At 36.0% G+C, this 72,089-nt stretch overlaps 1 pseudogene; it reads right to left on the reverse strand.

Moving 5' to 3' along the window:
• Nucleotides 1-16,734: 16,734 nt before the first annotated feature.
• Nucleotides 16,735-35,783, reverse strand: LOC143680539 (T-cell activation inhibitor, mitochondrial pseudogene; annotated as a pseudogene).
• Between the last annotated feature and the right edge of the window lie 36,306 nt (nucleotides 35,784-72,089).

A 72,089-nucleotide genomic window follows, 5' to 3' on the forward strand; every position in this document is an offset into this window, starting at 1 on the left:
ATGCATCAAAACACTTTATACATGCATTGAAGTTTTCTCACCAGGAAGAGCCTTGTTTCCTAAGGGATCACCTAATTGGGTCATTCCCACCAAGGATAATCTTCCTATCTTAAAATCGTAAAAGCAACTGATTTAGATCATTAAATATCCCTGCAAAATCCCTTCAGAGCAGCACCTAATATAATGTTGGATTGAAAAACTGGGAGAAGGTATGTGTACACTAGGGGCTACAAATTTTTAAGCTATTTAAGAATGCTGTCCAATACACCAAGGTAGGATTTCATGCATTGCTTTTACTAATTTTCTGAAGTAAAATGAGACAATGCTTGTGGCAGATTGAGTTATATATCACAGGAAAAGAACATATTCTTAATCTTAACTTGCATTCCTGTGATGTGAGTCCTCTGTAAATAGGACCTTTTGAAGATGCTATTTTTAGTGGTGAGACCAACTTAATCAGGATGGATCTGAATCCTAATCCTGGAGGCTTTATGAAGAAAAAGTAATGGGAAGGAGCCAGAAGCTGAAAATCAAATGAAATGCAGGAGAGAAAGGAGAGAATATCACCATGTGATAAGAAAGCCAAAGAATCCGAGAATTTTCCAGCTAGCCAGAACCCTACTGGTCCGGGGAAGAAGTCCCCAAACTATGAGCCAATAAATTATTGTTGTTTAAGTCAACCCACTGTGTAGTACTTGTCATGGCAGCTGGGAAACTAAGAAAGTGGTGTGACTTACAATGGAAATTACTATTATTTGTACATAATGACTATGGAGTAAAAATAAAGTTTAAGTTACAGTTCACACAGACACATGCACATATCCATACACACAAGCACAAATATGCATATGTGTACACAAATATAAATCAACAGTTCACAGAGTGGAGTTCCTGAGAGATATCATCATCAAAAATAAAAGAAATAATTTATCAAAAACTTTTTTGTATTGTCAAAACTTAATGAAAAATGTCTAATCACAACATGCAAGCAATAATTGCTTGTCCATTGCATTTAATTCTATCATAGTTAATTAGGCCCAAAGTTTAAAAAGTAAAATAGATTCACAATGTTGTTGTAGTTTTTTTATGGAAAACCATGACAAATTCCCATTTCTTGTTCATTGACACAAACTAAACTTTTAAAATTGCTTATTTTGGTATTATCTCTAAATAACCGACTTGCACTGCTACTTCTTTTATTAAAATATTTCACATTACATATGTATTGGCTTGCTACTTTGGAAGAGAAGTTACTTTTTTTCTTCTACCATTCACTATACCCAGAGGCAATATTGCTGTCCTTTCATCTTTCCAATATAGTTATATAATCTATGATTAGATGAATATTTTGTGTTTATTATTATAACTAGGTAAAGGTTATATGCAGATATAAGCATATGATTAGTTTTTCTTCATATAATTTTATTATTCCTAGCATTAACCATTGCCTTGCTTTATGTGTTTGCCTCTCTTTATCTATTGCTTTCAAGCATTTTCAATGTATATATCACCAGTTTAGCTCCAATTTATCTGAGCACTTTGAGCATTCCAGCAATTTCATGATCTTGGAGAAATCTCTAATGTAGGCTTCTTTTTTACTTCATTCTGTTAGTTGTCTTCCTTTTTTCCCTGTTTTGTTTCCTCACCTTAGTGGCATAGAGCTGTTAGCAGTTTCCTAAGAAGGGTGCATGATAGGAAAACTTTGGAGAATTTTCATGTCTAAATGTCTTTATTCTATAGTGATATTCACTTGATATTTTGGATTACAAGAGAATCCAGGGATTGGGGATTGATTAGGCAAAGCATGCCTGTCCACCTCTTGGCATTGGGAAATGTTTTTTCTTGTGCATGTGGTAATAGGAAGTGACATGGATCTTTATGACTCCATCTGATCCGCAGCTTTAGAGGGCTGTACGGACTTCTAGAATTTTTGATCTGCAGTACTCAAAGGCTCTTTGTTGATCTTAATTCAATCACTATCTCTGTATTTCAGTTTCTTCCTCCTAAAAATTTAAGATAGTATAACAATATTGATTTCATAAAAGTGCAGGGCTTGTGAAACAAGATCACACGTGTTCAAAATATGGCATATTTGGAGGCTATAGCATATATTGGTTGAGAACATATAGATGGAATTCAGATCCCTAAATATTAATTAATCTGGGCTTTTACACTTTGCTTAGATGTTTGAAGTTCTGTCAGCTATTTAACTTCTCTAAGTTTCAATTACTCACTGCTGAAATAAGGATGATAATACTATTTACTTCATGGAATCATTGCACGGCTTGCTTATGAAACAGAATGCCATATAAAACCTTAGCACTGTGTTGTTCATGGAGTAAAAAGTGTAACAGATACTAAAAACCATTATCGTTTATGGAGTTTTGCCAGAACCTGGTACAATCACTGAAGAGCTAAATTTCTTTTCTTTAATTCTCACTATTTTATCTGCTAATATTTTAAGAGTCCATAACCATAACTTAGGCCACAGTCAAGATTTAAAAAATGATAACTCTAATTTCAACACTATTATGAACATTCTTGTCAGTCTTTTATGTGGAATAAAATTAAATGAACAGATAGTTTGAAATGTTTAACTAAATATGTACAAGACAAAATCTGCATTAAATGTATATTTCAAGAAAACTGTAGAACTTCATGACTAACATTACCAAAAAACTACGAAACTGTTTTTTAACTACCCATCATTATATAGTTCTTTCTCGAGGAAATTGAAGACTGACAACCTTGTTTCCATCTGGAAACATCTAACATCTGTGGTTGTAAACATCAAAACACAGCTGTCGCAGTTCTGGGTAAGCACTCCAATTTATTTATTTTTGACTTAAAAAAAAGCCCTCAGTTTTCATTAAACATCACAGTTGTTAAGCCATGTTCTTACAGCAGGAGGAAAACAGTTAAGAGAAATCACTGTATCAAACATTTAAGAACAATGCTTTCCCTTTTGTATTTCATGTTCAGGGAATACAGTCTCACTTCAAAATTTTTACACAATCCATTTTGCTATTTTGTTGCTGTGACCTGCCTTTTTGTTTTTTGTTTTTGTTTTGTTTTGTTTAGAAACTGAGGAATTTAAATCTGTGAGGATGTAGAAGACTTTGAGTGTATTTATAGACTATTGTAAAAATTAGTTCAGAGGCATTTGGCCTACTGAAAATCACACAGGCAGGGGTGACAAGATAAAGTATAGGAGAACCTTTTGCAGATAAAACAGAGCTGCTTCATAATTAATTTCAGTATGAAAACTTTTGACAAATTCATTTTGTTGTAATATTCAGTTTTAATTTTATGTGATGCTAATAGTGATCTCATATAAAGAAAACCTGTTAAAATCAAGCTTCTATATGTACAGATAGTACTATAAATAAGGCCAAAGCTGGAATCATTCTCCCAATTTTTACTCATAGTTTTAATTCAGTCTGAGTTTGATCAGCTTCCTTAACCACTCCCTCTCCATTTGCAGCCAGAAAGACTCGAAAAAACCGTCCTACAGCTTTACCTCTCACGAATGCTCATCAAGTTTTAGTCCTCACCCTCTCACACTCTCTGAAAGTCTGTAGTTTCTGACTTCTTATTAGAGTTTCCACATTTCAGCTCAAGCTCTTCTGATTGATGAGGCATCCTTTGATTGTCACCCTGGATTCCCTGCCTGGCAGTCTGAAGCTCGTCCCACCACACCCCACAACTCACCTCCGCCCCCCACTCCCATCCCTGAATGTTCACAATTGCCTTACATCAGTGACCAGGTGTGTCAAAGAGCTCTTTGCAAAATTTTAAGAGGTCTGACCCTCTTCAGAAGCCACGAAATTCAAAGCCGGAATGTCCAGTCCTGTGGTGCAAGAGTGCCTCCTAGCGACAGCAAATTAAGGCATCTCAAGAAGAAAAGAAAACTATAAGGCCATAAAGGTCACCAAACTACCAACAGCACTTTGGCAGCAATTATTCCTACCACAAATAAAATCAGAGAAATCCACAGGTGACCTAATGAGCTTTCTTCTTTGGATATAGCTAATCTCCAGACTTTTAATCTTAAACAGTCTTTAGAAAAGCAGAGGAGGACAATATGCTTTACATTGCTTGTTTTAATCTTCACGTGTATCATATGGACAATGATAATTATTACCTCAAAGGATTCTTGTAAGAATTAAATAAGTCATGCAGAAGACTTATATGAGTGTCTAGCATACACAAATGTTAAATTTATAATATAAAGTATATTGTGGGGTATAAAATACATTACATAGTCTAAATAGTACATGATAAATAACATATATTGCAAGTGTACTATATAATATATACTAAATATATGATACCTTAATGTGTAATATAATATTTAACATATAATTGATATTATTATGAGGGGATGCGTATTTGTGCAATTTCCTCCTTTCTAGACTATATCACATAGTCAAATAGTACATGATAAATAACATATATTGCAAGTGTGCTATATAATATATAGCATGTCACATATACTGTGTAATACTAAATCTATGATATTTTAATGTGTAATATAATATTTAACATATAATTGATATTATTATGAGGAGATGTGTATTTGTGCAATTTCCTCCTTTCTGATAAGGGAAAGGAGGGAAGTGTGCTTGAAAAATCTTTGACTTTTCTTTGGAAGATGTTCAAGAGAGAGGTCAACCAGCAGAGATGGATTCGGTGACCCATCTGAATAAATTGTGGAGATTTTTCATCTTAACCTGGAAACCAAATGGAATTATTGTGACTTTTCCATAATATTGAATGCCTTAAATTGAAGCCCAGTATTATAAAATGGTGCAAGATCCTGAGCCCTTCTCCTATGCATCAACATGACTATGGGCTAAAAGGAAATTTCTCAAATATTTTAAAGTTATGTATGCACACCCTTTCATACCCCAAGCCCCATGGCCAGGGACAATTGGAAAGCTTTTGTGTTATTTGCCTTTCTCTATTGCCTGGGGGGCAGCAATGGGACAGGAGACCACTGGACTGAGCTGTTATGCCATCTGTTGGCTCAGTGTTGGCCCAGTGTTGGCCCAGCTTATAAAGGTTCAGTGCACGCTTCCCGGAGATACACTCACTCCTACTTTATACAGAACTCCACTTCTCAATCCAAGTGATAGCATCTGCAGCATAGTAAAACAGCTATTTGTGATCTAGTGAAAATTGGCTTCCTGTTTTAAACTGAGGCAATACTGGCCCACTAGGCCTCTATTAATTTCATGTGCTTTTTCCTCTTCCCATAAGCCCCATTCATTCTTACCAATTCTGTCATGACATGTTAGACATAGACGATAGACAAGTTAATGTTGTTAACTGGCAGAGGGGACCAGCATCATGAGACTAGCACGCTAGCTTACCTAAAACTATATAGTACCTTAGACCTTAGCTTGCATAGAGCCCCAATTTTACTCTTTGCTCATTCATACTCCTAATAGACTGCAGTATTTGCATTCTTTATCTTTGTAAGAGCTTGGTATTAAAAGTCATTTAATTGGTTTGCCATACGAGGGTGGATTAATTTAAATAGACAACTCTGAGGCTAAATAAATGACATGGATTTTTTCCTGAAAGGTATTTAGAGCTTACCCCATCCAACCTGTTTAATGGAAGAGGATGAAACAGTTATAGGAAAGAATAAAGTTAAAGTTATAAAGCACCTACTTTAAGCAAAAAATGCATTGCTTTTTTGCAAAATAATTTATATTAATTAATTCATTTTCAAATATTAAAAAAATTATTATTGATCTGTATTTCTCCTACTAAAACTAAAATAGAAAATGAAAGAGGAGATTTCTCTTTCAAAAAAAGAATATTGTTTAACAAAGAATTCACCATAGAATTCACTGCAATAAAGATCCAGCCTTTAATTTAATTTTTTTGTTTGGGTAATTTAATGAATATGTACTATGGTCTTCCATTTTATATGCCAAAGTACAGTGATGTGTGAAATTGAAACAGATGTTGGATATTAAAGAATAATCCATGATATACTTTGCAAAGAAGGGAAAGAAATTGTATTTGTTGAACGCTTAACTGTGTCACATAAATAGTAGTGTCACTTAAAAGTCACAATAATCCTATAAGGAACATATTATCTCTCATTTTCAGTGAAGGAAACTGAAACTCTAGAAATGTTACTAGTAGCTGCTTTTGGTGGTGGCACTGTGGAAAAATTTGATAGTGTTTTTTATTAATTTGGATGCTGCTTCCATGAGAGCACTAAAAAAATTGAAACATTCTTGGAATTCAACTTTTGAATTTATTCACTATTCAAACTAATGCATCTCAGTTTAATACCTGCGAATGTAGATGCTAGAGTCAGTCTCTCCAGGTATGACCCTTAGTTTTTCCAAGCACTGGTGTATATAATCTTGTGCAAGTCATTTAATGTCATTCATTGTAAAGGATCTGAGTGCTTAAAACTGTGTCTGCTACCTGCTAAGAACCATATACATGTCACCTACTGATAAAGTCCTCATTTTAATAAAAGCAACCCTTCATTTTGATTCTCAGATGAAAGGGGTTTAATATCACTTTACTACAAAGAAGTGGATTAGTTTTTAGCCTCAGCTTCAAGAAAGAAAAGGCTAACCTCCAAAATGACCATGAAAGAGAATACAACAGAATAGATAACTTAGAACATCAGAGATCACATGTCCAGAACAAAAAGCACACATGAAAGAGGGAAGCTGAAAGGATAAGCAAGGAAAATATATTTTGGATAGTTTTAAGAACATGAAGAATAATTTATATAGCATAACCAATTTAGTGATATGTAGTCTTATAAAGACTACCTAAATATAAACTTTTGAATATTTTCAGGTGAAAAGTCCAAGAGTTTAGAAATTTAGGAGGACAACAAAATTTTAGAAAGGCGTGTTTGGGAAAAGGAAGAAGGAAGCAGAAAATGATTGACAGAATTGAAATAATGAATAAGATAATGCTATTTAGATGAAGGTATTTCTAGCCTTTGGTATTACTGTTGGAAACATTATCATTAACAATTAATTAAAAAGGTGATTGAGATTGCATTCAGAACTGTATAATGAAATATATACATGTATTTCTATTTTATGTTTAAATTAAATGTTGATAAAATATACAATCAAGAGTTCAATCATATCAAGAACTATGAGATTTTAGTCTATTTACAAGTTAACATGTAAAAGCCACAATTCCATAGTTGTTGACAGAAAATCTGAAACTCCTGAGTGGGAGAGAAAGACTATTCACAGATAGAGCAGGAATCAGAGTGTCTGCGTGTGTGCACCAGTTTCCCAGCCCCAGATTCCATTGGGTGATGCCATTAGTGCTAACCAAAGCTGGATGAGTGGGTAGTGGAACATCTGAGAAATGCAGCTGTGAAACTTGAGCAAATATTGTAGCAAGTGGCAAATATTATAGCAAGCAACACATTAAGTCTGCCCTCTCCTGGGGAGAAATCACAGTAGACACCCTGCAGTTTTCTTGACCTACTAGTTGCATGTGAGATTAGCTACAGACACTGCTCAGTATCCGAAAAACTTTCTGTTCTGGCATATTCAGCAAAAATAAGCAGAGAATGCCCCAGACCCATGCAGGACTGCCTCTCTAAACAAATAATCGCCAGTACTTTTATAGTTTACTTAAAGTGATGAGCTAAAGACCCCTCTACTAACTGCCATATCTCTGTATTAGAATTGGTGAAACCTACAGTTAAGAATCTGGTTCAAGCAGGGATAATAAGGAAGAAAATCACCTCCTCACAGAATTTGTCCTGACTGAGGTTTATTTTTATTTGAGCAAATAATTGCCTATTATGTGGAAAAAAGTCCTGCTTATTAGCACAACTCAATGCTAAAACTAATCATGTAAAATCAGACAGTGACCCTGATCCTATTTTATTGATTTCTTCTTGTCACGTATGTTCAGTGATTGAGGCATAGGCTGGGTGTGTATTCACACCCACTGACAAGACAAAGTCATTATTAGTGTGTGAAATATTAATTTTCAGGAACTAAAGGACCTTTACTATCTCCCATTGTTTTCCTCCTTTTCATTCTTTGTGATTTCTTAAAAATGTGTGTTACAAACTTTCAGTACCCATCCCTATTTCATCCTTTCTAATTGAAACTTGCACCATTTGATCAAAATGAAAATCACTTCTGTGAACACCACATCTAATATCTACTACAGTGCAAACAACTTGAGGGTTTTTTATGTCAAGAACATTTATTTCGTAAGAATTGTTCACTCTGGTCATCAAATCTACTTATTTCATTAACAGAATATAAATTCAAAGCTTTATATCTCAATTAGTGCAGCTTAAGTAAAATAATTCATAAAATATTTCAATCCTTAGAAAACAAAAGCAAGTTTATTCTGAATTGTGATTCTAAGGAAGATGGTAAATACAGATTTTTTAAGTCATGTAAATGATGTCCTGTTCCAAAAGGCGTTACAGAATATCATTATTATTTCCATTCGAAAATGCTGAAAAAGTAACATAGTAGAGTAACTCAAAGCATTTTCAGTGTAAGTCCTAGTTGAATTTTTTATTAGTGGTAATGCAGTAGCATACATCAAAAATACATCAACAAGTATTTTCGAGGCGCTACTCTTGCTCACGCATGTAGATAAATAGATCTGGAATGGCAAAGTACATATTCACTAAATGCCACCCAGGGCTTTATGTGGCTATTAATTTATACATAACAATAATTAAAATTTTAACATCTATTTACCAGTTCCATTGATTTATTTCCATTTTTTGACTCCCTTTCCTGCAAAAAACGTCATTGACTTAGGAGTTGACTTAGAGCCAGTGTTTGTGAAATAGATGTGATTTGCAAATATTGAAAGGGGTCTACTCAAAAATGATGCAGGAAAAGAGTCATTGTCCTGAAATCCTGTTAACAGTTAAAGTATTATGCTGGTTGTCTCAAAGATTTCTCTTGTGGTTTATTCATGTTATTAATCCCAGGATAGGGATTTTTATGGGTATTTGAGAAATTTTTCTTTGTTTTAATTATGAAAATGTAAAATAAGTGTTATTTCATATTATTTTGCTTCAAATTCTGTTTCACATTAATAGCAATATATGAATGTTAATTATTTTATTAAAATATTTTATCTATGGTATATTTATATAATGAATATTTTATTGATGCTATTTATATTTTAAAATGAAATATTAACTGTTAATTTTAAGGTTAATGATTTACTCTTATTTTCAGATATATTTAACTTGTGTTATAATTCACATTATATTAAATGTTCTATTATATTAGTAATAAAAACATTACAAAAGCTACTCGGCTTATTTATTTAATATCTCAAACAATTAAGAAGAAAAATAAAAGTTCATTAGGTACCTTAAAAAATTTTCCATTCTAAGAATGGCACATAATGTAACATCCTTAGTATATTTTGCAAATTTGGGAATAAAAGAAAAGCATATCATGTTTATAAGTGGAGATATATTGTTGGTGAAACTACTTTGGGAGAATAGTAGCTCTTTTATTACAGTGTAATAATTTAAAATGTAGTATTTTCTTTCTTATAATATGTAAAGTTACGGCTATTCAAATCATAGAAAATACAGATTTGGGGATTGAAAGTTATTAAGATAAATTGAAATTATTTTATTTCATGGAATTAGGCATATAACACTTTTACATAAGAATTAAAGCTATAGAAATGGATACACAACAGTTAATGTTATATTGAAAGAGTTAATGCATGATAGGACAGGTCTCTCTGTTCATACCAAGACTCTTTATTGTTGCCTTACCGACCCTATGGATCACAAATAAAAGACGTGTTTACTTTTTCTACTGACAAAATAAAGAAAATTTTGATAAGATAAGTTTTAAACTACAAATAACTATTATTTCTAAATGGACTCAAAACCCCTATACTAATAAAAATAGGGATCGCTGAGTATACATTTGCATGAGCTATTTAAAATGAGAATTCCGCATTTGAATTCCATTATTTGATTCACAAATAATATACCTTTAAAAACTTGGTTTTATGTAACATTTCAATAATGTTTTATCTGCACAGAATCAAAGAATAATAGTTTCCTCAGCATAATGTAAAGAAATATTGCAGATTTCTCATTATGATTGTTCTTGTTTTCCTCTCACATGGTAATTTGGAATGTATGAAGATAAATGTTTTTGCATCCCAATTAAAAATAATGTGATGTATTTTGTTAGTTGCCTGGTAAAAGAAAATATTTTTGAATATTCATGGATTGTTTCTATTTACTACACATGTGTTCCTAACCCTCAAAGAATTTTAATTCTGTAAAACATATTTAAAGCAAGATACACATTGCAAACTTTCATATTTTTAATGATTTAGAAGGTTCTTACCTCAAAACCATAATTTAAATATTAACTTTAGGCTCTGAACATTTCCTGAAGGTATCACTTACGAAGAGATCTTTTGTAGATGAGCAGCTTCAACTATCATCTGTATTTTAAATATTTCCACATCAATATTTTCTATCTTGATTTTTATTCCACACCTAATCCTCTACTTCTAAACGCCAAGATTTCTTTCACCTAAAATTTACCATGCATTGCTTAAAACGACAATCATCATTACTATCCCATAAAATATGTTCTCCTCTAGGAAAGTCAATCAAAAGTCCTATTTGGGCAGGAATTGGAAGACCAGAGATGATACAGCAACAGGGAGGAGATGGGAAAGACATTCAAGAAGTGAGGAAAATAGAATAACCAAGATAAGTATGCTGTAGCTGATATTATAAGTAAATGATGCATACAACATATTTGGAAATTGATGTAACTTAGATTTTAAATGATTTCACAATCTTTTAAGAAAATTTTACTTCCCAAAACACCTGAGAATGTTTAGAGCTTATAATCAGCCATTCCTTCTTCTCTTAAAATCACACTCGCTCTGAACTACCACAGTTACTCTTTCTCATTGCTTGGTTCAGGCACAGGGCCAAGGAATTCTTTCTATGATCTCCTCCCTACATTATTCATTCACATTGTATGTGTTCCAAGAGATGTATCAAAGAAGTTTTCACTGGAACAATAAGAAACATAAAGTATAATAGTGCTGGAGACAATCCTGATTTTAGAAGTCAGTTGGAAACTCTGCGACTGGTAATGTGGTTCTGGTCATGTTTTTCTTCAGGTTCAATTTCTCTACTCATGTTTTCTCCTTCTATCTTTCTTTCCTTTCCTTCTGTTTCACCCCCTCTTTTCCTCTGCTCACCTCTGTATCTCAATTACAGGTACTTTTTAACTGTTTATGCATAGTTGTGGAGTTATCTTGCATTTCACTTTGTTCTTTAAGACTGTTTTCATCTTGCCTTCTGTAATAATCAGAGTGAAATTCTTCAACAAGGAATTTATCTTTTGGACCTAGTTCTTTGTCATGATCTTCTTATCATATTCTTGAAACAGCCCACTGCAAGCTATTTAAATAGTTTTTCATGTCCTGTGTGTATGTACTGCTTGCGACATAGTATGCATGGCAGATGCGTGACCAACATATGCTGGAAATAGCTTAAGTGAAATGCATACTCTTCTTGTATCAATAATATATCACAAATGTTTTTTGCTTCCACTTCAAGACTCAATGTAAATGAAGTCTGGACCAAGACTTCTAAAGAAAACAAATCCCCATGTTGACTTTTATTAATATTTTTTGGACATGGTAGAGGGACATTATTCCTGGCTGAACTGTCCACCATTAGTTTACTTTTGTCTGATCTATCAATCTTTGTATTTTCATCTGACTTTCTCCATATGGTTTCATGAAAAACTCTCACCCTTCATTCATTGTGATAACTTGCCTCCTAATGACTTTTCTCTCATGAGATATCTTTCCTTCAGTTGTGTATTTCAACCCCTTATCTCAAAGCAAGCTTCTCTCCAGAACTCATGAGCTCTATTCACCCAAAATCTATAGAGACTTCCCAAATAGAAACCACTAATTTCTTCTGGGTTGAATATGTACACATAACAGATGAAGACCAATGACTTAAGTTGACTAAACATGAAGGCCACGGACAAGGCAGTACTTTGGTTGCCTAAGATTATTTTAATTTATTAAAAAATTGCCAGAAAATATACTCCCAACATATTTGGAAAATAATGGGAAAATTATATAGAAAATGGTACTTAAGTTTTGCTATAAACATTTTTTAAGGCATTAGAGAAGTCCCGTTTTCCACGCGGGAGACTTGGGTTCAATTACTGGACCATGTACCTAAAAAAAAAACAATGAAGAGGTGAAATTAGACATAAAAAAACAAATGTTTTAAAATTCAATAATGTGATGATTGCAAATAATTACTTGTGTATATATGTGTGTAATCAATTGTTCTTAAAATGGCTAAATGAATAATAAATAGTCAAACTGATGCTCTTTATTATATTGCACTGATTACTTATTTAAAGCCCTTGTTTATCAAATTATACTGAGTAAATATTATTACAAACCCCAGTGGAATATATTCATGACTATAAAGACTATGTTTTAAGCAAAAGATCATAAAGCTAAAGAATTTCTAATCTATAATATTGAAATAGTAGAAGGGGCATGACATAAGAATAAAACTAGAAATACAAGACACTGGGAAGAAAACCATATAGGTTTGCTAAATTAAAATATAGAGAGTAATTTAAATCAGCCTGAGCATTACAGAAAGCTGTTTAGAAAGTGGAGATAAAAGGCTTAAATGCTGGGTGTAAACTTGGTTTACACAGATTCCTATCCCACGAGTTTGTTGATCCTGAAACAGCTAGGTCATTGAGTTGAACGAGAAATTTCCCTTTTAGATTACAGGCAATATATTATAGTAATTTGCTACCATGGGACTGTGGAAAGTGAGGAGAGAATTCCAACAGCCACAAATTTCACTTAATACAGTACAGTGCAAAGCAAGATCTGCCTCTACCCAATATAAATTATAATTCTATACTGCATGTCATTACATAAAATTTTTTATAGTTAACAATTTTTCTGTTGCTAGAATCAATACATATTCTCTATATGAGTACATGTTTATTTTTATGGACTCAAAAACTGCATTGTCCAAAAATAACTCTCTGGAAATTACTTTCTTAAGGACATTATCATTAGGCTCTCTAGCTTGCTATTATACTGAAGAGCAACATTATGCAGAAAATAGTATTATCCATTTCAAGGATATTATGAATAATTGGAATCTAACCAACAGTAACAACGATTTCCATAGAAATTTTGTGTAATAGACTGGTAAGAACTAAGTTGACCCACTTTCACTTTATGTCATGTGTGGCCAGTGCCTTCCAGTGTTCTGTATTAGCAAATTTTAATAAGGCCAAATATGATGCTGTGTAACAACATTCAGCTAATTTATAGGATATTTTAAACATAGTCTAGATAAATATTATTTAGCTCAAGTGCCATTATTCCACAAGGACTGTGCCAGAGGACATTTTTGTCCAGGATATTTGCTCCAGCTGGTTTTCATTCTGTCTTATGCTGCAATGCCTAGATAAGCATAATGATGCAATGCTGCTACTTCATTCAATACTGAAATTGACTATGTGAATTAATACATGCTGAGGATAAATTTAGAAGCAAAGTGATGAATATAGAAAGTAATAAAATCTGTTGACAGGTAATTCTGGTTATTTTTTCTGCTTTTTGCTGCTCTACTTAGGAAAGCAAGATTTAAAATATAAACTGGGACTAGTAAATATTACCATGGGTTTCATTAATTTCTATTTCTGTAGCATTATATATGTTTTGAGTGCTCTGTAAGTCAAATTCTCAATGCATAAAATTGGGAGAATATGGATTGTGATGATCTGCCCCCCCAAAATAACCTAAGATTTTAACCCTTAAAAATTTTCTGAATTTCCTTAGATGAGGCTTTCCAGTCTCAGACACCTTCTTCCCCGTAATGAGTTTAACATTGGGTTTTCACTATTTTTCTAATTTATATATGATAACTAATAGATTAACTATTAGTCCATCACTAATATATTGGCCATTGCAGGGAAGTCATAATGTTCTAGTAAGTGGAAATTAATCAAATTTCCATAATAAGGTGGAAATAATTTTGTGTCAAGAGATTTTATTTTTAAAGAGTTTTAAATTGGTTTAACACAGATCTGGTTTAATGTCTCTTAATCTCACATATGCCTATTAGTACATAATCTCAAAAAGTGGAGACTACTAATACAAAATAATAACATTTAATATTGTTTTCCATTATAGACAGTAGGTTTGCATTCTTCAAGACACATTTTAATTAAGTTCTCTTTTCAGTCAATGACATGCTTTAACATGCAAGTTAGTATTGCTAAATAATCATACTCTTTGGCCAACTATTAAGCAAACATACACTCAGATTATGACCAATTATCATAATGATATTTTACCAAATTTGATGTATGAGATATTGCAGGTTCCAGACCACCAAGATAAACAATATCACAATAAAGCATATCACATGATTTATTTGGTTCCCCAGGGTTTATAAAAGTTATGTTTACACTATACTATAGGCTAATAAGTAAGACAGAGGGTTATGTCTGAAAAAGAACATGCATACCTTAATTTAAAAATACTATATTATTATAACATACACATCATCATCTAAGCCTTCAGAAAGTTCTAATCATGTTGATGGTGGAGGGTCTTGCCTTGATGTTGACAGCTGTTGACTGATAAGTGTGGTGGTTCCAGATGGTTGGGGTGGCTGTGGCAACTTCCTAAAATAAAATAAAAATAAAATTTACTGCACCAACTGACTCTTCCAAACATAAAATATGTCTCTGTAGCATGGGATGCTGTTTGATAGCGTTTTACCCACAGTAGAACGTCTTTCAAAATTGGAGTCTATCCTCTCAAACCCTCCTGCTGCGTTTCAACTGTTTACATAATATTCTAAATTCTTTGTTGTCATTTCATCAGTGTCCACAGCATCATCACCAGGAGTAGATTCCAACTCAAGAAACCACTTTATTTGCTCATCCCTAACATGCAACTGCTCATACATTCAAATTTTAATCATGAAATTACAGGAGTGCATCTTCAGGCTCCACTTCAAATCATTATTCTCTTGCTGTCTCCACCACACTGTAGTTACTTCTGCAACTGAAGTCTTTAGCCCTTTAAAGCAATCCATGAAGATTGGAATCTACTTCTTCCAAGCACTTGTTCATGTTGATTTTCTGTTGTTGTAATTGATGTAGGCATTATATTATTGACAATTAGTTCTGAGACAAGATCCAATTCCAAACGTATTACTGAGGATTCTGCAGGAGTTGATTTTAGAAATGGCATAATTGAAACCTAATTTTCCAATACATTTTTCTAAGATAACTTTTAAGGAATTTTTCAATTCCGTTATTTGGCTCTGGAAAATCTATACAGACAAGCACATGCTACATTAGAAATAAAAATTAAGGACAGTCGTTAGGTACAGGTTAAAAGGGTTAATATGCACAAGCTATAATAACTACAAATCAGTACTCCTTTTGAATTGAATTTAAATTGCTTAAACAATTAGTATTTTAGGTAAAGTTAATTTTAAAAATACTTCAAAAACATTTTAACATCTCCTTTTCTAATTCACCGAGGAAAAATTCCAATTTCTTCAGCAGTAAGAGTCATAAAAATTGTGTTCCAAAACAGGATTTACCTTCTTCTTTTGAGAAGCAAGCTGCAGAGTCTTTGAATTTGGTTAAAAATATTATACTTGGGAAAATATTTGCAGAGAGAGAAGTACTGTCATCTAGAGGTAAAGCAGCTTGCTTCTGTGTACACATAAACCACCGGGTTCAAGCTGTGTTATGGACTCTAGGACAGTCCAGAGAGTCACCAAGGACAGGTAACCAAGCCAAAGCAAGCGAAATGATTTCAAACCTTGGTAGGAATAGGATGGTTGGGATGGAGAGAGGGGTTCTGCACCATTTTACACCTGACCCTACACTTCCTAGAACTCACTGGGAAACAGGCAAGGATTTTCCTGTATAGTGTTTGCCCATGGAAGCAAATGAGTTACCTCATTAAGTGTTTCAAAAAAATTTACTGTCTGCTGATTCCATGCTACCAACAGTTATATTTTAATGAATGAGTAGGAAAAATTATGGGCTTAAAACTGAATTCTTCGTCACTGATGATCTTTAATAAATGGGTATCAGACTGCTTATCATATATTTATTCAATTGCTTTTTTCCCTTGTACTCTTTTTCATAGGTAAAATTTGGTCATCTAATTTTTGCTACCTATCAATCATCATTTTGCGCATTGATCTGTGTGTGTGTGTACAGGCAGGAAATGTAACCATAACGTAACATGTTGAGGTTACATGTGGAAATGAGTTCCATTACTTCAGAGCCACACTGAACATGAGACCTGTTTATACTTATACACACATACTTAGCCAGCCCCCGAATTAACTGCCATTCAAATAAAAATACATGTCTTTTAATCTTGGAGAATCCTTCATTTATATACCACTAAAAATACATTTCTTTTACCTCATCTTGCCAATCAGATAAGAAACATCAGAAAATTGGGGATAAAACCTATTTTAACACAAGTTTCCTAGTAGGAATTAATTTTATAAAAAAGTCTACAATTAGAAACTTGGTTCTTTATAATATGTATAATACTGTTTATCAAATTATAGATTTAAATAAGTTATTTAACTTTTTTGTTTCTCTTTTTAAAAAAAATGGATTTCTGTTATTTAATGGCATCTCCATTCTTCCAATTCCAAGGAATACAAAGGTCTCCATCTTGCACGGCAGAATAAAAATGTGAAACACAGAGGTGCATCCCTTGTAGATAAGGTAGCGAGTGTTCCAGAGGTCTCTTAGAACAACCCACCATTTGTATACTAGAAACGCCGGGCTCCTTATGTAACTTCTCCAGAGAAAATTTCTTTGTTGAAGCCTGTATCAATTTATTTCCAAGGACCTTTAACTCTTCCTTTCTTTTCATGTTCTCTCTTGCCTGCTGGGCTTTGGTGAGAATAAACCACTGGAGGCTGGCAGGATCACAGAGTGTGGGGATGTTAAAATGCCCAAGTTCATCTAGACTTGGAGCATATCTATCACTGTTAACAATCATTTTTACACCACACAGACTTCGAGGGTGAAGAGGTATTCTACTTTTCAATAGTCTATTATAGAACATATCAAGAAGAGAGTAATATTCTTCAAGTGTCATTACTGGCTGCAACTCTTCTATGCCACCTAGAAGATAGCTTATTCGGTCTTCCAGACATATCAATCTCCTTTGAAGGTCCAAATAACTTGGCAATCTTTCAAAAAGTTTTGTCCAGTGATGATGGACAACCATTGTTCCTAGCATCACATGGCCCATTGCACTCCTTTCAGAACGGTCTGTAAATATTATTGTAAATCCTTTTGCATTTCTAAGTATATTCAAGTTCTGCTGTGCTGAACTGCCTAAACTATGCAGCTGGCTACAGTGGTGGGCAATCCCCCAGCTTCTCTGCCACCTGATATCTGAGAGCTTCAATTGATGTGACAATTCATCTTTTAAGCTATCAAGTTCTTTTCTAAGTGGCAAACTATCCTTCAGCTTTTTAACAGCACTTCATGTTGATATTTTGACCCCCTTCCATGAACTGTGAATGTTCTTCATGATGTTCTAGAATGGCATCTAGAATGATGATTCCTTTCCAGACAGTTTTCAATTGACTTTTCCCAGATCCATCAGAGGAATTACTACTACCTATGACAATTATAGCCTTATGAAATGCATTTCTTAAATCATAGGAATTGAAAGTAAAAATTGCTGCAGAATGGATGTTGTGTTAGCAAGCATGGAAACAACATAAATGTAATTGAACGTCTCTAAATTAGTTTGCAAGTGTTGTATACCCAGAAAAGTCATGTCCTTTAATCCTGATTCAATATTGCAGGGTAGAAACCTTTGATTAGATTATCCCCCAAAAGATGCGGTATGTCCAAATGTGGGTGTGGCCTTTTGATTACATGAAGATGTAACTCCACCCATTCAAAGTGGGTCTTGATTAGTTTACTAGAGTCCTTTAAAAGGGGAAACATTTTGGAGAAACAGGCATTTGTGGAACTGTCATTTCAGAGCTAACAGAGACACAGACATTTGGAGATGCTTGGAGTGCTGACTAAGAACAGATACCTAGACACAGGTGGAGCTCAGCAAACGTCACCATATACCTTCCCATGAATTGCTAAGCAAACCAGAACCCAGAGTTGTGTCCTAGAGGAACTAAGTGAAGGCCCACAGGTGCTTAGAGAGGAAGCTACAGGAAGCAGAGGCTGAAAGCAAGGGAGCCCAGGAGTAAGAGACCAGGAGATGACAGCCACATAGCCACATGACATCCCAGCTGACATGCTGACATGATGCCATGATGGATGGCATCAGCTTTCCTTGAGTGAAGATAACCTCTTTTTGGTGCCTTAATTTGTACATCTTCATGGCCTTAGACTTGTAACTTGCAATTTATTAACTCCCTTTTAAAAGCCATTCCATTTCTGGTGTATTGTATTCCAGCAGCTTTAGCAAACTGAAATAATCTCCATCAGAGCTCTTGGGTTACCAACTGCACTATCAATGAGAAGAAATATTTTGATAGGAAACTTTTTTTTTCTGAGCAGTAGGTATCAACAATGGGCCTAAGATACTTAGTAGACCATGTTGCAAACACATGCAATTCTTCAGGTTTTTTGTCAGAGAAAAACAGGAGAATAGATTTAGCATAATTCTTATGGGTTCTAGGATTTTTGAAATGGTAAATAAGCATTGGCTTAACCTTACTGTCACCTACATTGAGTCCTAAAAAGAGTCACCCTGTGCTTTGATGATTTGAAGCTAGGCATTGACTTTTCATCTGTAGCGATGAAAGACGTAGATGTCATCTTCTTCCAATAGTATACTGCTTTGTCTCATTGAAGTTTTGTTGTTTAGTATAGCCTCCTTCATCAATTATCTTAGCTAGATCTTGTGTATAACTTGCTATACCTTCTATAGCAGCACTTGCTGCTTCACTTTGTACTTTTATGTTATAGAGATGGCTTCTTTCCTTTTACTTCATGAACCAACATAAGCTACCTTCAAATGTATTGTTCTAGTTTGCTAGCTGCTGGAATGCAACACACCAGAGACAGATTGGCTTTTAATAAAAGGGAATTTATTTTGTTAGTTCTTCAGAGGAAAAGGAGCTAATTTTCCACTGAGATTCTTTCTTACATGGAAGGCAAAGGATGGTCTCTGCTGGTCTTCTCTCCAGGCCCCTGGGTTCCAACAACTTTTCCCCGGGGTGACTTCTTTCTGCATCTCCAAAGGCCTGGGCTGAGCTGCAAGTGCTGAGATGAGGAATGCCAAGCTGCCAAGCTGTACTACATTGTGATCTCTCATTTAAGCACCAGCCAATTAAGTCAAATGTCACTCATTGCAGCAGACACGCCTCCTAGCCGACTGCAGATGTAATTAGCAACAGATGAGGTTCACGTACCATTGGCTTAAGTCCGCAGCAACAAGACTAGGTATGCTCACCTGGCCAAGTTGACAACTGAATCTAATTAACACATGTATCTTCTGCAGCTTCCTCATCTTTTTCAGCCTTCATAGAATTGAGGAGAGTTAGGGCCTTGTTCTGCATTGAGCTTTGGTTTAAGGGAATATGTAGCTGGTTTGATCTTCTATTCAGACCACTAAAACTTTATATAAGCAGTAAGGCTGTCTCACTTTGTTGTCTATTCATGTGTTCACTGAAGTGGCACTTTTAATTTTCTTCAATAACTTTTTCTTTGCTTTTACAACTTGGTTCTGTTTGGTGGAAGAGGCCCTGGTGTCAGCCTATCTTGATTTTTGACATCACTTCCTCACTAAGCTTAATCATCCTAGCTTTTTATTCTTTTAAGACCTGTGCAACGCTTCCTTTCACTAGATCACTTAAAGTACATTGTGGGGCTATTAATTGGCCTAATTTCAATATTTTGTGTATCAAGGAATAGTGAGGCTTGAGGAAAGGGAGAGAGATGGGGGAATGGTGGGTCAGTGGAGCAGTCAGAACACACATTTATCAATTAATTTTGCTGTCTTTTATGGGTGTGCTTCGTTGCACCCCAAAACAACTGCAGTGAAGTTTGAAATATTGTGAAAATTAGCAAAATGTGATACTGAGAAACATAGTGAGTACATGATGTTGGAAAAATGGCACTGATAGGGTTGCCTCAAACCTTTCATGTGTTAAAAAAGGTAATATCCTCAAAGCACAATAAAGTAAAGCAAAATAAAATATACAGTGGTATACCTGTATGTTTTAATAAAGATTTCTATTTTATGCAGATAGGTGCTATGTTTATCATTCTGATCTTTGTAAAACCATGTTTTCATAAATCTTCAGCCCATATTGCGTACTTTCAATTTCTTTCATTCACCTTTTGTTAAATGACAAATCAATGCTAAGCAGGTAATTCAGAAGCAAAATCAGTACACAGTATGCTGCACATGCTACATTTTTTTTTTAGATCTTAAAATATGCTTTCTAACAAGAGAAAGATTTTGTCAAAGTGAACATGATACTCTATCAACAATGATAGCTGATTACAAGCAGTGAGACATTAATAACAAATATTCAAAGAGAAAGTCTCACATCTGCTAAATTAATCTTCTCTAAACCAAAGCTCTCTTCATGTTATTCTCTTGCTCAACAACCACCACTGCTCCCTTATTGCTTATCAAATTAGTTAAATACAAAATTGGTGCAGTTTTGTATCCAGTGACTGATACATGCCCGCAATATGTCATTCCAGTTTTCTATACAATTGTTCCTCCAACTGGAAAGCAAACATTTCAGTCAAATTAATGTACTGATAGACTGTAGTCTACAAACATTCTATATTTTCCTAAATTTGTATATTTGCCTATATTGTTCTCTCCTCCAACTGAACTCTTGCCTTCAATCACTCACTGCTGATGACAATCCCTAGAACAGTGTCTATAACTTCCTCCAGAATATCTGTGAGCTATTCTAACCATGTAATGTCACTTCCTCTCCAGGAGCATTTCATTGGCCCTACTATGTGGCATTTAAAATGCTGTAAATGATGGTATATTTAATGCTACAGTTTTTGTCCTCTTCACTCCAAAGACACTATTTTGATATCTGGTACCTAATTTGTTATCTCTATAGAATTCCATCTAAGCTTTCAATTATGCCTTTCTAATCTAGCTCACATCTGTTTGCCCAATCTACTTGAACCTGCTTTCTACATGTGCAGTGAGTGTAATTCTTAATTTTTTTCTTCTACGATTGAAGATAAACATTAAACTCTTACTTCATCAGCTGAAGTCTCTCTCATTTTCCTAATTCTTGTATCTGTTATCTCTCACACAATCATGGATTTCCTTCTTGAGTCACAACTCCATAGATATTGAAATATCATTGCATAGAATTCTTTATTTGCAAATGCAAATTATAGGATGAATGCATTTTATGTTGCTTGGTGGATTTGTTTATTTGAACTGCTGAATTTACCCTTAAAGAGACCCGTCCTCTGATTCTGATTTTTTTCAGACTCCTTTAGGATGTCATTTAATTCTTCCTATGCAATTTATAGATCTTAATATCTATCATGCCTAGCGTTTCATCAAGATGACAAAAATTTCAAAGGGGAGAGGTAATTCATTTGTCAACTGCTTCAGTGAGAACATATGAGAGGCATTTCATAAGGTCGCATCACCTGGTGCGAGCTCATGTTATACTATTATTCCAATGGAATGACTCATGCACAACTTTGGCCTTGAAAATTGGTTGATCTTATCATCTATGAACAATATAGGATTGTTCAAGATTTTCTTTAAATTTTTATATATGAACAAACTGTGTAATGCCAAAAATGTCCATTAGACAGTAATAGTAGTCTTCCTACAATTGTCACTGCAATGATTTTCAGTGATTAATTGATTAATATTCAGGATTCAGTTAATTATCTTCTCCTTTCAGATCTTACTTGAGGATTTAATCTAGAGTAGTCCTCATTCAATCTTCATCATGGCAGTCTAAATTATTTTCTTCATAGGAATAATCACATTCTGAAATTAATTTAGTGTATTTATTCACATGCAGGTGTTCAAAGAATATTTCTAGAATAAAGGATGAATTGTTCAGTAATCTTTTATTTTAAATGTATTCTATGTAGAGTATTAATTTTGTCTAAGAAGGTACAATATTGGGAAAATACTCAGAGAGGCTGTAGACATTCAAATTGGCCATCCAATTTTCATCCCACAGATGAATAAAATGTTGCCATGTAGATAAAAATGAAATATTCTCAGCTATTATCTGCATTGGAAATAATCTTATGATATAGTTCAGTCAGTGATTGATTTAAAGCTGTTTTAAGAATTTATATGTGTGTCTGTGTCTTAACCATTACTCAAGAAAGTTTGTAAATGTGACATCCATGTTAGGCCCATTAATTCAATAGTAATAGAATGTATCAATATCACTATACTTTCTTTCATTAAAAGAATACCTACTTATTTTTGGAAATTTTATCTTCTATTTGCCATTTTTATTTTAAATGCATTATTAATAATTTATTATTTAGAGTATATTACATATAGAATTATAATTAAAAACAATTTTCAGTTGTTTTCTATTGAGAAGCAGTAAGCCTTTTATAGCACTTCTTGTCTGCCTCTATTCTTATTGATCTGGTTTTAAATCTCTAAAATTTGACGGTCAGTAAATACCTTTACCACATTTCCCTTCCTACTTTGTGATTTTTGTAGACAAACTGTAGCTATAAAAGAATAATCTGTTATTTTCCTTATCTTCCTCTCCAGTCCCTCCCCAACCCCTCTCTCAACTTAGTTTCTTCAAAGGATGAAATTAGTCAATATCATTTCTAAAACTATGGTCATGCATTCTTTTACACATAACAGAGCTTCTTTGATTTTTTTTTTTTTTGGCCATTACTTTTCTCAATATCAGTTGAGCAAGCAGGGAGATAGTGTTTATGCTTCTGCCATGTTTTTATTTATTCTGAAACCTTCACTCAGTTCTTGTAGTCTCTTATCACACCCTTGATTTTCTGTCCATGCTTTCCCTTGCTACAATCAGATTTTTTTTTTAAATTTATTTTGCTTAATATTGATCTTGACAAAGAGTGTTCAAATTGAAGTTTGTGTGAGGTAACATCTAGGACTGTAGGAATGGGAGTTGGGTTATAGTTAATAATTTTCTGTAACACAATTTCATGGGTTTACCTACATTCCATTGGCAGAACCAAAAGGGAATGCAAGAAATGTGTACACTGGAGAACACAAAGCTTATTTCTCAAAAGTAGAATTTTGATGACTTTTATTTCTGTTTTTGTAGCATTAGATTTTAAATGTAAAAACCGTTTCAAAGAACAAATACTTGAAGAAAGAGAAAGAAGATTAGAGGGAGGGCAACAGGAAGAATGGCTGATAGACTGTGGAATTCAACCTGAAAGGGATTTAGTCATTTATGAAGTAACTTTTTTTTTCTAAAATCCATGTCTCTGTTCATGCTCTTTGTCCTTCTCAGTGTTTTGCGTTCATATTTTTGAAAGTATTTTTCTCCTTATTCTTTCTTAAAACTAAATGTAGTTGGGATTGCATTTCAAATGTCAATAGAAATGCACAGGTTTTGAAAGAAGTTGTAAAATATTGTCCTTATACACTTTGCATTTATATCAAATTTATAGGTTTTAAAAAACAAATAAGAAATATAATAATCTATTGTCATTTTTTTCTCTGTATATAAATACATATTTGCAATCAAAACATGATATGAGCCCACCAAACATCGGTAACATTCCCAGCTACATAAACATTGATTTTAATTTTAATTTAATTTTTTTATTTTACTGCCACCGGAGCAATACCTAAAAAATCAACATTCATCAAACCATACGCTTCCCTCATCCTAAACCTCCTCTTCCCCAATCCCTCATAATTTTCAGTAGGTTTCTCCTTTGTGTTCAAGTACAAGCCTGTGACCCCAATGGTTTTGCTCACTTAAAGTTCCTCTGCTGAGCAGTAGCATCTGCTGCGGGTATTCAGCCATTGCTTCTATAACTTCTTCCCATGTGGGATGTGGTCATAGGTCCTCCCAAAGCTGTGATACTCAAATTGTGATAAAAAACACTGGTTTTTCTCCAGCCCCCACAGATAACAGAGCACTTCACTCTGTTGTGGCAGATACTGGGAGATTACACTTTCTCCCTGTTGTCGTCTCTGGTATCTTAGTACAGTGTCCTTGAAGTAACACTGAATACCAAGAATTATAGTTGCCTTTATCAAAGCTGCTGCTTTTTTCCTCCTCCTGTATGCATTTAGTCAAAAGACTCAAACAGTATTCTATGGGTTTCACACTTAAAAAGCAGGAAAAATAAACTATATATATATAAAATAAACTATATATATACACACACACACACATATATTTTAATGTATCACCTAATGCAGATAGATATCAGGGAATTAATGGGAAGTTTTAACTCTAAAATGTTTAACATGTACTAAATTGAGACCCTTATTGCACATGTGTGCCTGGGTGCCTATTTGCATGCACACACTTGTGCAGAAATCAATTTTTCTTTATATTGTATGTTACTTTGATGAGAAAATATTGAATATGGTCATTTAAAATTCCATATATATATATATATATATATATAGTAGTTTAACATTTATGTCCTCATTCCTAATGAGCTTTTACTAGTGTTTTATTCTGCTTTCATTTCTTTTGTTATGTTGTCTGAAATGATTAGCAATATACTTAACCATCATATTTTTATTCATACAAAAGTTCAATCATTTCATGCAATATCTTAGTTAATTTGAAATAATATCCTGAAGTTTTTGGACTCTGGTTATAACTGAGAAAGCAAAAGAAATATTAGAAAATTTAAATTAGTTAGTATCTCATTACCTGATTTTGATTCTTTTCCTATTAAAAGAAAAATGTAACAAATAATTATATGAAGCAGAAAAGTGTACAAAAGGGCAGGAGAGAGGTTTACAGAGGGAGAGGTATTTTTCTCTTCTGCACAGGATGAGCAGGGATGGCCTCTTTAACATTTTGATATTTGACAGAGGTATCATGAATATGAGGGTACATGGCACACATCTGGGGAAGATAATTCCAGGTAGAGATAAAAACAAATGCAAAATGCCTGAGGAAGAAATTTCTTGATGTTTTCTGGGAAGTGAAAGGAAGCCATGTAGCTGAAGATGAGTTGGAGAAAAAGAGGACAATGAAGGAAATAAGGCCAGAGAAATATGCAATGTTTTGTTGTGTTTCTCTCTCAATCTAAGATGAGAAGTGATGCCATTGGAGGCAATCCAATCTAGTGGTTAAGAACACAGGTCCTGGAATTGACATTTACTCTGAATGGCATGTCTTGTGTCAATAAGGAATATCTATTTTAATTTTTAATCATGTAAGGATCACCTTGGCAACAAGTTAAGAATAGCCAGGAAAGGTTAATATCCTATGATGAGGTATTGCAGTAATCCAGGCACAGATGAAGGTGACAAAATAGGGTAGAAAGTTTTAACACATGGTTAGATCTTGCATATATTTCAAGGAAATTTTCTGATATATGGAATACTGGATACAATTTTAAAATGAAATCAACAATAAGTCCAAGATTATGCCATTAAGTATGTTAAGAGAAAATCATGGGTAAAGCAGGTTTGTGGATGGTGAGCAGGAGTTCAGATTTAGGCATTTTAGTTTGAGATACATAATAAGTATCAAAGTGAAAATGTCAAGTATAAAGATATACGAGCTTGGAATTCAGAAAATAGGTTAGAACTGGAGATATAAATTTGGATCATAGAGCCTGGATGAAATCAGCAAAGAAGGGTATATTCAGAGTAAAAAGAAGTTGGCCAATGCCTGAACATATGAGCACTACAAAAAGAAGAGGGTAAGAGGAGGAACCAGCAATAGAAATTAGAATTGAAAAGAGGGGATATGTGAGACTGAAGGAAAACCAAGACAGTACACAATCAAAGACAAGAGAATCATCCACTTATTAAATGTTGGTGATATGTCAAGTTAGAGAAGGCCTGAAAGTTGATTGGATTGAGCATTATGGAGGTAAGTCAGAAAGAGTTTCAAAACTAGATTGAGTCAGTTTCCAAGAGGATTTGGAAACTATTTCTAGACAACTCATGGGGAATACTGCTACAAAGAACAGCAAAAAAAAAATGGGACTGGTAAAACAAATGGATCAAAAAATTGTGTATGTTTGTTTAAAATGGGAGAAATAGCAATATGTTTAAATGTTGGCATGTCTATTTTAGGACATAGGAAAGAGTAGATTATCTAGCAGGTAAAAGGTTAACAAACAGAGTGTTGTCTTGGCATAGGTTGGAGGAGATAGGATCTGGCTATATGGCTTTAGAGTAGAGATTGTTCATTTATGATTAAAGGCAAAAGGTATGTGGGTGCAGAGTTGCTCGTAGGAATGTAAATATGTCATATCAAAGAATGAGACTAGAAAATTGGACAATAGAGCATTAGTGACTTTTCTTTCTACATAAAATCCTTTTGTTGTATGGAGTATTATTTCAGATATTAAATAGGCCATTTTCTGGCTCCCCTAGTGTGATAGCAACTTTAGAGTCAGTAAAACAATTAAGGTTCTTGTTGCCAATTATTTTATTCTTAAAATAGATATCATTTAATTCATTGAACAATGCAAAATGTACTTCATCTAAGTTTAATACATTTTCAGTTATTTTTATTAATACAGTTAATTTTTATATGACTTACAATATGTACAGACATAATTCTAAGCATTTTACAGATACTATAATTTGACATGTGAATTCCTGAAAACATATGTGCATCCACTAGCATTTGTTTTTGATTGGAACAGCCCATAGCTGATTGAGGAGATTAATAGTGTCTGACTATTTTTCCCTGTTCTGTGTTTTTCCAATATTTACTGGGATTTTGAGAATCAGAAATGAAAATCCTCCTAACTTCAGTACATATTAATATTTTTCTGCTACCACACTTTACAAAGAAAAATGTTTTTTTCCTTTATCATATCTATTGTTTTTATTTTTTAGGGAAGTTGAAGGTTTACAGAAAATCATGCAGAGAATATAAGGTTCCCATGTACAAACCATCACATGCGGTTTTCCTTATTATTAACAATTTGCATTAGTGTAGTAATTTTGTTACAATTGGTTGAACATGATTACCATTGTACTAGTAACAGTAGCCCATAGTACACTGTTTTGTTTGTACATGCTTATGGTTTAAAATTTTTATTCTATTAATGTATATATATATCTACAACCTAAAATTTCCCCTTAAACTACGTTCAAATATATAATTCATTGTTGTCAATAACATTCAAAATGTTGAGCTATCATTAGCATCACCCATTGCTAAATCTTTTCCATTACCCTAAACAGAAACTTTATGCCAATTAATCAACTCCCCATTCCCTAAACCCAACATAGCCCCTGGTAACCTGTATTGTAGTTTCTGACTCTATGAATTTGCTCATACTAATTACTTCATATCATTGAGATTATACAATATTTGTACTTTTGTGTCTGATTTATTTCATTCAACATGATGTCTTCAAGGTTCATCCGTGTTATCTCATATATCAGAGCTTAATTCCTTTTTCACAGCTGAATAATATTCCACTGTGTGTGTGTTTGTGTCTATATATATATATATATATACACACTTTATGTTGATCCATTCAGTCATTGGTCATCTGTTGCATTGCTTTCATCTTTTGATAATTGTGAATAATGCTGCTATGAAATTATGGACATCATTGTGCAAATATCTCGTTAGAGTCCCTACTTTCAAACTTTTTTATATGCCCAGAAGAGTGGGTTGGCCAGGTCATATGTTAATCCTACACTTAACTTTCTGAGGAACAGCCAAACTGCTTTCTTCAGCAACTAGACCATTTCACATTCCCACCAACAATGAATGAGTGCTCTTATATCTCCACATCTTCTCAAAAACTTTTAATATTAAGCATTCTAGTGGGTGCAAAATGATTTCATTTCCTTAATGAATAACAATGCTAAGAATTTCTTCACAGATTTTTGGAAATTGGTATGTCTTCTTTGAAGACGTGTCTGTGCAAAACTTTTGTTCATTTTTTAAATTTGGTTGTCTGTTGTTGTGTTGTAGGATTTTTTATGTATTGTGGGTATTAAACCTCTATTGAATTTCTGATTCCCAAATATATTCTCTTATTCTATAGGTTATCCTTTTACTTTCAAAGGAAGTCCTTTGATGTACAAAAATTTTAAATTTTGATGAAGCTTCATTTATCTATTATTTCTTGTTGCTCATGCTTTTGGTGTAAAGTCTAAGAAACCATTGCCTAACATGGCCCTTCCCTAAGTTTTCTTCTAGGAGTTTTTCATTATGATTCTGATATTTGGATATTTGATCAATTTTTATTTCACTTTTGTTATGGTATAAGGAAAGAATACATCTTCATTATTTTTGCAAATGTATACGCAATTTTTTCTGCATTATTTTTGAAAGACTGTTCTTTCTCATTTTGAGTATACTTGGCACCCTTATCAAAAATCAATTGACTATGGATGTGAAGGTGTATTTTTGAAGTCTCAATTTGATTCCATTAGTCTATGTGTCTGCCCTGTGCCAGTACTACACTCTTTTGATAACTATAGTTTGTAATAAGTATTTAAGAGGGAAAATGTTTACTCCAACTTCATTCTTCTTTTTCAAGATGATTTTGGCTATTCCCGGTCCTTATACATAAATTTAAATTTGATGATTAACTTTTTAATTTTTGTAAAGATAGCTATTGGAATTTTGTTGGGATTGCATTGAATTTGAGGATAGTTTTTTGTAGAAGTGACATCTAAATGATATTTATTCTTATCCATAAACACAGAATGTCCATTCTTTTATTTTCATCTTTGATTTCTTTCAGGAATGGTTTTTAATATTTTGAATGTAAATCCATTGTATACTTGCTTAAATTTATTCCTAGATATTTGATTCTTTTAGTTGTTATTATAACGGGAAACATTTTTTTTCTGATTTCTACTTTAGATAGTTCATTAGTATATACATAATCACTAATGATTTTGCATTTTGATCTTGAACCATGCCATTTTTCTGAAATTGTTTATTTGTTCTAGTAGATTTATTGTGGATTTTTCAGAATTTCCATCTATATAATCATGTCATCTGCAAATGGTAAATGATTAACTTTCCAAGAAAAGAAGACGATAACATTTTTCATCATGGTGTTTAATTCCTTTAATGTATTACTGGATTCAGTTTGCTATTATTTTGTTGAGGATTTTTGCATCTATATTCATAAAGGGGTATTGATCTGTAATTTTCTTTTCTAGTAGTACCTTTTATAAGTTTAGTAGGCTTTATTTTGGTAATCAGTTCAACTTCATTAATTTGAACTTTTCTAATTTGAAATCTAAAAACACATAGCTCTAGAAAGGAGTAATCTGTGTGACAATACAAGGAGATTATTGAAGCTACTTAAGAGAGCGCATTACTTTGAAGTTCTCTACATAGAAGGAACACAATAGATATTAAACAGCTGATGACATTGGAAGCCCCATATTCTTCCTAATCACAATTTACATACTAATTACTTTGAAAGAACCCTTATTTGGCAAATTGGTTTAGTTCAAGCAAATTACTTGTGCATAAATTCTATCTGTTGCTGATTAAAGGTGCGCTGCCTGAATATATTGCTTCTCTTTTTTAGCCCTGCATTCCCCAATGGGTATAATATAGTATCTTATATCAAATATGGTACTCAATATATATTTATAAAAATGGTCATGCAAACATTTGTAAAAATGACGTACTGGAAGCTAATTCAGTTGTTTTAAAGTTCACATTTTTTTTCACTGATTTGTTCTGATCCTACAATTAGTCCTGGTTTTACTGTAATTCAAAATCCAAACTGTGCACCCCTTAGTTGACTTATACAGATTTAATTTTCATAAAAATAAGGATACAAATATTTTATATTTGTAATTGGTAATCCATGGTACGGAAAACCCTTCCCTCACTTCTATGACTGACAAATAAAGTTAATCTTGGTTTAAGAGAATGGTGTCTACTGGAGCTGTGCAATGCAGCAACATTTTCTGGCTCAGGACAGAAAAGATCAAATTAATAAAATTCCCATTCTACTTCAGTCAGAGATTTACAATTCAGCACTCTTTTTAAAACATTACAAATATAGATCATTCTACATAGAATATAAAAAATAAAGATATCTAATATTTAGTTTGTTCTTCCTGTATTGTCAGAGCAGAGATCAACTTATTTCATAGTATTATAATTAATACGTTTAGATTTATACTTCTCAATGAATCAAATTTTGAAATATTTTTATGTCAATATTGTCTGAAATTAATTTAATAACTGTATTGAAATTATTCACTGAGCAATTAAATATTTTCCATACACATTCATATTTAATTACTATTCTAAGTAAGATAGTCATAAAATTTCTAATTTCAGTTTGACCATTTAACTTGTGACAAGATTTGGTTCTAACACCAGATTATCTAATTAGTGGTCTGGCCTTAGCAAGACATTTTAGATCTCTGTCTTCTCCCAGATCAAATAGGGATAATAACAACTTTTTAATTTACCTTATAGGTATGCAGATATAAGATTTATATGAAAATGTTTTGTGACAGTCACTAAACAAATGCAAGGCAAAATATATTGTTTCATCATATTAACTATTTCCTAATATTTATTGACATTTTTATAATTTAACCAAAATAAAGATAGCATACTTTCCAAACTGCAAAATTCAGTAGTTACACAAGATGAATTAAATAAAAAAGCTAGTCATAATAATAAATCCATTCATCTACTTTCTCATTTAATTACATTAAAAATAATTATAGAAATAGGTAAATTTTCATTGAAATATTCCTATGTACTCTAGGAGTTTTTCTCCTATAATTGTATTGTTGGCATCAGATACTCAAACAATCACATTATCCACAGACTTTGTCACACAGATTTGACAGCCCAATCATGATGTGTCTATTAGGCCATAAACCAAATCAAGCATATCTAATTCTCCTCATCAGTGATTGCTTGTAACTTCTCAAATATATGCTTTTCGAAGGTGATGTAAAAGTAGAGCAGGCTAAGTTCCCTCATGTGCACCTATTTCATGCCAGCATCTAAATGCCAGGCTGCTGGCTCACCCCTGTGCTCTCATTTGTACTCTGGATCCCCAGGATACTGTAGGCTCTTGCACAGGGTCCAGGGAGGAGCATCCACTGGCGGACGGTGTCTGTGAGAGCATGGAAGTAAAGCACAGTAGCCATGGTGCTCTCAGAGCTGATCACAAGCCCACAGTTAGATAAGTCTGTTGCAATACTTTTATCTGGCTTTGGTATGAGTATGATGGCCTCATAGAATGGATCGTGGAGTAAGTCCTACTCTTCAATTTTTTGGTACAATTGGAGAGGATTAGTGTTAATTATTCTTGGAATATTTGGTAAAATTCACCAGTGAAGCCATATGTTCATGCATTTTTTTTGTTGGGAGGATTTTTGCTGCAAATTCAATCTCTTTACATTTTATTGGTCAATTGAGATCTTCTATATCTTCTTGAGTCAGTGTATGTAGTTTGTGTTTCTGGGAATTTGTCCATTTCATATAATTTATCTACTGTGTTGGCATACCATTTTAATAGTATTTTCTTATAATACTTTTTTATTTCTGTGGGTTCAGTAGCAATGCCTCCTTCCATTTCTGATTTCAATTATTTGCGTCTTCTCTCTTTTTTCTTTGTCAGTCTAGCTAAAGTTTTGTCAATTTTAGTGATCTTTTCAAAGAGTCAATTTTTTATTTCATTGATTCTATTGATTTTTCCCCCATTCATTCTCTATTTCATTTATCTCCATTCTGATCTTTCTATCGCTATCCTTTTACATGCATCAGTTTAGTTTGGTCTTCTTTTTCTAGATTCTACTGTTGTGAGGTTAGGTCTCTGATTTCAGATCTGTTTTCTTTTTTATTGCAGGTATTAAGGGTTACAGGTTTCCCTTTCAGCACTACTATTGCTACATCCCATAACTTTTGTTATGTCTTTTTTTTTATTCACTACAGATAGTTCCTAATATCCCATGTGATTTCTTATTGAAGGTATTTTTTATCTGAGTGCCTTGTTTAATTTCTACCTATATGTGAATGTCTCAGTTCTCCCTCTGTTCATTTCCAGTTTTATTCCATTGTAGTAAAAGAAGACACACTGTATGATTTCAGTTTATTTAAATATAATGAGATGCATTTTATGACCTAACATTAACATATAGTCAATCTTGGATAATGATGCATAAGAAGAATTTGTATCCTGCTGCTGTTGGGTGAAGTGCTCTATATGTATCTGTCAGATCTTTTATTTCTTATTGTTCTCAAGTCCAGACGTTCTTTTCATTATTGAAATAGGAACATTGAATTCTCCCACTACTATTGTAGACTTGTCTATCTCTCCCTTCAAATCTACCGGTATTTGCTGCATATATTTTGGGGCTCTACTACTAGGACGGTGTATAGTTATAATTATACCTTCTTGCTGAATTGACCCTTTTATCAATATATAGTTATTTCTTTGTCCCGTGAAACAAATTTTGACTTAAAACCTATTTTATCTGATATTAGTATAGTTACCCAGCTCTTTTCTGTTTATTTACATTGCACATATCCACGTTTTATTTTTGAAACTAATTATGCATTTGAATTTAAGGTGAGTCTCTTTTAAACAGCATATTGGGCTGCGCTTTTTTTTTTTTAATCTACTATGCCCATCTCTGTTTTTCAACTGGAGAGTTTAATACATTTACATTTAAAGTGACTACAGATAATACAAGACTTCCTTTTACCATTTTGATATATACAAGTCACCTTTTTGTCCATCAATCTTCATATTTATTTGATTTAACATTGTGTGTGATTTTGAGTTCTTTTACACTTATTTATTATATATTTCTTCATATATTTTCTTTGTGATTATTATGGGACTTAAATCTAACATCCTGAATATATAACAATAGCCTTTTATTTGAGACCCTCTTAACTTTGATAGCATATATGCACAAATATTTTTATACTCCTCCACCCTCCACCTTCTTTTTGGAAAAGATTACAAATTATATTTCTACATACTGTATGTCAAAAACCATATACTTATCACTAGTTTTTATACATTTTCATCTTAGAACCTGTAGGAAGGAATAACTGGTGTTAAATACCAAAGGAAATAATACAATACAAGAATATTGGCTTTTATATTTACCACGTGGATACCTTTACTGGTAGTCTTCATTTCTTTATGCCACTTCAATCCACTATTTCCTTTCCTTTTAATCTTAAGAACTCCCTTTACCATTGTTTATAGGGCAGGTCTGGTGGTAAACTCTTTCAGCTTTTGATTTTCCAAGAATATCTACACCTGCCCCTCCGTTTTGAAAGACAGTCTCACCAAATATGAACTTCTTGCTTGGCAGTTCTACTTTAGCATGCTGTTTTCCTTATTCCATATTTAGTTAATGCAAGTCTTTAAATGTTTTCAGAATTTTGGGTAAGGTGTCTCTTCCACATTTTGACAGTTGTTCAAAAATTTTGTTGAGTAGCAGCAACTTGAGTGTCTTATGCCACCATCTTGGCCAACTGTAAATATGCTCCTATCTTTTCTTTAAACTTTTAAAATTGTATAATATGACATATATACAAACTAAAAAAAGAAAAAAGCAATGATTTTCAAAGCACTTGTCAACAAGTGTTTACAGGACAGATCCCACAATTCATCATGGACTACCATACCATCATCTCAGTTTTTTCCTTCTAGGTGCTCCAGAACATAGGAAGCTAGAAGGAATAAATATTTTTTTTTTATCAGCACAATTGACTTATTTTTTCTTTTATGGGAAAAAGAATATATGTACAAAAAAAGAAATAAATGTCAAAGCACAGCACAACAATTAGTTGTAGAACAGATTTCAGGAACTTAGAATTTTGCCCTCTATTTTCTTATAAGGATTTTCTAAAGGGGACATACAATAATAGTTCTTTCATTTCTGGCTTATTTTGTCTCAACAAATGTTCCACAGCTTCATTCACATTATTGCATACCTCTTGACTTTGTTCCTTTTTGTAGCAGCACAATATGCAATCATATGTATACACTATCATTTGCCAAACCACTTCAAGTCAGTGCATCCTTCAGTAAACTGCATTCATTAGGCATCATGTGTAACGCCCAAAGTCCGCACTCCAGCAACACTCTCCATATTAGACAATTTCATTGTTCCCAAGAGAAAGACAAACTATAAACAAACCCTCACCAAATAAGAAAGCTAAACCTTCTTTAACTCTCATCTCTTGTCCCATTATTTACCCCTGCAATTGCTGTGGTGTTGCTGATATTTTCCTGTTAAACATAGCTCATAATAGCAGTTAGTTTCGGGTTAGGGTTGGAGGTAGGGTTGGGTCTAGGGTTAGATTTAGGGTTAGATTTAGGGTTAGATTTCATTTGAGGGTGTGGGTTGAAATCAGGCATCGGGTCGATTTTCGGACCGGGTTTCGAGGTTGGGATCTGTGCTAGTATGGGTTCGTTGGTGTTTTGGTTTCTGTTTGTGTTTGTGGCCGCGTTAGCGTCAGACTTAAGTGAAAGAGAGGGTCCTCTGAAATATTGGAGTTTTGGTAAAAAAATCTTATGCCAGTGAATGGAACCAGGATGATACTAGGTTTTCCAAACCTGTTTAGGATAATGGATTCCATTGCTGTAGGTGAGTGCTCCGCAGAAATGCCATTTTTCTCTGACAAAACTGCTTGAAAGTGAATGGAGCTGGTAAGTCAATGAGCTCTCAAAACACTTGTAGAGACTGATCCCCTATTTTAGTGGGCAAGATTAGTTTACAGTGGTGTTTTCCATGAAAAATGCTTGGAAATGTGTGCAGATATTAGAATTACTTGGTTTGTGAGACCAGTTATGTTCATGTTCGTGTTAGGCTCAGGCTTAGGTTCAGGGTTAAGGTTCAGTCAGCATTAGTGGTTGGTTGTGGGTTAGAGTTCGGCTTAAGCTAGGGTTAGGATTTGGATTCTGCTTAGGGGGTGAGTAAGATTGGTGAGAAGTTTGACGTTGGTTTGTGTCGGTTGTTGGTTTGGAGGTGATTGTACATTTACGGGGAGTACTAGTGTTAGGTTTAGGTTAGGTTAAGGATAGTGTTTCCTGAAGAAAGAATTTCAGCCCACAAAGCACATGGAAGTGAATGGATCGAATCAGTCCCTTAGCTTTCAAAACAGTATTAGGTAAGGGATTTGTATAGCAATTGTTGAGTTTTCTGTGAAAATGCTAGTTTTCACGCAAGACGTGTATCCAAATGAATGGAGCCAGAATGTCGCTCAGTTCTACAAACCCATTCACAGAATTTCTCAGCAAGAAGAAAGTGAGATATGTTCGACAATGCTGTTTTAACCTAGAAAAAGGTATGGTGGTGTGGGGACCAGGTTTCTCAGTTTCTGAAACCAATGATGTAAAGGCTATCTCCATGTCAAGGTTGGGGTTAGGGTTAGGATTAGAGTCAGGGTTGGGTTTAGGGTTACGTTTCACACTGCATTTGGGTTCAGGGTCGGTGTAAAGCTGAGGCTTGTGCTTAGGGTTGGCGTTGGGTTTGGTGTTAGGGTTCGGGCTAGGGTTCATGGTATGGTTGGGTCTAGGTTTAGGGTTAGGGTTAGCATTAGGGTTAGGTTAGGCTTAGTGTTGGTGTTAGGGCCAAGTTTAGGCTTGTGGTTTAGTGTAGGGTTGGTAAAATGTTGAGTGCTGTGTTTGGGGTTGGCATTGGACCTGGGGTTAGTTTTCGGGTCAAGGTTGGTGGTAGGATTTGGGTTAGGGTTAGGGTTTGCATCAGGATTGGGATTAGGGTGAAGTTTAGGGCTGCAGTTTGGTGTGCATTTGTTATAAATTTGAGTGTTGCATTTAGTGTTGTTGTGGGATTTGTGATTAGGGTTTGGGCTTGGTTTAATGGTAGGGTTGGGGCTAGGATTTGGGGTAGGTTAAGTGTTAGGGTTAGGGTTAGGGTTGGTGTTAGGGTTAAATTTAGGTGTGTGTTTGGGTGTAGGGTTGCTGTAAGTTTCAGGGTTGACTTTAGGATTGGTGTTGGGTTTGAGGTTAGTTTTTGGATTAGGGTTGAAGGAAGGGTTGGGTCTAGGCTTAGGGATAGGTTTAGGGTTAGATTTCGTGTGAGGGTTTGGGTTGAAGTCAGAAATTGGGTCGATTATTGGACTGGTTTTGGAAGTTGGGATTTGTGCTGGTGTGGTTTCTGTTAGTGTTTGTGTCTCCATTAGTGTCAGAGTTAAGTTAAGTGAAAGAGAGGGTCCTCTGAAATATTGCAGTTTTGGTAAAAAAGTCTTATGCCAGTGAATGGAAGAAGGATGATGCTGAGTTTTCCAAACCTGTTTAAGTAATGGTTTCCATTGCTGTAGGTGAGTGCTCCGCAGAAATGCTTCTTTTCTCCAACAAAATTGATTGAAAGGGAATGGAGTTGGTTAAGTCAATGAGCTCTCAAAGTACATGTAGAGACTGGTCCCCTATTTTAGTGGGTAACATTAGTTTGCAGTGGTGTTTTCTATGAAAAATGCTTAGAAATGCGTGCAGATGTTAATATTACTTGTTTTTTGAGACAGGTTATGTTCATGTTCATATTAGGCTCAGAGTTAGGTTCAGTGTTTAGGTTTGGCCTGTATTAGTGGTTGCTTGTGGGTCAGAGTTCAGCTTAGGCTAGGGTTAGGATTTGGATTCTGCTTAGGGTGTGAGTAAGATTGGTGAGAAGCTTGGCGTTGGTTTGTGTCGGTCGTTGGTTTGGAGGTCGTTGTACATTTACAGGGATTGCTAGTGTTAGTTTTAGGTTAGGTTAAGGATAGTGTTCCCTGAAGTAAGGACTTTCCGTCCACAAAGCGCATGGAAGTGAATGGATTGAATCAGTCCCTTAGCTTTCAAAACAGTACAAGTTAAGGGATTTGTATAACAATTGTTGAGTTTTCTATGAAAATGGTAGTTTTCACTCACGTAAGACGTGTATCCAAATGAATGGAGCCAGAATGTCGCTCAGTTCTACAAACCCGTTCACAGAATTTCTCAGCAAGAAGAAGGTGAGATACATTCAACAATGCCGTTTTAACCTAAAAAAAGGTATAGTCCCATGGGGACCAGATCCATTTCTCAGAAACCAATGATGTGAAGGCTAACTCAGTGTCAGGGTTAGGGTTAGGGTTAGAGTAAGGTTTGGAGTTAGGGTTACGTTTCGCGCTGCTTTTGTGTGCACGTTCAGTATAAACCTGAGGTTTGTGCTTAGGGTTGTTGTTGGGTTTGGTGTTAGGGTTCGGTCTAGGGTTCGTGTTAGGTTTGTGTCTTGGTTTAGGGTTAGGGTTATTGTTAGGCTTAGTGTTGTTGTTAGGGTTAAGTTTAGTGCTGCTGTTTTCCCCTGTACCTGGGCTGAAACAGTCTTTGTACATCACTCATACCTCTGAAGTAGTTCTTGAAAGAACTTACTTATTTTTCTAGTGTTAAAAAGTGAGACACATAGATCTATACAACCCCTTTCAGTTGTGTTCACCTTCAATATGGTAATGTTACTTATAACCGCACTAGAGAACTGCCTTCATTCTATCTATTCCCATACATTTGTGTTCAACCTCATTAGCTAACCATTCACCCCACTCTAGCTTCTATGTATTTCTAAGTCCCCTATAATCTGTATTATAAGCCTCCAATTTTACCTTTACCATGGTCATAAAAGTGGAGTCATACAGTATCTATCCTTTTGTGTACAGCTTATTTCACTCAGTATTATGTCCTCAAAGCTCATCCATCTTGTCATGTACTTCAGGAGATTGTTTTGTTTTGTCTTACTGCTGTAAAATTTTCCATTGAATGCATATACCACATATTTTTAATTTACTGTTCTGTTGATGGACATTTGGATTGCTTCTTTCTTTAGTTACTGTGGATAATGCTGTTATGGTCACTAGTGTGCAAATGACTGTTTGTGCCTATGCTTTCAGCTCTTCTGAGTATACACTAAGTACTGTTGTTGCTGGGTCATAGCGCAACTCGATATTTAGTTTCCTAAGGAACCATCAAACTGTTTTCCCTAGTGGCTGTACTATTATACATTCCCACCTGCAGTGCATAAGTGTTGCAATTTTTCCCACATCCTCTCCAACATTTGCAGTTTCCTATTTGTTTGATAGCGGCCATTCTCATAGTTCTGAGGTGGTATCTTACTGTAGTCTTGATCTACATTTCCTTTATAGCTAATGAAAATGAATATCTTTTCATGTGCTTTTGAGCCATCTGTATTTTCTCTTCAGAAAAGTGCCTATTCATACCTTTAGCCCATTTTATATTTGGGTTGTTTGTTCTTTTGTTATTGAGATGTATGATTTCTTTATGTATACATGATATCAAACCTTTGTCTGATGTATGAATTACAAATATTTTCTCCCATTCAGTTGGCTGCCTCTTAAAATCAAGAAGTGTTAATCCTCCAACTTCAATCTTTTTAAAGATGTGTTTCATGATTCGGGGTCTCTCTCTCTTCCAGATGAATTTGGTAACTATCTTTTCCAAGTCTTCAAAGTATGTTGTTAGAATTTTGATTGGAATTCCATTGAACTTGTAGATCCATTTTGATAGACTTGGCATTATAATTATATTTACCTTTCCTATCCATGAATAGGGAATGTCTTTCCACCTATTTACATCTTCTTTGATTATGTCTCATATAATGTCTTTACATTTAAAGTCTATTTTGCCCAATATTAGTATAGCTACTCCTGCTTTCTTTTGATTACAGTCTGCATGGAACATCTTTTTTCATCCTTTCAATTTGAATCTATTTGTTTCCTTATGTCTAAAATGAGTCTCCTATAAGCAGCATATATCTGGATTATATTTTTTAATCCATTCCTCCAACCTATGTCTTTTAATTGGTAAATTTAGTCTGTTAACATTCAAAGTGCATTCCTGAAAATGCGTATTTTGAATCCATCATGTTATTGTTGGATTTTGTTTGTCAGATCTACATATTCTTTGCCCTCTATCTCTTTCGATCTTTTAATTCACCCTTACAGGTAATCTTCAATTCTGTGTCCTCCTCCAGTCCTCCCTTATCTATCTTTTCTGTTTCAACTGGCAGTACTTCCTTTAGTATTTCTTGCAGGACTGATCTCTTGTTGACAAATTCTTTCAGAATTGTTTTTCTGTCAGAATTTTAATCTCTCCCTCAGTTTTAAAGAACAGTTTAGCTGGGTACAGAGTTCTTGGCTGGAAGTGTTTCTCTCACGGGACATTAAATATATCATACCACTGCCTTCTCACCTCCAAAATGCTAGCTGAGTAGTTTCAACTCAGTCTTATGTGGTTTCTCTTATATGCAGTAGATTGTTTTTCCCTTCTGTTTCAAGATTTTTTGCTTCTCTTCAACATTTGACAGACTAATTAGTATGTGTCTTGGGAGAGGCCTATTTGGATTTATTCTATTTACAGTTTGTTTGGCTTCTTTGAATTGTGTATTTGTCCTTTGTAAGGATTGGAAAGTTTTTCCCCGTTATATCTTCAACTTATTTTCCTAGCTCTTCTCTTCTTTTCTGGGACACCTCTGATATTATATTTGTGTGCTTTGCCTTGTCCATCATTTTCCTGAGACCTAGTTCAGATTTTTCAATCTTTTTTGTCATTTGCTGTTTTGAGTGTTTGAAATCTGTTGTCCTATGTTTAGTTCACTTATTCTTTCTTCCCCCACTCCAAATCTACTTTTGTCTGTCTCTAGTATATTTTTTAATTCAGTATACTGCATCTTTAATTTCTGCTATTTTTCTATTCATTCTTTTAAATTCCTCTTTATGTTCTTCTAGTGTCTTCTTGATCTCTTTTATGTCATTAGCCATCCCATTTATTTTATTTTTGATTAGTTGTTCCAATGCCTGTGTCTCCTCCAGTGTTTTAATTTGGTCATCAGGCTGGGGTATATCTCTCTGCATCGTGATATACTTAGTGATCATCTTCTGTCTTCATGGCATGTAAATATCCTTTTTTTCATCAGAGTATCTTGGCCCACAATGCCACCTCCTAGAGCACTCCCAAAGCAAGTCCTATTGGGATCAGAGTAGAGATTGTGGTGGTTTCTGTAGCTGTCCCTTGATGTGGGTGCCCTTTGGCCTTTGCCTCTTGCTTGGATTCCTCCATTCTTCCTCACCACTGAGAGCAGCGCAGATACTGGGCGAGCCTGCACTGATTAGCCATGGTTTGGCGCGCCTCTCTGCAAGTAAATATCTTGATTGGTTTACTTTAAAAGTTGATGTCCTTCAGACAAACAAACAAAAAAAACCTATAGCTCAGATGCAGCTTCATTTAGTGTTTTAACATGATTACTTTACAATTAGGTATTATTGTGCTGTCCATTTTTGAGTTTTTGTATCTAGTCCTGTTGCACAGTCTGTATCCCTTCAGCTCCAGTTACCCATTATCTTACCCTGTTTCTAACTCCTGCTGGACTCTGTTACCAATGACATATTCCAAGTTTATTCTTGAATGTTGGTTCACATCAGTGGGACCATACAGTATTTGTCCTTTAGTTTTTGGCTAGACTCACTCAGCATAATGTTCTCTAGGTCCATCCATGTTATTACATGCTTCATAAGTTTATCCTGTCTTAAAGCTGCATAATATTCCATCGTATGTATATACCACAGTTTGTTTAGCCACTCTTCTGTTGATGGAGATTTTGGCTGTTTCCATCTCTTTGCAATTGTAAATAACGCTGCTATAAACATTGGTGTGCAAATGTCCGTTTGTGTCTTTGCCCTTAAGTCCTTTGAGTAGATTCCCAGCAATGGTATTGCTGGGTCATATGGCAATTCTATATTCAGCTTTTTGAGGAACTGCCAAACTGCCTTCCACAGTGGTTGCACCATTTGACATTCCCACCAACAGTGGATAAGTGTGCCTCTTTCTCCGCATCCTCTCCAGCACTTGTCATTTTCTGTTTTGTTGATAATGGCCATTCTGGTGGGTCTGAGATGATATCTCATTGTGGTTTTGATTTGCATTTCTCTAATGGCCAGGAACATTGAGCATCTCTTCATGTGCCTTTTGGCCATTTGTATTTCCTCTTCTGAGAGGTGTCTGTTCAAGGCTGAGAGATTCCAAACAGAGTTGGGAGGTTATCCTGGAGGTTATTCTTATGCATTAAGTAGATATCACCTTGTTGTTCAAGATGTAGTGGAGAGGCTGGAGGGAACTGCCTGAAAATATAGAGCTATGTTCCAGTAGCCATGTTCCTTGATGATGATTGAACAATGATATAGCTTTCACAATGTGACTCTGTGAATGTGAAAACCTTGTGTCTGATTCTCCCTTTATCTACCATATCAACAAAAGAGTAGAACATATGGAATAAAAACAAATAATAGGGGGAACAAATGTTAAAATAAATTTAGTTTGAAATGCTAGTGGTAAATGAATGCAAGGGGTAAGGGGTACGGTATGTATAACTTTTTTTCTCTATTATCATTTTATTTCTTTTTCTGTTGTCTTTTTTCTTTTTCTAAATTGATGCAAATGTTCTAAGAAATTATGTATATGCAACTATGTGATGATATTAAGAATTACTGATTATATATGTAGAATGGAATGATGTCTTATTGTTTTGTTTGTTGTTAATTTTTTTTAATTAATAAAAAAAAGATAAAAAAAAAGTTGATGTCCTTCAGTAGGTTAAAGCTTGTGTTTGTGGATTGGAAGTGGAGCAGGATGCAGGGCATGAGGCAAAGCACAACAGTGCAGTGATGTGTTAGAAAAGCAGTGCAGGGATAGACACAAGTTGGAGGCACTAAGCTAGTGCCTTTGAGCATGGGGTGTGGGTTGTGGGGATGTAGAAGTGCAGTGTGGGGGCCATGGACCTGGGGTGCAACTCAGGCAGACTTTAGAGTGCAGGAGCAAGGTGCAGCATGGGGAAAACAGAGATAAAATATTCCTAGTCCTGGTCTCCCCATTTGTGCACTCCTGAGGGCTCTAGTCTTCCAATTGGAAAGGGGTGTGTTGGGGTATTTGCACCAGCTGGATGGTCTCTGGTTCGCTGAGTCTCAATTCTTCAGTTTTTCTAACCAGAGTCTCCCTGTGTGATAACGGAGACCCTCCCATATCACTTACACCTTGGGATTGCTGTCTCAATTGCCTTTCTGTCCCTTCTCTAGCTGTTTCTTGGATCAGTGATGAACTCAACCTATTCTAATCCACCATCTTCCCAGAACCCTTTGTTTCACCATCGTCTTGGAATCCTGGGTCCAACCCTTTTGCAGTATTTTGTACTGCCTGACTCAAAAAGCCTTGTTTTCTATTTATTTATTTATTTATTTATTTATTTATTTATTTATGTATTTATTTATTTATTTATTTTTCTCTCAGCACTGCCCCCTTTGCTGGGACAAAAACTCCTAGTAACTTCAATGCTTTTTCCAGGTTTCTCTGTGCTGGGGACTTATTTTCAGTAGTCAGTACTTATTAATTAATTCTGCAAGTGGAGCCTGGTTGAGCTAAACCATTACTGCTAGTAAAGTCTGTTTCCTTTCCCCTCAGGAAACCAGGCTGCCATACCCAGGGTGGAGGGACACTGGCCTCTGCCGTCTGGGGAACTTACTGTTCTGTGTGGGGTCCCAGCCAGCCCAGCTTGTCCATACTGGTGCATGCTGTCTGTCCAGTTGCTGATGTAGCCCCAACAGTTGTTCTACCCTGTTCCTGGCTATTTTCTAGCTGCTCTGGAGAATGAACTAAATTCCTCACCCCACTAAGATGCTCTATTGCCCCTGTCTCCTCTTCATACCTTTTGTTCATCCAAAATATTAAGAGTGAAGTGAAGAAGATTTTGGTTTGTCTTTTTTAGAAGAAGATAGCCAGTGAGCATGCAAGTAAATTTTTAAAGCTCAAAAAAAGCTATGTCATCAATTTCAATTGAATGAATGCCATCACTCTGAATCACATCTTGCCACTAAGGTTTCCTTTGGGTAAAAACAAAACAAAACAAGTTATTTCATATGATACTGCATTTAATGACTCTTTTGATTGCCTCTTTAGTTTCTTTTTAGTTTATTATTAAAGACAATTTTATATCAAATACAGCCAAAATGGTGCTCACACCAGTTTAAAAAAAAAAGAATGTATTTGAACAATAGTTAAATGAAATGTCCCAAGAAATAATGGTGAACTAACAAAAGAATGACAGTAAAATGGAAACCATAAAATATTAATCTACTGATTCATATGGATTTTTTTGAACAACATATCCCACAGAAATAAATAATAAATTTCAGAGCTTATACTGTTTCACTGTGAAAATTCTGCTGTAAACTATATTGGAATCAACATACAGAACAAAATAATAATATATAAAATGCTTTAACATGAATGTAGTTACTTAAAATTCTTTCCAGAAAATATTTAATTTGAATATGATATTAAATATGCTATTAATGTGAAATTAGTGAGTTTAATTTGCTTCTCCATTACTTTGACTTTTCTCTTACCTAAAATAGAATTCCTTTGGAATGGAAGCAGATTGTTTTTAATTCTCTTATAATTGCTGTATATCGTAAGACAAAAACTCTTACTATCTGGTTAATGGTTAAAAACAAGTATTATTTCTGCATAATTTTTAACAATTCAGTGTGGCCAATTTAGCATAATCTTGATAAATACATTAGGACATAATGAATGTTTAAAGTACCTAGAATCCTTGCATTCATAAAAAAAACTCCCAAACATGTGATCATTATATTAAACTCCCTGGCAATATGCTTGGACTGTGGTGCAATCTGGAATTAAGGGAGTTAAGACTTGTTTTAGTAGTGAGTAGAATTGAAAAGAAGGGGCTATGAAGAAACTAATTGTTAATTTCCAAATAAGATTGGAGATATCAGTGACTATTGGGCATGTGTGAAAGGAAACTCTGCTTTGCATGCTAGGTGTGGAACACAAGAATAAGGGAATTAAGGTATAGGAAAAGAATCTAGGAGAGCAAAGGAAAAGATTAGCAATATACACAAGTGAAAAAATTCAAGACATTGTGTCAATTTGAGTGGGTGTTTTATCTGAGTGTGTGGGGAGAGTGAATGGATATGTGCCTGGGTTTTAGGAAAGGGAGCTGAGTGCCATGGAAAGTGTCCTAAAAAGAATTGAGAAAACAGAAAACAATGCTAGTGGATTTTGGACATGGATACTGAAGTAATGCTCATCGTACCATGCAAGGGGAGTATTTAGTGAATACAAGGGATGCAAAAGGAGTGTCTGGATATGAATCTTATGAGGATATTGTTAGGCTGGCATTTACCTGTACATACAGAAAATGGTAAACATCAATCTTCAAATTATCATAACTTGAACTTCAGGCCTTCAGTGATAATATGAATATCAGATGTTTTAGTTCTAGAAAGAAATGTACATGACTGATATTGACATATAGTTTTGTTTGTTAAATTAAAAAGGTGAAGAATAATGCATAAACATGATGATTTAGACACATCATTTCATCATAGCCCTAACACAGCAGAAAGTATAGGGAGGGTAAGAATATGTAATTGATAGTCACATTGCCATGATTCTACTCTCAGTTTTGACACTGAACAGCTGTTTCACCTGCAACACAGCCCATTGATTACTGTTAATCATTTACTTGTAAAATGGACAAAAAAAATGTCTATGGGCTGTTTTGAAACTGTTATGTACCCAAGAAAAGCCATGATCTTCTAATCCAATCTTGAGCGGGCAGACCTATTATTGGGTGGGAGCTTTTGGCTAGGTTATTTCTGTGGAGTTGTGACCTTGCCCATTCAAGGTGAGTCTTAATCCACTTACTGGTATCCTTTGAGAGGGTGAAAGCACAGATGCTTGGAGATTCAACAGAGAGCAGACATTTGAAAACGCAAACAGAAAAATGCCTCAGGATATGCCAGAAGCTGAAAGAGCTGTTTGAAACCAGAAACCTGGAGAGATGGGCCAGCAGAAGTCACCATATGCCTTCCTTTATGATAGAGAAACCTGGACATTATCAGTCTTTCTTAAGTGAAGGTGTCCTCTTGCTAATGCCTTAATTTGGGCATTTTCATGGCCTTAGAACTGTACACTTGTAACCTAATAAATCCCCTTTATAAAAGTTAATCCATTTCTTGTATATTGCATTCTGGTAGCACTAGCAAATTGAAACAATCTCATAGGGATGTTTTCAGAATTAATTTCTATAACACTTGAAAAGGGCATACATGTGCCCTAGACTTAAAAGGCAACAATAAACGTCAATTCCCTAAAATATTTTATGAATGAAAATGTGATTTTGATATGAAAAATGGGGAAGTACTTCTGAAAAGAATTTATACAATAATTTTAGCTAAAAATTGAAGAAAATTTATGTTTCTGGTGATCTTTTAAGGAATTAAGTATGGCATAAGATCATTCGTTTTAATATCATTTCCATTTCTATGTGTCATGATTTTAAATACATAATTTGTTGCTCTAGCAGAAAAATGCAAATGGCATGGAAGATGGATGGGTCATTAACTTACACAAAGATTGTCAATTAGAATTATTTTATCCCTCACTAAACAATTAACTTTGCTGTAGATTGTAAGATATCATGGCTGAATAGGATAGGTTATCTAAAGCAAATATTTCTTGCTGTTTACTTTCACATGTTAAATGACTAGATGTTATTATACAGAACCTATATACTCATGATTTTGTCTATAATTCTAGAGCAATATTAATATTCAAAAGATAACTAGTAAATTCATTTAAATCCAAATAATGTGTAAAGTATTTGAAATAAGAGATCTGATATAAATGGAACAACCATAACATAAATATACTTTTAAAAGCTAATATATTAATTCTATATAGAACTTAATGGTTCCAGTTATTATAGAATCATGGTGAGCTTTGACGATAATTTTATTAAAGGTAAAAAATTGTAAATAAAGTAAAGGAAAATGCATAATGCATTTTAAAATAATAGTAAGTTCCCTTTACCACACAATATTACCATGGCAGATTTGGACCAGAGGAAGAAATAACAAAATTTTTTCTTATAAATGGTTTTTTAAAATTTAGTATATTGTGGTTGCCTTTGTCATTTTTAAAAATATAAAACACCTCAAAATTAAATACTATTAGAATTGAGAACAGGATTTGTATGCTTCAAATATATTGGGAAAATAAAGGTGGAAAATACAGTCCCTATAATTGGGAAAGGGGGATGGGAATCTTACCAAGATTTGGCCATTTATCTTAAATAAACACGTCTCAGACTGTTTCCAGCCTTTGGTTAATTTCAGAGTTTTGAATAAAAAGGATTTTGACAATTCAAAAAAAAATTCAAGTTAAGACAGTGAATTTCTAATTTTGTCAGCACCAATTAGTTGTTTTTACGAAAATCTTAATTCTTAATTTGTAAATTTACAATTTATATATATAGAATATTAAATATGATTTAAATTTAGTAGAATATAAATATATAGAAAATAATGAAGGATTATAGGAAATATAATTATCTTTTTTCCTCAGATATTTTAACATGTTTCCTAAGTTTTCTCTAATGGATACACTTTATGTTTAGAAAACTAGTACAAGAATATGTTTTGCTCATTTTCAAAATTAGTTTCTTAAAGAAAATTTCATAAATTTTGAGTTTTCCTAACTCTAGAATCTAGTCCATAAATATCCTCTATAGGTAATTTCTTTTAATAGAAACCCTGCAAAACATGCCAATACAAAATAACAATTTTAAGCCTCATTTCTTATAAAATTGTGGTATGTTAGTCTCTTTTTTGTCTCTTTGTTGAAACTGTTAAAATATTACATTTTCATTAATAACATTACCTATATTAAAAACTATGTCCTTGTTAATTCTTTGGGGGTTATTTACTATTTCCATACATGATAATATTCCACAGTTATTATATAAGCATAGGTTTTTCACTACTATTAATTATTCTGCTTGCTTTCAGACATTGGATATTCATTTATGCAAATTAATTATTTCTAAATTTCCTGAATATTTGACCTACAATTACAGGATATCTTAATATATTCTAATTATACTTTATATAATCCTTACCTTAGCTGAAGGGAAAAATATGAGGAAGTATTCAAAGAAAAATAATTATCTTCATAATTTTAACTCTTGTCTCAAAACGAGAGCAATCGGCTATTCATCTGGCTGGCTAGGTAATGTGGTAGAAAATACCCTACAAGACTGAAACAATGAACTCCCAGAATAGGTTCAGGAAATGGGGCTTACTCTGTACACCTATTTACTGAATTATCTGTTTAGAGGAAAGGAATACAACTGAAAGAAGAACAAAAGACAGTTGCTAGATTTAGGTGCTTAACACATGGACAGTTTGAATCAATCTAACACGGTAACCAGTGTTAAAACACAAGAAAAAAAAATGCTCAGATCAACCTACAGCACATTCAGGGATTGTTTACCTGGACTCTGAAGATACAAAGATTAGCAGCTGGCACTTAATAGTTCCTTGATATGTTAACTGTCTACCTTCAAACCAAGGACTTCAGAAGGACCATCAAGGTCAGTCTTACTTTATAATCTAAGGAATTATCTGCCCATTAAAAGAAAAAAAAGAAGGAGAATAAAAGGATAAGAACTAATTTGGACCTCCCATACAGGATATCAAATAAATGCATGCGGTTGGGTGGAAGACAATGTAGAATTAAAAAAAAAAATCTTGTATGGGAGGTCCATTCTGACTCTGAAGAATGCCTATTTATTAATAATGGTATAAACGCAATTCAATGGAACTTTACAATTTTAGTAGATTTTACTACATTAATATTTTCACCTAGACTTCTTGGAACTCCAGACTTTTTTTTTAATCCCCTCCTTTATTTCATCATGTGGATAGCACTTCTTTATTCAAAACCAATGACTTTCCTTTTCACTTCAACAAAAAGCCCAAAGTATTAAAATAGTCCAGATTTCTGTGCTATTAGGATCAATGACCTTTTCACTTCTTTTCTTGCCCTCCATACCACATATCAGCGCCCTTTTTATAAATGTGTGTGTGTGTGCATGTGTTTGTATTGATTGCAAACATGGTCCCAATTTTCCACCCCAACCTATAGCAATACTCTTTGCTGTGTGACTTGTAGCTTCTCTGTCTAACAAATAGAGCCCATTTGTCTACCCCTTGAATCTGTATTACTCTTGTCTGATTTCCTTTAGCCAATAGAATGTGTCTGAAGTGATGTGTGCAACTTTCAAGCTTAGGTCTTAAGATGCTTTGCTCACTGAAAAAGTCTCTCTTGGACACCTGCCTCCCCCATGAGAAAAAGGAACCTAGGTCAAGGGAAAACAGGAGATCATTTGGAGAAGAGCCCATTTGTGTCAGTCAAGGATATGTTAGGCCAACTACACCCATCCAAGTCCTAAATATGTGAGAAAACCCAGACAAATTCAACATATTTGACTGTATCATAATCATGTTCATGTGTCAATTTGGCCAGGTGGTGGTGCCCAGTTGTCTGGTTGGACAAGCACTGGTCTGTCTGTTGCTATGAGGGCATTTCATTGACTTAAATCATGATCATATCAGCTGTATCCACAGCTGATTGCATTTGTAATCAGTTAAGGGAGGTGTTTTCTGCAATGAGTTATGCTTAATCTAATCAGTGGATGGCCTTTAAGGAGGATTCAGGAGAGGCAGTTTCTCTTCCTTCTTCAGCCAGTGAGCCTCCCCTATAGAGTTCATCCAGACCCTTCATCGGAGTCACCAGCTTCACAGCCTGCCCTATGGATTTGTACTCAAATTCCCATGGTTGTCCAGCCAGCCTCTTCTGAGAGTTCGCTGTGGACTTCATCAGACTTACCTGCTTGTGGGCTGCCCTACAGACCTTGGACTCTACATTCCACAGTTACGTGAGACACTTTTACAAACATTAAATCTATGGATATCTCCTGCTGCTTCTGTTTCTCTAGAGAACCCTAGCTAATATAGACTGATTGTGGATCAGTCAATGCAAACATGTGGGTGAATATACCTAAAATTGGTAAAGCTATGCCAGTTACTCATAAACTCATGAGCCATAAAAGTGCTTTTTGCTATAAGGTGCATAACAGAATTTTTTGGGTTTCTTTTTCACTACTGTTCCCAAGCACAGAGAACAGCATCTTGCATGTTTCAAATATTCAATAAATTAAGAGACAGGGTTTTATCATTCTTATTCTAATTACAATGTCCCTTGATATAATATGTGGCTGCTAAATTGTTGAAGTGATATTCATGTTCATACTGAAGCATGTTTTTTTTTTTTTCTGAATACAGTTTCAATACTCAGATTTTGTTCACTGTCAGGGCCAAAATAATGGTTTAACACAACTTATAGAAAGATGTATGCTTATGGGAATGGCATAAATATTTCAATAATATCAATTGGTGAGAATATAGGTTGTAAAATTTTCATGGGTTTCTTCCAAATGCAGACATTCTGGAGATAATTCTGGTGGTAATAAATTAATTATACTTGTTCTATGTTCCAGTAATCCTGCCCCTAGGGATATATCTACAGTTAATTTTCACATAAGTATATAAAGGAAGCTTTAATAGAATGTCCACCAACATTGTTTCAATTATTTGGTTCATGATGGTAATAGAAGCAATGGAGCTAACCATCAGTAGCATTCTTTAGATGTACAGTCTTAAATAATAGGGCAGGTAGAAGCAACATAATAGTTGCATAATTGCAACATGAATAGAACTTAAAATCATAGTTTTGAATGAAAAAAATAGAAAAATAATAAGGTGTCATGGTCAGGTTCATGTGTCATTGGCCAGGTGTGTGGTACCTGTTTGTCTGGTTGGGCAAGTGCTGGCCTGTCTATTGCTATGAGGACATTTTATAGAATTAAATCATGATCACATTGGCTACATCCACAGCTGATTCCATTTGCAATAAGCCAAGGGGAGTGTCTTCTGCAATGAGTGATGCCTGATCTGATCACTGGAAGCCTTTTAAGAGGATTCAGAAGTGACAGGCTCTCTTCCTGCTTCAGCCAGAAAGCCTCTCCTGTGGAGTTCATCCAGATCCTCCATCAGAGTTGTCAGCCTCACAAACTGCACTATGGATTTTATACTCTATGTTCCATGGTTCCTGCCATTAAAGTGAGGGCATTGAGTGGAAAGGAGTGTGACCCTGAAAAATGGGATGGTGACATACGGATTGATAATGATGTCGATGGTGAGGTTGAAACCCTAGGTCATGCTGAGTCTTCTCTAGATAACCCTGTAATAGTCTGCCCTGAGGATGTAGCCACCCCAGCTCCAGCCTCCCTTGAGGAGCTGGCCACCCAGCCTCCACCTGAAAGGATTATCAGTAGAGTGATTAATCATGTTTCACCAGTTGAAGCTGCAAATGAATGCCCTGAAGTAAATGGCTTGGAAGATACTTTTAATTCTTTTCATAACCCAAGCCCACCATCCCTCTTCCAGACCTATAACTAAAGTCCTAACAGGTGTTGAAGGTGAGGTACAAAGTATTACTAATGAAGAAGGACATTATACTCCAAAAGAACTGAGTGAGTTTTTCAATTTATACAAACAGAAATAGGGGAATATGTGTGGCAATGGATTTTTAAGTGTATGGGATAATGATGGAAGGAATACAAGGCTGGATCAGACTGAATTTATTGATATGGCCCAATGAAGCAGAGATTCTTCATTCAATGTTATAGCTTGATGGATTAGAAAAGGCAACAGTTTGTTTGGATGGTTGGTTGAAACATGGGTCAAAAGATGGCCGACATTTCTTGAGGTTGAAATGCCAGACTGCCCTGGTATAATGTAGATGAGGGGATCTAAAGGCTTAGAGAGACTGGAATGTTAGAGTGAATTTATCATGTAAAGTCTGCTCTTACACCCCAGGAATGTCCAGAGGATGCACCTTTTGCCAGAACAGTGAGAAATTTGTGAAAGTAATGCCATCATCCCTGAAGAGCTCTGTAGTTGCATTTCTCTGTACATCAGATATTACTGTGGGAATTGCTGTCTCTAAGCTGTAATCCTTAAACATAATGGGGATGACTGGATCTCAAGTTGACAGAAGCCAGGTGACAGTACTTAATCACCAAGTATGGTGGATGTGGCTATAATAATAGACAGAAGACTTAAACCAGGAGTCAAAATAATCTGACTCACAGATACTTGTGGCATTGGCTAGTACATCATGGAGTACCTGGAAGTACAATAGAAGGACAGTCTACTAAATTTTTGTTTGAGCTGTATAAACAAAAGAGTTCTAGGTCAGGTGGACTGAAGTCTAACTTGAATTACAAAACCAAAGAGTCATGGCCTCTTAATCAATTTCCAGACTTGAAACAATTTACAGATCTAGAGCCCCTTGAATGAGGGTGAGACCAGGTCCCTTTGGGGGAGGACTTTGTTACACTACCACAAATTTATTCTGCTAATCTTCCTCCAAGCCTTCCCCAAGGAGAACAACGACATTTACCCAAGGTAACTGTGCATTGGGGAGAAGGAAATGATCAGATATTTGGGGGATTATTAGATGCTGGTTCAGAAGTGGCATTAATTCCAGAGTACTCAAAACACACTCTGGTCCACCAGTCAGAGAGGGGGCTTATGGAGGTCAGGTGATTGATGGAGTTTTAGCTCAGGTCCATCTCACAGAGGATCCAGTGGGCACCCGGACACATTCTGTAGTTATTTCCCCAGTTCCAGAATGCATTATTGGAATAGATATACTGAGCAACTGGCAGAATTCCCACATTTGCTTTCTAACTTGAGAAGTGAGGGCTATTATGGTGGGAAAGGCCAAGTGGAAGCCACGTGAACTGTCCCTAGCCAGCAAAATAGTAAATCAGAAGCAATACTGTATTCCTGGGGGGATTACAGAGATTACTGCCACTCTTAAGGACTTGAAGGATGCAGGGGTGGTGTTTCCCACCACATCCCCATTCAACTCTTTTTTTTTTTTTTTATTAACGGAAAGAAAAAAAAGAAATTAACACAACATTTAGAAATCATACCATTCTACATATGCACTCAGTAATTCTTAACATCATCACATAGATGCATGATCATTGTTTCTTAGTACATTTGCATCAGTTTAGAGGAACTAGCAACACAACAGAAAAAGATATAAAATGTTAATATAAAGAAAAGAAATAAAAGTAGTAGTAATAGTAAAAAACAACAACAACAAACAAACCAACAAGCAAACAAAAACAAAAAAAAACCCTATAGCTCAGATGCAGCTTCATTCAGTATTTTAACATGATTACTTTACAATTAGGTATTATTGTGCTGTCCATTTTTGAGTTTTTGTATCTAGTCCTGTTGCACAATCTGTATCCCTTCAGCTTCAATTACCCATTGTCTTACCCTGTTTCTAACTTCTGCTGAACTCTGTTACCAATGACATATTTCAAGTTTATTCTCGAATGTCCGTTCACAACAGTGGGACCATACAGTATTTGTCCTTTAGTTTTTGGCTGGATTCACTCAGCATAATATTCTCTAGGTCCATCCATGTTATTACATGGTTCACAAGTTTATCTTGTCTTAAAGCTGCATAATATTCCATCGTATGTATATACCACAGTTTGTTTAGCCACTCTTCTGTTGATGGAGATTTTGGCTGTTTCCATCTCTTTGCAATTGTAAATAACGCTGCTATAAACATTGGTGTGCAAATGTCCGTTTGTGTCTTTGCCCTTAAGTCCTTTGAGTAGATACCTAGCAATGGTATTGCTGGGTCGTATGGCAATTCTATATTCAGCTTTTTGAGGAACCGCCAAACTGCCTTCCACAGTGGTTGCACCCTTTGACATTCCCACCAACAGTGAATAAGTGTGCCTCTTTCTCCGCATCCTCTCCAGCACTTGTCATTTTCTGTTTTGTTGATAATGGCCATTCTGGTGGGTGTGAGATGATATCTCATTGTGGTTTTGATTTGCATTTCTCTAATGGCCAGGGACATTGAGCATCTCTTCATGTGCCTCTTGGCCATCCGTATTTCTTCTTCTGGTAGGTGTCTGTTTAAGTCTTTTTCCCATTTTGTAATTGGGTTGGCTGTCTTTTTGTTGTTGAGTTGAATAATCTCTTTATAAATTCTGGATACTAGACCCTTATCTGATATGTCATTTCCAAATATTGTCTCCCATTGTGTAGGCTGTCTTTCTACTTTCTTGATGAAGTTCTCTGATGCACAAAAGTGTTTAATTTTGAGAAGCTCCCATTTATTTATTTCCTTCTTCAGTGTTCTTGCTTTAGGTTTAAGGTCCATAAAACCACCTCCAGTTGTAAGATCCATAAGATATCTCCCAACATTTTCCTCTAACTGTTTTATGGTCTTAGACCTAATGTTTAGATCTTTGATCCATTTTGAGTTAACTTTTGTATAGGGTGTGAGAGATGGGTCTTCTTTCATTCTTTTGCATATGGATATCCAGTTCTCTAGGCACCATTTATTGAAGAGACTGTTCTGTCCCAGGTGAGTTGGCTTGACTGCCTTATCAAAGATCAAATGTCCATAGATGAGAGGGTCTATATCTGAGCACTCTATTCGATTCCATTGGTCGATATATCTATCTTTATGCCAATACCATGCTGTTTTGACCACTGTGGCTTCATAATATGCCTTAAAGTCAGGCAGCGCGAGACCTCCAGCTTCGTTTTTTTTCCTCAAGATGTTTTTAGCAATTCGGGGTACCCTGCCCTTCCAGATAAATTTGCTTATTGGTTTTTCTATTTCTGAAAAATAAGTTGTTGGGATTTTGATTGGTATTGCATTGAATCTGTAAATCAATTTAGGTAGGATTGACATCTTAACTATATTTAGTCTTCCAATCCATGAACACGGTACGCCCTTCCATCTATTTAGGTCTTCTGTGATTTCTTTTAACAGTTTTTTGTAGTTTTCTTTATATAGGTTTTTTGTCTCTTTGGTTAAATTTATTCCTAGGTATTTTATTCTTTTAGTTGCGATTGGAAATGGGATTCGTTTCTTGATTTCTACCTCAGCTTGTTCATTACTAGTGTATAGAAAAGCTACAGATTTTTGAATGTTGATCTTGTAGCCTGCTACTTTGCTGTACTCATTTATTAGCTCTAGTAATTTTGTTGTGGATTTTTCTGGGTTTTCTACATATAGTATCATATCGTCTGCAAACAGTGATAGTTTTACTTCTTCCTTTCCAATTTTGATGCCTTGTATTTCTTTTTCTTGCCTAATTGCTCTGGCTAGAACTTCCAACACAATGTTGAATAATAGTGGTGATAGTGGACATCCTTGTCTTGTTCCTGATCTTAGGGGGAAAGTTTTCAATTTTTCCCCATTGAGGATGATATTAGCTGTGGGTTTTTCATATATTCCCTCTATCATTTTAAGGAAGTTCCCTTGTATTCCTATCTTTTGAAGTGTTTTCAGCAGGAAAGGATGTTGAATCTTGTCAAATGCCTTCTCTGCATCAATTGAGATGATCATGTGATTTTTCTGCTTTGATTTGTTGATATGGTGTATTACATTAATTGATTTTCTTATGTTGAACCATCCTTGCATACCTGGGATGAATCCTACTTGGTCATGATGTATAATTCTTTTAATGTGTTGTTGGATACGATTTGCTAGAATTTTATTGAGGATTTTTGCATCTGTATTCATTAGAGAGATTGGTCTGTAGTTTTCTTTTTTTGTAATATCTTTGCCTGGTTTTGGTATGAGGGTGATGTTGGCTTCATAGAATGAATTAGGTAGTTTTCCCTCCACTTCGATTATGTTGAAGAGTTTGAGGAGAGTAGGTACTAATTCTTTCTGGAATGTTTGATAGAATTCACATGTGAAGCCATCTGGTCCTGGACTTTTCTTTTTAGGGAGGTTTTGAATAACTAATTCAATCTCTTTACTTGTGATTGGTTTGTTGAGGTCGTCTATTTCTTCTTGAGTCAAAGTTGGTTGTTCCTGTCTTTCCAGGAACCTGTCCATTTCTTCTAAATTGTTGTATTTATTAGCGTAAAGTTGTTCATAGTATCCTGTTATTACCTCCTTTATTTCTGTGAGGTCAGTAGTTATGTCTCCTCTTTCATTTCTAATCTTATTTATTTGCATCCTCTCTCTTCTTCTTTTTGTCAATCTTGCTAAGGGCCCATCAATCTTGTTGATTTTCTCATAGAACCAACTTCTGTTCTTATTGATTTTCTCTATTGTGTTCATGTTTTCAATTTCATTTATTTCTGCTCTAATCTTTGTTATTTCTTTCCTTTTGCTTGCTTTGGGATTAGTTTGCTGTTCTTTCTCCAGTTCTTCCAAGTGGACAGTTAATTCCTGCATTTTTGCCTTTTCTTCTTTTCTGATAAAGGCATTTAGGGCAATAAATTTCCCTCTTAGCACTGCCTTTGCTGCGTCCCATAAGATTTGATAGGTTGTGTCTTCATTTTCATTTGCCTCTAGGTATTTACTAATTTCTCTTGCAATTTCTTCTTTGACCCACTTGTTGTTTAAGAGTGTGTTGTTGAGCCTCCATGTATTTATGAATTTTCTGGCACTCCGCCTATTATTGATTTCCAACTTCATTCCTTTATGATCCGAGAAAGTGTTGTGTATGATTTCAATCTTTTTAAATTTGTTAAGACTTGCTTTGTGACCCAGCATATGGTCTATCTTTGAGAATGATCCATGAGCACTTGAAAAAAAGGTGTATCCTGCTGTTGTGGGATGTAATGTCCTATAAATGTCTGTTAAGTCAAGTTCATTTATAGTAATATTCAGGTTCTCTATTTCTTTATTGATCCTCTGTGTAGATGTTCTGTCCATTGATGAGAGTGGTGAATTGAAGTCTCCAACTATTATGGTATATGTGTCTATTTCCCTTTTCAGTGTTTGCAGTGTATTCCTCACGTATTTTGGGGCATTCTGGTTCGGTGCGTAAATATTTATGATTGTTATGTCTTCTTGTTTAATTGTTCCTTTTATTAGTATATAGTGTCCTTCTTTGTCTCTTTTAACTGTTTTACATTTGAAGTCTAATTTGTTGGATATTAGTATAGCCACTCCTGCTCTTTTCTGGTTGTTGTTTGCATGAAATATCTTTTCCCAACCTTTCACTTTCAACCTATATTTATCTTTGGGTCTAAGATGTGTTTCCTGTAGACAGCATATAGAAGGATCCTGTTTTTTAATCCATTCTGCCAGTCTATGTCTTTTAATTGGGGAATTCAGTCCATTGACATTTAGAGTTATTACTGTTTGGATAATATTTTCCTCTACCATTTTGCCTTTTGTATTATATATATCATATCTGTCTTTCCTTCTTTCTACACTTTTCTCCATGTCTCTCTCTTCTGTCTTTTTGTATCTGACTCTAGTGCTTCCTTTAGTATTTCTTGCAAAGCTGGTCTCTTGGTCACAAATTCTCTTAGTGACTTTTTGTCTGAGAATGTTTTAAATTCTCCCTCATTTTTGAAGGACAATTTTGCTGGATATAGGAGTCTTGGCTGGCAGTTTTTCTCTTTTAGTAACTTAAATATATCATCCCACTGTCTTCTAGCTTCCATGGTTTCTGCTGAGAAATCTACACATAGTCTTATTGGGTTTCCCTTGTATGTGACGGATTGTTTTTCTCTCGCTGCCTTCAAGATCCTCTCTTTCTCTTTGACCTCTGACATTCTAACTAGTAAGTGTCTTGGGGAACGCCTATTTGTGTCTAATCTCTTTGGGGTGCGCTGCACTTCTTGGATCTGTAATTTTAGGTCTTTCATAAGAGTTGGGAAATTTTCAGTGATAATTTCTTCCATTAGTTTTTCTCCTCCTTTTCCCTTCTCTTCTCCTTCTGGGATACCCACTACACGTATATTTGTACGGTTCACATTGTCCTTGAGTTCCCTGATACCTTGTTCAAATTTTTCCATTCTTTTCCGGATAGTTTCTGTTTCTTTTTGGAGTTCAGATGTTTCATCCTCCAAATCACTAATTCTATCTTCTGTTTCTTTAAATCTGTCATTGTAGGTATCCATTGTTTTTTCCATCTTTTCTACTTTATCTTTCACTTCCATAAGTTCTGTGATTTGTTTTTTCAGTTTTTCTATTTCTTCTTTATGTTCAGCCCATGTCTTCTTCATGTCCTCCCTCAATTTATCGATTTCGTTTTTGAAGAGGTTTTCCATTTCTGTTCGTATATTCAGCATTAGTTGTTTCAGCTCCTGTATCTCATTTGAACTATTGGTTTCTTCGTTTGACTGGGCCATATGTTCAATTTTCTGAGCGTGATCCGTTATCTTCTGCTGGCGTCTGGGCATTTAGTCAGATTTCCCTGGGTGTTCGACCCCACAGGTTGAAAGATTTTTCTGCGCAGTCTCTGGGTTCTGTTCTTCCTATTCTGCCCAGTAGGTGGCGCACGTGGCACACGCCTGTCTGTGGGTTCCACCAGCAAAAGTTGCTGTGGGTCCCTCAACTCTGGAAAACTCTCGCCGTAGGGGAGGTTCGGCAACCGAAGCGTCTTGGAAGAATGCCAGCCGGCCCGGGGTTCCAAACGCGGGGAGGGTCGCCGGCTGTCGCAGCACAGGAGAGCGTCCGGCCAAATTAGCTAGTCGGCCCGGGGCACCAAGTGTGGCGGGAGGGCGCCAGCTGTCGCAGCCCGGGAGAGTGCACTGCTCCCAGCCGACGGGGGAGTCACGTGTTTGGAAGGGATCCCCCGGTCACTGTTCTCCGCAGTCTGGGGATTTCCGACCCAACTATCTCAGTTGTTCCGGGGGGCCTCGTGTGGTGGGGGCACCAGCCGCCGCGGCCTAAGGGGACCGCCTGTCCAATTCTACCAGCTGGCCTGGGAAGGTGGAAGGGAGGGACTCCGGTCGCTTGCTGTCCCACCCAGGAAAGCCCGTGCCCCTTGGTGATCTCACCGGAGCTGGTTCTCCCAGATAGTCAGCCGTTCCAGGATGGGGTACGCTGTCCCTTTGATCTCCCTCGTGGCTCCGGGAGCTGCTCTGTATTATCTCCACTCCCCCAGTAGTTGTTCTGGAGGAGGAAAGGTGAGGGCGGCAAGGCTGTCGAGGCTGGTGGCGGAGGAGCACGGTGAAGGCGGGGGAAGAGGGCACCGTGTTGGTTGGAGAGCAGCCGGAGCAGGAGGGGGAGGAAGGGGGAGAAGGATGGCGGGCGGCTCGGCTGCTGCGGGGCGTGGGCGCCGCGCGGCGGTCCGGCGGAGAAAGAGAGGGGGTAGGGAGGTCGGGCGGCTCGGCTGCTGCGGGGCGCGTGCGCCGCGCGGCGGTCCGGCGGAGAAAGAGAGGGGGTAGGGAGGTCGGGCGGCTCGGCTGCTGCGGGGCGCGTGCGCCGCGCGGCGGTCCGGCGGAGAAAGAGAGGGGGTAGGGAGGTCGGGCGGCTCGGCTGCTGCGGGGCGCGTGCGCCGCGCGGCGGTCCGGCGGAGAAAGAGAGGGGGTAGGGAGGTCGGGCGGCTCGGCTGCTGCGGGGCGCGTGCGCCGCGCGGCGGTCCGGCGGAGAAAGAGAGGGGGGAGGGAGGTCGGGCGGCTCGGCTGCTGCGGGGCGCGTGCGCCGCGCGGCGGTCCGGCGGAGAAAGAGAGGGGGTAGGGAGGTCGGGCGGCTCGGCTGCTGCGGGGCGCGTGCGCCGCGCGGCGGTCCGGCGGAGAAAGAGAGGGGGTAGGGAGGTCGGGCGGCTCGGCTGCTGCGGGGCGGGTGCGCCGCGCGGCGGTCCGGCGGAGAAAGAGAGGGGGTAGGGAGGTCGGGCGGCTCGGCTGCTGCGGGGCGCGTGCGCCGCGCGGCGGTCCGGCGGAGAAAGAGAGGGGGTAGGGAGGTCGGGCGGCTCGGCTGCTGCGGGGCGCGTGCGCCGCGCGGCGGTCCGGCGGAGAAAGAGAGGGGGTAGGGAGGTCGGACGGCTCGGCTGCTGCGGGGCGCGTGCGCCGCGCGGCGGTCCGGCGGAGAAAGAGAGGGGGTAGGGAGGTCGGGCGGCTCGGCTGCTGCGGGGCGTGTGCGCCGCGCAGCGGTCCGGCGGAGAAAGCCCCATTCAACTCTTCTATTTGGCCTGTGAAGAAAATAGATGGGTCTTGGAGGATGGCAGTGGTTCATTGTAAGCTGAACCAGGTGGTAACTCCAATTGCAGCTGGTGTTCCAGATGTGGTATGATTGCTTGAGCAAATCAATGCATCCCCTGCTACCTGGTATGCAGCTTTTGATCTGACCAACGCTTTTTTCTCAATAGCTGTTTGTAAGAACCACCAGAAACAGTTTGCTTTCAGATGGCAAGGTCAGCAATATACTTTCACTGTCCTACCTCAGGGGTGTATCAACTCTCCAGCCCTATGTCATAATCTTGTCTGCAGGTAACTCGATTATTTCTCCCTCCCACAAGACATCAAAACATCAATTATATTGATGATGTCATGTTGATTGGACCTAATGAGCAAGAAGTAGCAACTACTCTAGACTTATTGGTAATGCATTTGCATATCACAGGATGGGAGATAAATCTAACAAAAATACAGGGGCCTTCCACTTCAGTGAAATTTCTATGTTTCCAGTGGTGTGGGGCATGTTAAGATATTCCTTCTAAGGTGAAGGATAAGTTGCTACATCTGGCCCCTCCTATGATCAAACAGAGGCTCAACACCTATTTGGTCTCTTTGGATTTTGGTGACAACATATTCCTCATTTGGGTGTCCTACTCTGGCCCATTTATTGAGTGATCAGAAAAGCTGCTAATTTTGAGTGGGGACCTGAGCAAGATGAAACTCTGAGGCAGGTCCAGGCTGTTGTACAAGTTTCTCTGCCACTTGACCCATATAATCCAACAGATCCAATGGTGCTCGAAGTGTCAGTGGCAAATAGGAAAGCTGTTTGGAGCCTTTGGCAGACCCCTGTAGGAGAATCACAATACAAACGCCTACGATTTTGCAGCAAAACCTTACTATCTGCTGCAAATAACTACTCTCCTTTTGAGAAACAGCTTTTGGTCTGCTACTGGGTCTTAGTAGAGACTGAACGCTTACTCATGGGCTACCAAGTTACCATGAGACCTGAGTTTCCTATCATGAGCTGGTTGTTGTCTGACCCACATGCCATAATGTTGGGTGTGTGCAGCAGCACTCCATCATAAAATGGACATGGTATATATGAGATAGGGCCAGAGAAGGTCCTGAAGGCATGAGTAAGTTACACGAGGAAGTGGCACAAATGGTCTCCACTCCTGAAACATTACTTTTTTCTTACCCAGACCAGAGCTATGGCTTCACAGTGAATTGATTGAGCAAGAGAAAACTGGTGCCTGGTTTAAAGATGATTTGGCATGTGTGGTAGTTAGATTCACGTGTCAGCTTGGCTAGGTGAAGGTGTCTAGTTTTATTGCAGTGGATATGAGCCAATGGCATGTGAACTTCATCTGTTGCTGATTACATATGCAGTGGCTGGGAGGGGTGCCTGCTGCAATGAATGGTGTTTGATTTAATTGGCTGGTGCTTAAATGAGAGAGCTAAATGTAGAACAGCCCAAGCATCTCAACATACCTCATCTCAGCACTTGCAGCTCAGCCCATGCCTTTAGAGATGCAGAAAGGAATCACCCCAGGGAAAGTTGTTGGAACCCAGAGGTTTGGAGAGAAGGTCAGGAGAGATCTCCCTGTGCCTTCCCATGTAAGAAAGAACCTCAGTTGAAAGTTTTCTGCCTTCCCTCTGAAGAACTATACATTAATAAAATTAATTCCCTTTTATTGAAAGCCAATTCACCTCTGGTGTGTTGCATTCTGGTAGCTAGCAAACTAGAACACAATATGCTGGTACTACCTGAAAGTGGACAGCTGCAGCACTACAACCCCTTTCTGGGTTGTTCTTGAAGGACAGTGGCAAGGGGAAATCCTCCAAGTGGATAGAACTTCAAAAAGTGCACTTGGTTGTTCATTTTACTTGTAAGGAGAACTGGTCAGAAGTGCATTTGTATACTGACTCATGGGCTGTTGCTAATGGTTTGGATGGATGATCAGGGACTTGGAAAGACCGTAATTGGAAAATTGATGACAAAGAGGTCTGGGGAAGAGGTATGGGGATAGACTTTTCCATGTGGGCTAAAAACATGAAGATATTTGTGTCCTATGCGAATGTGCACCAGAGGGTGTCTTCAGCAGAAGAAGGTTTTAAAAATCAATTGGATAAGATGAACTGTTCTGTGGATACCAGTCAGCCTCTTTCTCCAGCAACTCCTGTCATTGCCCAATGAGCTCATGAACAAAGTGGTCATGGTGGTAGGAATGGAGGTCATGTACAAAGTGGTCATGGTGGTAGGAATGGAGGGTATGCATGGGCTCTGCAGCATGGACATCCACTCACTAAGCTACAGCCACTGCTGAATGCCCAATCTGCCAGCAGCAGAGAGCCACACACAGTCTCTGATATGGAACCATTCCCCGAGGTGACCAGCTGGCTACATGGTGGCAGGTTGATTACATTGGACCACTCCCTTCATGGAAGGGGCAGCAGTTTGTTCTAATTGGAATAGACACATACTCTGGATATGGGTTCGCTTTCGCTGCACACAATTCTTCTGCCAAAGCTACCATGCCCTGTGATTAAAACCGATGGAAATCTGCAACAACCCTATCCAGGCAGGAGTACCAATGGCTCTGAAACTTCAGGAATGAAGGTTTGGGTCATACCACCAGGCAAGGAACCACAGTCAGCTGAAGTGCTTGCTGAGGGTAAAGGGGGTATGGAATGGGTAGTGGAAGTCGGTAGTGATAAATATGAACTACGACCACATGATCAGTTACAGAAGCAAGGACTATAATGCTATTGTGTTCATGTTATACTATTTAAGTTGTAAGATATGAAGTTTAATAATGAATATTACCCAAGGACTTGCACCATATTCTGGGGAGATTTAATGTGTTTCGGTTATATACAGGACAGTTGAGTATCGTTAGATGAGGGAAACGTGTCTCTTATTGTTTTCTATTTAGAAATTAGGAATAGTTTAACATAATTTGAATGGCTGCCAAGTTGACAAGGGGTGGACTGTCATGGTCAGATTCATGTGTCAACTTGGCCAGGTGGTGGTACCTGTTTGTCTGGTTGTGCAAGTGCTGGCCCATCTGTTGCTATGAGGACATTTCATAGAATTAAATCATGATCACGTTGGCTTCATCCACAGCTGATTCCACTTGTAATCAGCCAAAGGGAGTGTCTTTTGCAATGAGTGATGCTTAATTTAATCACTGGAAGCCTTTTAAGGAGGATTCAGAAGAGTCAGGCTTTCTTTCTGCTTCATTCAGACCCTTCATTAGAGTCATCAGTTTCACAGCCTGCCCTAGGATTTGGGATTCTCTGTCCCACAGTTACATGTGACACTTTTATAAATTTTATTTTTACAGATATTCCCTGTTGATTCTACTTCTCTAGAGAACTGTTCTAGTTTTCTAACTGCAAAATGCAATATACCAGAAATAGAATAGCTTTTAAAAAGGGGAATTTAATGAGTTGCTAGTTTACAGTTCTAAAGCTGAGAAAATATCCCAATTAAAACAAGTCTATAGAAATGTCCAATCAAAGGCATCCATCCAGTGAAAGATACCTTGGTTCAAGAAGGCCGATGAATGAACTTCAGGGTTTCTCTCTCAAGTGAGAAGGCACATGGCAAACACAGTCAGAGCTTCTCTCTCATCTGGAAGGGCACATGGCAAACACAGCATCATCTGATAGGTTTCTCTCCTGGCTTCTTGTTTCATGAAGGAATCCGGGAGGCATTTTCCTTCTTCATCTCCAAAGGTCTCTGGCTGGTGGACTTTGCTTCATATGTCTATGTCATTCTGCTCTGCTCTCTGAATCTCTCATTCTCCAAAACATTTCCTCTTTTATAAGACTCCAAAAAACCAATCAAGACCCATCCAAATGGGTGGAGACATGTCATCACATAATCCAGTTGAACAGGCACTCTTGACTAAATCACACCATCCAGAGAGATGTTCTGATTACAGTTTCAAACATACAGTATTGAACAGGGACCATTCTACCTTTATGACATGGGATCTTGATTAAAACATGGCTTTTCTAGGGGGACATACTTCCTTTCAAGCCAGCACAAGAACTCTAACAAATACATAAGATATATATATAATATTGCCATTTTATTTTGTAAATTGAAATTCACAACCATAAAAGAAAGGGGCACATTTTACAAGACACACGCACAAGTAAAAGTATTTTCATAAAGCCCATTAGAATGACTCTTCATGGTGCTACAGGAAAATAGAAATAGTGAATGGGAATAGAATGGCATGAATTAATAAGTAAATGAATAGAAAAATAAATGAGGTTTTTTGTACCAAACATTTTTGATAACGCACCATGTACAGAGTAATTCTTTGCATCTAAGGTTTAAAAATATAAAATAATAATAATAATAAAGAGAGAACAGTGTGAGTGAGAAAATAAATACAGTTAACTCTAAAAACCAGAGATTTTTCAGTTTTTGAACAGAAGAAAATAATTTATATATTTTTTAACATAAAAAATTTAAAAAATCTTATCTATCTCTTACATTCTTTCATAAGATTTTATGTGATAGAAGGCTAAGATTCCATTGTGGTTTTCAAGAAAAATGTATTCTGTGCTTTTTTTTGGCTTTGTAACTTTGGATCTATACATTATTAATTCTAGAAATGTATCAGGTGTATAGGTGGTTGTGAAGAAATTTATTAATTGAACATTTAAGGGTAAATGTTTAATACCAAGTGAGAGAAACATAGGAATAAAGCACTTCAAGTATTTTCAAAGTACTCTTGGGTATGGATTATTAATTCTGAAGCCACTCTACCTGTATACTGAAACTGAACAATTAAGTAAAATACATGGCAGATGATGAGATCCAACTTTCTCACTTTTGGCATGGGAGGGGACAAGCAAGGAGGCAGTAGCTAGCCCTAACTATGTAGTACTGGAATAGATTTGGAGACATCAATAAAAACTCATATTTTGCTTGTAGAAATACAGATGGAAAATTATAAAAATAGTTACAAATATGTTTGTATACATGTTGTTAGAGTATATGCAGACATTTACAAGCTCTTGCTGAGACAGCCTAAAAGCAATGACCACCCAGTAACAATGTGCACAACCAGCGCCTAGACCTTGTGTTGTAATACTATTCTCCATTAAAAGGAACCAGGAGTCCCTGGAGAAATGACTGACTTTAGGTTTGATGCACAGAATATATAAGCGGAGTCCAGTGCACCCTATCATGTCAGAAAGGAAGGCTATGCTCAAACACCAAACTTTTGGAGGTTTGTCAAAGGAACAGAGGTGCCAACTGAAAACAATGGCCAAAGCTGGAAGAATTTTAGGAAAACAGTACAGTAATACTCCAAGCATTAAGTAAATATCTATGAGTTCATACTGATATAAATGATTGAATAAATCAATAATCGAGGGAGAAAAGATAAATCTGTCATACAGAAGAATTCCAAATAATTTATGTAGTTACTTCCCCTGCAGGGAGGTGAAACACAATTTCATATCCTTCATGTGTGTGTTGTACATGGTGACTTCATTCCGAAGAGTACAATAAGGGGATGTGGTAGACTAAGTAATTTTGTAATGGAAAAACCTGATGAGCATTACCTCAGCCAGGTGATCAAAGCCAAGAGCAGTCATAAATCATGTTGATAGCATATACTCTTAATAGGATGTGATGAAAATTGCACCTTAATATGTGTTCATCCACAACACTCTGTGATCTTTCTATCATTATCTCAGTCTATGACAAAAACATCAGACACACAAATTGAAGGATATTCTACAAACACCTGAGTAGTATTTCCCAGAACCGTCAAAGACCTTCAAAAGAAATTTTAAGAAACTCCTAGCAGCCAAGAGGAGACTAAGGAGACATGATGAATGCACATATTGTGATATCCTGGATAAGATTCTGTAATTGTAAAAAAAATTGGAATAAAATTAACAAAATCTGAAAAACTGTGGACTCTGGTTCATAACAGTGTATCAATATTGTTTCACTAGTGTTAAATGCATCATATTAATGAAAGATTTTAACAAGAAGGGGAATTGGGTGAAGGTTATACAGGAACTCTACTAACTTTATAACTTCTCCTTAAATGTTAAGCAATTCTGAGGGAAAACCGTAAAAATATCACAAAAGTCATTGAAAAATAGGGATACATGATTCTGGTGAAATATAAAACAACAGAATGATATATCTGGGGATTCAAAATATAATTGCGAAGGCTATCTCAAAGCATTATAATTGCAGATGCTTTAAAAGTCATGTGTAGGAAGGCAAGGCACATGGTTCGGGATCTTGGGGCAAGACAGTAGAGCCATCCACCCTTCAGACAAGCATAACATCTTAGATCACAGGATCTAAGCACAGAGTGAGTGGGGAAGTCATGTAAATTTGTCCTTTAGGCCTCTACACATTTTGCTAAACTTATTTTTGAAGTTTCACATTCTGAAATATTTCTCTCACTGCCCAGATACCAATTCCCTTTCATACACCATTTCTATACCATGATAAAGAGAGAGAAAAAAAGATGTACCTCTTAACTTGCTTCTGCGTTGTCAAATAATTATCTTTACTCAAAAAAAAAAAAAAGAATCAAAAGTAGAAGCAACTTCGTTCTGCAATTCTGAATCATACTGCCTTTAAAATCAGCCATCTGAATGAATGAGTGAAAATTAATTCAAAAGAAAAATAAAACTTAGAGAATGCCACTTTTTCTTCTGTCTTCAAACTCCGAAGAATACCACAAATTTACTTCTGTCATGTTTTTTATTCCTTAGAGAATAACCATTTTTTTTCATATGAATTGAGGCTAGTTGGGGTGCAATTCATATTCGAGGTGTGCCTTCAGTTTGCATCTTACGTGATAAAATTCCCTTCAATTGGCAGAGGAATATAGTACATTTGACACTGTAGTATCCTGTAAATTATATTGTTTATAACAACATAAATTGTTAATGGTTTGCTTTCAGTGTCCATTAAGTAACTCCTCTAACTTATTTAAGGATCTTACTATATACAATTGCTCAAACCTGATGATTCTTGATAATAGATGTTTGTTTCAAAAATTGTTAATGGATGAAACTTGCCATCATATCTCAAGATATTTGCCACAGATGGGTCATTTTCTAAAGTAAACTTTGATATTTTAGGATTGATGATTTAATTCACCTTGAATTGAAAGGAAAAGCATGTTAGTCAATGCTATGTTATAAAATATTATGTTTACTGTATCTCCAATTCTGCCAGAGTATTTCTTATGAACTAAATTTTATATATGCAAAGTAATACCATTGTTACTTTTATGGCTTAGTAGTGATTTTATGACGTGATTTGCATGATTAATTTCAAACAATTTTAACACAGAATTAATGGTGTTAGAAAACAGTTTTTGCATATGGAATTGCAAATAATCCCTTGACAATGACTATAAAATACAGTGAGTGTGCTGGTTTGAAAGGAAGTATGACCCCTATAAAAGCCATTTTTTAATCAAAATATCATTTTGTAAAGGCAGAATAATCTCTATTCAATACTGTATGTTTGAAACTGTGATCGGATCATCTCCCTGGATGATGTGATTTAGTCAAGAGTGGTTGTTAAACTGGATTAAGGGACGACATGTCTCCACCCATTTGGGTGGGTCTTGATTGGTTTATTGGAGTCCTATAAAACAGGAAACATTTTGGAGAATGGGAGATTCAGAGAGAGCAGAATGACATAGCCACGAGAAGCAGAGTCCACCCGCCAGCGACCTTTGGAGATGAAGAAGCAAAATGCCTCCCGGGGAGCATCAGGAAACAGGAAGCCAGGAGAAGACATTAGCAGATGATGCCATGTTCACCATGTGCTCTTCCAGATGAGAGAGGAACCCTGACCGTGTTCACCATGTACCTTTCCAGATGAGAAAGAAACCCTGAACTTCATCGGCCTTCTTGAACCAAGGTATTTTTCCCTGGATGCCTTAAATTGGACATTTCTATAGGCTTGTTTTAATTGGGACATTTTCTCAGCCTTAGAACTGTAAACCAGCAACTCATTAAATTATCCCTTTTAAAAGCCATTCCATTTCTGGTATATTGCATTCCAGCAGCTAGCAAACTAGAACACTGAGAAATAGAAATTATTATTAGCAAAAAATAAATGCATGCATGCATACTATCTCAATGTGAGTTTCTTGCCAAACTATCATGTGCCTTAGATTGGTTAGAGAATTACCAAAGCTGCATTATGGTTACTCATTGCCACAGTCATAACTAGGAGCATAGGTTTGATTCTTATAAGACTATTATTTTCTGTGCCATTGTACCATGCTCTCCTTCCATTTATGAAAAGAGTAAAATAATATATAAGGCCTTAACAGTTTACTAATTTGCGTTATTGATGTAACCACAAACTGAGGAGACTTTATCAGTGATAAATTCATAGTTGTTCCACCTGAGGCAGGGAACATCATTCAGGTTTCCATAATAATGGTGGCTGCTCTAGAATTTCTCTAATGGAAAGCTAAGGAGGGGCAATATGATTGGAAGTGGTCGGGGGTCACGGAAGTTATTTTAGAACTGCTTGCATTAGGTTAATTTTGACTATGTGTCAACACACACACTCAGAGGGTGATTCTATGCTATTTGAATCTAAGTTTGCACAGTGAGCACAATGTTTTTATTTAGGTTATTTACCAGAGTGTAGAGTCAGGCTAGTAGAGATGAGGGATAGGATGGTAAAGTTAACTATTGCTTAGAAAATCCTATCAGAAGACAAAATAGAAAAAAAAAACAATACCAGAGAAAGTTGTTCTTCAACAATTTGGTATTCTTGATCAATTGGATGAATAACCAATATAAAGGACCCTTCCAATCTACCCTCAGTGCAAACCCAGTATATTGTAGTCCATTCACAGGAATGAAGGATATGGTAGGAGAATGGAGTTCTCTAAATAGAATGTGTCAAAATTCAAGCTAAAAAAACATATGGATTAAATCACCCTTCAAGGGGTGATTTATACAATAAAATCTCTCTACAAGCCAATCCAAATACTGGGTGGTTGCTTCACATTCTAAAATACTCATTCTCTTTTTGGGTTGACTTTAGAAGCTTCCCCATTTTCTATCCTCAGTGAACTTAATTTTATTTTTGCCTCTCTTTTTGCACAGGACTGATCTTACCGAAGCATGAGATGCCTCATTCATTTTTGTATTGTAGCAAGTGGTAAATGTAGCCTGCAGGCATGCTAATGTACAGATATATTTGACTGAATGAAAGAATAAAGTGTAAAAATGTAGAAAGAGGACAACAATAATAAGTGCTACCTAAGAGGCAAGCAAAGAAACAAACAAAAAATAAATACCATTTTAGCAGGTATGAAAATTAACTTAAAGAAATATCTAATTCTTTTTCATATTTATTATAATAAACACTGCTGAAATTAAAAAAAATTCAAAGTAGTTTAAATAAGGATCATTTGTATTATTTCCAAATATATGAACAAAATTAGAGATCACATTGTTAGAATAATGTTGTACTGTATATTACTATCTAAATCCATCCATCTTTACAGAAATCAAGCAAACTACATATTATGTTGGATCATCTATACATTGGGTTTCGGAGGAAATACGTCAGAATATGGAAAAATATTCAAGAACCAGTAGAACAGCCTTAAATTTTTAGTTTGAACTAATTAAATCTTAACCACAGACTATTTTTCTGATTGTGGATAATGTTTCGCAACTAGTCAGCAAGTTAAGCTTTATATTCACTTTGTTCCTTTCAGCCTGAGGCACAAATTTGCTTGTTTCTTTTCTCCTTAGCCCACAACACAACCTGCTCCCACCTGGCTTTCATTTTTACTCAAGTTGTAGTGGATTAGAATGTGGTGTACTTAGCTTTTCCATCTTTTCTTAGTTCCTAAAGATGACAAAGAAATACTCTTAGTTTAAACTAGTTAATTATCAATATCTGAGAGGAGATACAGGAGGAAAAAATATGAACTAATTTAAAACATAAGAAATATGGAAGGAAATTTTAAAATGTAACTTAAATAGGCAAGGAAATTTTTATAACCTGTTTTCCTGCCTCACTTTTATAAGCCATATGTTGAATGTTTCCAAGATTTTATGAAGAAAGAAAAGTGTTTGCAAATTTATTGGATGTGGGGAAAAGAGTGAAATATAGGATGGCTGCAAGGTATGAACTTGAGCAGGTTGCTTTCATAAACTGTAATATATGGAGAAAAAGTCCATAAGAAAATGAAAATTAGTCATTTAAATAGTTTCAGCTGAAATTTCCATGGGCATGCAAATAGTGGTTGTTAATAGTCTTATGTAGTAGGCTGAATAAATAGCTCCTACCTCAAAGATTTCCATGTTGAAATACACAGAAACTATGGAAGTTACATATATGGTAAAAGGGACTTTGCAGATAGGTTTGCGTTAAAAATCTTGAGATGGGAAAAGTAGTCTGGATTGTCTGGGCTATCCTGATATATTCATGAGGATCTTTATAAGCAAGAGGCAAGTAATCAGAGTAAGCAGTAAAAGATGTATAAAGGAAGCAAGAGATTTTTCATGATGTGAGGAAGAGGCCATGAGCTAAGGAACCAAGTGCCCTCTAGAAACTGAAAAATGCCAGAAAATTAATTCTCCACTCAGCTTCGAGTAGGAGCCAGCCCTGTTGACAGCTCATCTGTTGCCCTAAATTTGTAAGCCTAAATTTGGACATCTGACCTCCAGACATTTCAAACCACTGACTTTATGGTAATTTGTTACAAGAACAATAGGAAATTAATACAGAGGATGGTATGTGTGTGAAATCAGCATAGATTTGGGTAATTAGGAGGTTTCCAACGTTAATGACCCATTTCTCAGTCCGCTTGCATCCTTACCAGCAGATCCCTATTAAAAATGTGGCAATACAGTCTAAGACATGAATTTTCACTCTGCCAAACCCATCTGCTTTTCAAGAAATGTTTTCTCTCCAACCCCAGTTCTCCCCAAATCCCCTCTCCCTACCTGGACAATAAACAGAAGTTATTCAAAGTTAGTAGCTTTTTCTTTCTTCTATAAAACCTAAACTCAGTTAAGAAATTGCACTAGAACCATGTGAAGACATGTGGCTACTATGAAGAAAGAATATGTAGTGCCTGTGAGAGTAACAAAAAAGAAAGATTGTGGGGTCCTAGAGATTGGAAATCATCCAAGAATATTGACAGCCTCATACCCACCCTTGCGGCATCTTGGGAAGGGTGCAATTACCCTCAGGGATAGGCTACGTGCGACTTCTGTGGAAGCTGAGATCTAGCACCAGAAATGTTGTGGGTTGGCAGTTTCCCAGCCATTGTGTAAAGCATAAGCATGAGGTTCCAATGATCTCTGTGGACTGACACCAAAAATAGTCATTTTCATAATTGGTCTTGAAACTCAAGGCCCCTTTTCTATTTTTTTTTTTTTTTTTTAAGAGAGGGAGGAAAGGAAGGAAAGACAGAGAAGGAAGGAAGGATGGAAGAAAGGGAAACATTTTTAAACATTTTCTTGTTTTATTATATTTTGTTTGTTTGTTTGTTTTTCACATGGGCTGGGGCCGGGAATCGAACCGGGGTCCTCCGGCACGGCAGGCAAGCACTCTTGCCCGCTGAGCCACCGCGGCCCGCCCCCCTTTTCTCTTTATTGGAAAATATATAAAATATCCCAGGCTTTGTGCAACTAGAGGGAGAATACCAGAAACAGAGTAATGGCTAGACAGGCTTTCCCACTAGCCCATGTGGACATAAGTCTTTTTATGATTAATTTAAAAATATTTAAAAATGTAATTAGCCCTAACCTCTTCTTGTAGAGGAAAATCATCTTCACACAAAATTGATAATAGTCTAAAAATTATTAAAATTAATAGGAAGGTTCAGCGTGGTTGATGGACTTAGAATCACGAAGCATAAATCCATCAAATATCTAGACTGGCAATAAAACTGTTTGTTTAAAATTGTTTATAATATATATATATATATTTTTTGTCTGTCTGTTTATAATATTTTTATAAAACCTCACAATTTACTGTGTATCTTCAAGGGATATAGTACAAAAATATGAAATGTATTGAGAGAATTTGAGTAAATGTGGAGATAAAATTGATGCATGAGGAAATTCAGTATTTTAAGAAATATCAATTTTTCCAGAGTTGATAAAATTTCAAACTAAATCTAAAAAGTGTTGTTCATGGAAATTGAAATATGTAGGGAAAAGGGCCAAGAAGGGTCAAGATATATTTCTGAAAATGATCAACATGAGGAAACTTGCTCTACAGCTATCAAAATTAACTGAGCTACAAAACATTATAGCTGCATTTAAGAATTCATACTCCATTCAGTAGAATTGAATATAGAGAAAAAGATATGCACACTTACACAGAAATGATTTATGATAGACACAGCACGGCATATTATTGGAGAAAGATGACTTGATCAATAATTTTTTTTTTTTTTTGTCCACATTGGGAAAGAAATGAAGAGGTTGTCCCCACCTTATATCACATACATATAATGATAAAATAATCAAAGAAAGATTTATATGTATATATATATATACACACACACACACATATATACACCCACACACATATATTTGTGTATATATATATATATATAATTTAGGAGAATATTTTTGTACTCTTAGGAAAGCATTTCTTAAATAGAGCATTAAAGTACAAACCATAAACGAAGAAACTAATAAATTTGAGTACATTAATATGAAGAGCTTCTGTTCCTCATGAGGTTTTAAAAATTCCACCTAAAAATCTGAAATATAGAATACTTTGATAATATCAACAAATCAATAAAGAAAAATAATTCAATGAAGATATGCAAAAGACAAAATGTGCACCTGATGAAACAGGAAATACACATAACTAATCAATATGTGAAAAATGATCTAG

The sequence above is a fragment of the Tamandua tetradactyla genome, chromosome 4, assembly GCF_023851605.1.
Source record: "Tamandua tetradactyla isolate mTamTet1 chromosome 4, mTamTet1.pri, whole genome shotgun sequence".
Lineage (NCBI taxonomy): Eukaryota > Metazoa > Chordata > Mammalia > Pilosa > Myrmecophagidae > Tamandua > Tamandua tetradactyla.